Here is a 72,089-nt window from a genome sequence, read left to right as displayed (position 1 = left end):
TTTTTCCGTATTATTTCATTGAATGTATCCCTCTAATTCTTATGCCCCCAAAGGGAGGCATTTTAGTTTTCAACTGTCCGTCCGTCCGTTCGTTCGTTCGTTAGTTAGTTAGTTCGTTCGTTCGTTAGTCACAACGTTAACTTTTTGCATGAAGGCACTTTACTCGCGAACCACTGCACCCAGGACCTTCAAACTTCACATGCTGATAGTACTTATTGAGTTCACCACCCCTACATACTTTGGGGTCACCAGATCAAAGGTCAAGGCCACAGGGGCCAACGTTAACTTTTTGCATGAAGGCACTTTACACGTGAACCACTGCACCCAGGACCTTCAAACCTTCAAACTTCACATGCTGATAGTACTTATTCAATACACCACCCCTACTGACTTTGGGGTCACCAGGTCAAAGGTCAAGGTCACAGGGGCCAACGTTAACTTTTTGCATGAAGACACTTTACTCGCGAACCACTGCACTCAGGACCTTCAAACTTCACATGCTGATAGTACTTATTGAGTACACCACCCCTACTGAATTTGGGGTCACCAGGTCAAAAGTCAAGGTAACAGGGGCCAATGATAACTTTTTGCATGAAGGCACTTTACTTGCGAAGCACTGCACCCAGGACCTTCAAACTTCACATGCTGATAGTACTTATTGAGTACACCATTCTTACTAACTTTGGAGTCACCAGGTCAAAGGTCAAGGTCACAGGGGCCAACGTAAACGTTTTGCATGAAGGCACTTTTCTTGCGAACCACTTCACCCAGGACCTTCAAACTTTACATGCTGATAGTACTTTATGAGTACACCAGTCCTACTGACTTTGGGGTCACCAGGTCAAAGGTCACAGGGGCCAACGTTAACTTTTTGCAGGAAGGCACTTTACATGCAAACCACTTCATTCAGGACCTTCAAACTTCACATGCTGATAGTACTTATTGATTACACCACCCCTACTGACTTTGGGGTCACCAGGTCAAAGGTCAAGGTGCTGCGGGGGCATTTGTCACCATATGTGACAGCTCTTGTTTACATTAAATTTCATCTTTATTTGTGGGCTGAAAAGCAAATTCAAACTTACAGGAAAGTACTTTGCGCATCGTGTGTTGTATATTAACTAGGTGTTAATTCAATCACAGAGGTTGTATATTAGCGATAACAGACGTTAATCCAATCACCATTTTCTTTCCAGAATCGAAATTACTTACTTCAACTTCAAATCTGTTACTTCCAACAATCAAATTTGATTACAACCGGAAGGTCGGGGGTCTTACTGTAATACAAGGGTGTTAGTTATAGTTAAAAATAAAAACAAGATGATAATGTTAAAACATATAAGCAGTTAGGCTGTTAGTGAAGCACTGAAGGCTTGCACTAGCCTTGATGTTGTATGGGAGTTCATTCCAATATCTGATTTAGCGAGGGAAGAAAGAGTTGATGTGAGACTGTGTTCGTGAGAATGGCACAAAGAAGGTATTGTTTCTAGATAGTGTTAGGTGGTTGTGGTCTACCATGACAATGCAATTGGAGATCTTGTACAGCATGATCAGCGAAGCATTTATTCTACGTTAAATTGTTCTAAAGTTGGCCAGTTTAGTGCTGACACTACTTTGGTATGAGTAGTCAGTCATGACATATCTAGCTGCAGCTCTTTGCACTCATTCTATATCATGTGTAAAAGTTTTTTGCCATGGATGCCATACTGGGATGCTATATTTCAAAAGGGGTCTCAATAGGTCTTATATGCTTTTTCTTTTATACTTTCGTTACGTCTGAGTATGTACATTTCTTTTTATAAATCTAAGGGTATTGCTCGCTTTTTATGTTACATTACCAATATGCTTTTTCAAACCAAATAGTTATAAAAATGTATACTTCTTTGTTCCAAATAAAGTCATCACTGATAGTTACTCCAAGGTATTTTGCATTTTTTGTTACTTTTAATTCAATGTTGTGAAGTTTGTAGGGAAAAATGACAGGTTTTCTCTTTTGGTAATTCTAATGATCTCACATTTGTCTGGGTTAAACTCCATTGGCCAATTATTTTCAGTTTCTCTCAAAATAATTCGAAAAGCCCAGGTACTGACCATTTGACAGCTGAGGTATTTAAACACTCATTTGATATAAATTCCCGCTTTCTACTTAAGATGTATAACAAACTGATGCAGTTTTCTCACAAAGTTGGCAACAAAGTATTACAGTACCAATTTTCAAAGGTAGAGCAAACAAAGCAAAAATCTTTCGTGGGAATAATATTTTGTCTAAAATCTACTCTAAAATCAATCGTGCAACATCGGGCATTTCCGTATACTCCGGCGTAGCATAAAGGCCGAGGTGATCAGATTGCTCTAAAATGCTAATTACTAGACTGACGAAATAGGCAGACGAAAATGCAGTACTGATAGATAATCAATACGGATTTCAAAAATCGAAATCAACTAATGATTTGGGAAAACTGTTTGACCGGATTGATTGAGTATGGCAAAAATTAGTAACATCAATCAAACGTAAGCACAGAACTCCTTAAAGCTATTAAATCGGTGTATCTAGTTTTGAAGTGTGTTATCCGGTATCACACTTGGGAACTTATTATTTCGATTCTAACATGACATACTAGTATCAACAGTGTTAGAAAAAAATGGTAACTACTTTTTACGACCGTGCTACGCACCTGGATCGGATGACGTCATTGCACGCGAGTGGTTTATTGCAGAATAACCCGAGATAGATTTTGCTCTACATGTATGTAGGTTATTTGCAGGTCGAGTTAGAATCTGCGATAAACTACGGTTGACGCGCGGACCCGTAAGAGAGCATTATGACGTAAATTATGACGTCAAATTGGCGCATGACGTTTGAAACATTACTCCTCAAGTAAATGAAGTCCAGCATAATATTTATTGAAATATGTCAATGAGCATGTCAGAATGAAAACAATCAAGGCCTTCTTGTGATTTATCGTCTAATTTACCACATTCATCATTCAGACGCTTCAGTATTTAACCACTCGGGCTAACGCCCTCGTGGTTCAATTCCTATGATTTAGAACTACATTTATAACTCGCTTATTGAAATTGTTCAGTCATTTAAGTATCTTGGCGTTCATTTGTTTAAAAACGGCAATTGGAATCGCATGCAGCAACGTATCGCACTACATGCTCAATTCTCACTCCAAAATTTATTTACAGTATATATAATCATTTAGACCTACCCGTTTCTCAAAAGAAAATATATCTATTTGATGCCCTTGTGTCGTCAACCCTTAATTACTGCGCCGAGGTATTGGGTCACCATGCCGGATTGTACACATTTTATGGGTAAAACGCTCCACAGATGTAAATGTTTTTATGGGGGATTAGAGAATTAGGAAGAACACCAATGAAGTCTCCTAAAAATGCTTTTAATTAAGTACTAGATAGAACTACTTACTCCAGACAATCAGTCAATATATTATTGAATATGTAAGTATACAATATATTGAAGACCGATGCTGAGGCAGGTGACACGCACAACAGTAATAATTAGGCCAATAAAATTAAAACCATCCTTGTGCTCACGGTTTGATTTTAACTTCAACACAATAATACAACGAAAAACTGATATGTATCACAAACAATAGTATTCATCAAAAACTCTCCTCGTCTTGAAACGTATAGTTTGTTTAAGCATGAATTCAAACTAGAAAAATATCTGGACATTATACAAGAGTCTAAATTCAGAATATCATTAACAAAATTCCGAACATCATCCCATAACTTGGCAATTAATGACAATCAAGAGGAATGCGCATGTTGTCGGATGATTTTTCACAGAGTATTCAACATAAGTATACTATGTTACAATTCTTGTCCAGAGTATTTCTCAGCAACCATGGCACTAGTTGGAATTAAGGTTTTGGACCCGTAATAGAGTATCTCCTTTTTGAAGAGTATTCAATTCCTACCATAATCCTACTTTAACTGCAATTTTCAGGGGGGCATAGGTTCAAACCCCACTGGGACCAAATTTTTTCCCATGTTTTCCTTTTTTTCTAGTAAGTTTTTACTTCTTTCAAGACTAGCTATGGATGAATTGTACAAAAGTGGAAATTTTTACCTCTGAATCAGGAGGGGTAAAGTTAGAAATCTTTAAAAATACTGAGTTACGTGCGGTAAAAGTTCTCTATTTTGCCTTCATTCGTTAGATTACATGTTGTGGAAGAAATGCAGGTAGGTTTTACAATTGCCCCAAGGTTATTTTTGAATGAAGTGAGCAAAATTCAGAACAGACCCACCGGATTCGACCTTAATTTTTCAATGTTTGAGTTAGAATTGAGTTAGAATTCTGTCTCATTAAATCTGTTTAATTGAAGCACCCTAGATAAAAATGAGTTTTAAAGTTTTATTTTGTGTTTTCTAATTGTTTAACAATAGTTTGATGTTTCTTTTATCAAAATTAATGTTGTAATGAATTCTCTGCAAGCGTTTTAGATAGTGGCCATCACATTGAATTTTGTCTCTTCTTGAGCGTGAGGAAATACCATATATTATACAAAATTTACAAAAAAAACGGCACGGTGAAAGTTGTTTAAAATTTGCAACACAGTGTGAAACATGGTCAACTTTAAGAATATACCAAGCAAATGCCATTTTAAAACATTACTATTAGGGGTCCAATACCTTAAGTCAAACTTCATAGTTACAATCAAGAGGAGATGTGTATAATATGTTCGTGTTTGGATGGGATGATTTTTCTAAGGATATTGCCCTTTGGTTATTCAACATTAGTATACTGTGGTACCATTTTTTGTCTAGAGAATTCTTAAGCAACTACTATACTGGAATTCACAGAAACTTCATGGAAAGCTTCACTTTCAAGTGGAGATGTGCATATTATCTTCGTGTTCTTTTCAGATGAATTTTCATTGAGTTACAGTCCTTTTAGTATTCAATTTAGTATATGATAGTACCATTTCTTGTCCTGGGTATTTCTCAGCAACCACTGGCTAGAATTCATTAAATTTCATCTGAAACTTCACCAACAAGAGAGGGCATATCACCTTCATGTTCCGGTCGAATGATTTTTCACGGAGTAATATTGCCTGTTGATTATTCAACATTAGTATACTGTATTCTAACACGACCAGCGAATAACATACATACATCACACTGGCCATAGCTTTCGCAAAAGCGGTGGTTCCAGGATTCGTCGCAGAAGCAGTGGAGAAATATGGCCGACTGACTACAATTATGCTGTCATCGGTCAGTTTTCTAATGAGTTTTTCACGTTTGACTGAAAACAAACTGTGAGACAGGAGCCCACATGTGTACTCTTCCAACCACGAACACTTGCTCAGTGCAATTCTTTGTCATTAATGTAAATACTTCTGTACAGTTTGACGGGGGATTGCCGTTTTTGCAGAATTTCCATCACAAATGGTAAAATCTTGTACAAAACGACCCCTGAGCACGTCTGCAGCAATTCGTAAGTACGGCATTGTCAAACAAAAACTTTTTCTTCGTAATAGGTGAATTTTCATTACAGGCATATGAAAAAATCGACCAAAATGATTCCAACGAAGTGTGCGGTAGGTACAATTGCAACGCATTACGGCGGATCTTGTTTCTTTAATGTTCGTTATGGACTTTTAACTTAAGTAAACAGCATTTTCCTGGGATTTTTATTGGGGTAGGTCCATGAAATCACTTTGATGATGTGACAGCAATAGAAAATGTTTAGTAATAATATACTATTGATTTGCACTTCCGTTCTGTTGAATGCACACGCGAAAAGCTTTATTTTAAACCATAATTATTTTACTTAATCAACTGCCAAATAATAACGCCATGATCTTTCGTACTAAATACATCTCAGTTATGATTATTCATATTAACGCATAAAGGTTTTCTTCATTTTCTTTTTCCCTTATTATATACAAAATATCAACGGACAATATCGATTGTTTGATTAAATGCTTACCACATGCGACTTTTACATCATAGAACAGACAAACTTATCTAATATACAAACTGACAGGGTTTCTGCTGTCCCTTATTTTTGTTTTGGCGGCATAATATCGAAGTCGGGTACGCATTGGGGTGTGGGGCGGGGGAGTATTCTCCAACACACTGCACATGCTGCAACCATTTGTCATTTTTATAGTATTTTTTTAAATCATGTTTTAGCATATTTAAGTATGTTCCCAGCTCTAATTTCTCTTCAGTTGTTATAATAAGAATAACTGGAATGAGTTGATTCCTTGTCGTCCTCTTGGCACTAGAACAAGGAGTTAAAGGTCTCTTAATATGTTTGATTGGCGCTGTTACAGTTTTATGAGGAGAATGAAGTTTTTGTCTTTCATTTATTGTAACATTTCTTTCTGCTTGTCTGTTGTTAGTTGTTTGTACTCTGTTTCTGCGTTTATCTTTCAATGTTAAACTTAGCCTTAGAATCATCAAGATAATTATTATTGAAGATAAGGCCATGAATGTGAGGTATGGTTTACCGTGTTAAATAGCTTTTCATTTGATTTTACCTGGTGACCTAGTTTTTGACCCCACATGACAAAGTTTCAAACTGGACCTAGAGATTCTTTAAGATAAAAATTCAATGCACAGTGTGCCTAATCACGTGATCGCGCTACGTCATTTTGAGCTCGAAAGTGGAAGTAGAAAGGTAAACAAAAATTTAAACTCAGGGGGTAAGTTTTCAATTTATATATTGTGTTTTATCATGCATATGATTCGAAACCTATTTGAAAGTGCTATCCCCGTCACTACGATTTCCCCACCAAAAGCTTTCGTTTTAATGCTGTTCAATTGACTTGCACATTGAGAGCATACTGTCGAAAGTGGTTGAACAGGAATAGCGTTAAAACGAGAAGGTTTTGGCGGGAAAATTGTAGTACCGGGAGTAGCACTTTCAAATACCGGTAGGTTTCGAATGATGTACATGATATTTACACAATATATTGAATAAAAAAACAACTTCCGTCCTGATTTAAATTTTTGTTTACATTTTCACTTTCACTTTCGATCTTAAAATAACGTAGCGCGATCATGTGATTGGGCACACATGTGCAAGTTTGTATCAAATCCAACCATAAATGGAACCTTATATGGCTGAGAGGGCCAGAATAGAAAATTTGCCCCTTTCAGGGGTAATATCTCTTGAACATATGATGGAATCTAGCTGGTCTTCAATAGAAACCGAGATCATATTGTGACTTAATTTGTGTGTAATTGTGTTTAAAGTCGAAAGTAAAATGTCACTGCTTTCATGTTCATAAGGTGAACATTTTGGCTCCTTCAGGGATTAAAATCTGTTGAAAAATGAGGTCTCCATCGTATTCACAAGAAATTGTGGATGGACGACGGACGGACAGACGACTGGCGAAGGGCAATCAAATAATCTCACCTTGTCACTACGAAAAAATATCTAAACTTTTTCCTTAACACTTTGAGATTCTGTGGTAAACGTCTGAAAATAAAAGGATATTGTTGAAGAAGAGGTAAATTAGCCTACTTGTAAAAAGTCTTAACTGCTATAACACAGCTGCTCAATGTCATTTTGTTATGGTATGCTACGTATTAGTAGTTGTATTGTACTTTAGTTAAATTTGTTTATCATACGATGCAGAAGTCGCATGTGGTCAGCATTTAATCAGAAAATCAATATTGTCACTTGATATTTTGTATTTACGGATGGGCAAATCAATATCATATTTATTTTCAGTTTCTGTTGCTATCTAAATTCAAAGTGATTTCATGGCCCTACCCAATCAAAATTCTGGGAAAATGTTGTTTACTCAAATTTAAAGTCAATAGCGAACATTAAAGAAACAAGATCCACCGTAATGCGTTGCAATTGTACCCACAGCACACTGTGTGGAATCATTTTTGGTCGATCATTTTGTATGCTTGCAATGAAAAAATCACCGAATATGGAGAAAAAAGTTTTTGCTTGACAGTGTCAGACTTACATTTTGCTGCAAACGTGCTCAGGGGTCGTTTTGTACAAAATTTTACCATTTCTGATAGAAATTCTACAAAAACGGCAGTCCCTCGTCAAACTGTACAGAAGTGTTTACATTAATGACAAAGAATTGCACTGAACAAGTATTTGTGGCTGGAAGAGTACACATGTGGGCTCCTGTCTCACTGGTTGTTTTCAGTCAAACGTGAAACACTCGTTAGAAAAAGTACCGATGAGAGCGTAATTATAGTCAGTCGTCCATATTTCTCCACCGCTTCTGCGACGAAGCCTCCACCGCCGCGGCGTTGGAACCACCGCTTCTGCGAAAGCTATGGCCAGTGTGTACATGTAGAGCAAAATCTATCTCGAGTTATTCTGCAATAAACCACTCGCGTGCAAAGACGTCACATACTGAAGAATTGGGCAAAAATCGATTCTATTATCTTTCCTTGTTTATTGAGATCAACGCTATACCTTGTTGTCTCCCTTCGACCGTCTAGCTAAATATCGATCACTATCGGATATTTTTTAGATCGTTATGGTTCGGCTATCTCCGCTTATCGTATCACGGGAGGTGCCTATCATAAAAAAACAAGGATTATAGATTAGAGATCTCCTGTAAAAACGTAGTGGGAAAGGTGATTTATTTTACACCAATTTTAAGTACCGGTAAAACAACAACAGCAAATATAGTCATCAACTTGGTTTAATTCTGTTTTTCAATAATGTAAAATAAGGAGCGGAAAAAAGAAGACACTACGTTATTTATTCTTTTATTTTGCACAAAGAGCTATAAAAAAGTGTTTTATACTTCTTTGGCATAGTATATGAAAATATGATCAACACTATATTATCTTCTTTATATTTTACATTAAAGAAACTGAGACATAAAAACAAATATAAATACACAAAATCATGTATATTTGGCGAGCATAACATACATGTACATGAAACTACTATTATCTTAAAAAATAGAAAGCAGGAAAAAAAAAATTTTTTTAAAGTGCTTACAAACTTGACAATTTCATTTTCAGTTATTGTAAATAGATGTGAAATGCGTTTTTTATTATTGTTATTAATCATATTTAACTTGTCAAAATTAATTTTGCTATGTAATGAACATTTGAAAAACATATTGTCACACACTGATGAAAAATGAACAGAAAAACAAACTAGCAAACATACTTGAAAATGTAAAAGGTATCTTTTTATGACACCAGAGCCTGTTAATTGGAAGTGTGACCTATTTGCCCCCGAGCCAGTCATCGTGTAATAAAGTATGTGCGAATTATGACTTCTCAAGGTTTCTCAAAAGGGACTGACTGACTGATTTAATAAATGTCAGATTTTTAAAATAAAAAGTGGAAAACCTAAGAATAAAACAAGCACACCATAGAAAAAAGTCTTTTAGAAAAGATTTAGGATAAAGTGACACTAATGTAGTGTAAAGGTTATTCATAATAACGATCACGAATATGTTTACTATATTAACCGGGGATTACAGATTTTTCATATCTTTTAGCGCGTGCTATACCTTCTTGAGATTAGCTGTGCGTACATTCAGTTCAATTCAATTTCGATTTATTACATAAATACAATGCCTACAGCAAGTGAAAGCATTATATAATATGGAGCAGAGAAAGTACATAATAATTTTCAGGAGAGACAATAAACCAAAGAGCTATAAAAAATTAAAAAATGTATTTTATACTTCTTTGAATAAACTAATAAATCAATAAACGACAATTTTTCACAATGTTGTAACAAAACTTCTATAGTATAATATTTTCACTCTTAGGCGAACTTTTAACACGTGTTCTATATATCTATACTTTAATATCGAACAATTAACCTGTATTCAGGAAAAAATACTGTTAATCAAATACAAGTAAATACTCAATCACTGTCCCATTATCTTATGAAAAAAAAAAATTTATTGTGTATTTAAGTCTCGTTCATTAAACATGTTACAATTTTCAAAATGCTCTTACGCAGTCACCGAGAAGATTATTATCTGTGTAATAAAAAGACCTGATCGTCCCTAATCCCCTAATAAAAAGGTGTTGATAAGCAATAAACTTGCAAAACGCTATTAATTGGTAATAAACAACTATCGAAAAGCGCTTTAATATGGCTGTTTCAGAGGCTCTGAAAACAATTTACTCAAATGTTGCATTATATAAATTCTTTATAACATATTTATGGTTAAAACTTAAACTAAGGGGTATAAGTATAATTAAACGAATCTTTAAAATACGAGACAGTGGTTTAGAAAGAAATATATATAGTTGCAACGTGCATCATGTCTTATATTTTTTTTATTTATTAACATATGATACGTCAGCATCTTTCTCTGTAACATTTATTTTGCGGAAAGCTTGTAATTCCCCAAAACTATGGTTCGCCTTAACATAACTGAAATTATTCCCGCACTGTTATTATCACTTAATACTATATTGTAACAATCATATTTTCTGTATCATCGGCAGCTAAACTTCGGGCGAGTTCGTGCGTTTCCGCGCGCGTCCGGAAATACCACGGACACGGCAAATAAAGAAATAATACAAAAATCACCAACTTTTAAACGTCTAGGGAAGCAAGAAGACATTAAAATAATTTCAAAATAAAAACATATATAAAAAGTTTATTGTCTGTAGAATACTTCAATAGGATAATAAATATTCTCAAAATATGAATAAAGTGGCTACAGGGAAAAAAAATAAGATACGTATCACAGGTTTTTGCTTATTTTATTCAGTAACTATATGCCGTAAACAATGACTGATAGTGATGTTTTTTAATCGCCAAGGGAAGCATTAATTCTTCATTTTAGATAAATAATTTTTATATCTTTGTAAAGAGAAAAGAATGACGAACACTTCAATAGGATAATAAATATTATGTGTTCATTCTAATTAAAACAATATTTGTTCAAACTTTTTTTTCCTTCTTTGTTTCTATTGGAAAATATCAACCAGATGAAAATCGATATCGCACTACCAGGTGATTTCAAGGGGGATAATTTTACCGATAAGACGACAAATTTTACCTAATTGTTGATCATGATCCGATCCAGGTGTGTAGCACGGTCGTATAAAAAGTAGTTACCATTTTTTCTAACACTGTTGATACTAGTATGTCGTGTTAGAATCAAAATAACAAGTTCCCAAGTATGATTTATCGTAGAATAACCCTAATTTTTCGTTCTTATGCGAAACAATATATCACTCTGGCCTACGGCCTTCGTGATATATTTTACGAATAAGAACTCAAAACACGGGTTATTCTACGATAAACCACACTTAGGAACTTATTATTTCTTTATTTTCTTGTCCGGAGTATTTCTCAGCAACCTTTGGCTAGAATTCATCAAAACGTCATAGAAAACTTCACCTACAAGAAAAGATGCGCATATGTTCTTCATGTTCCGGTCAAATGATTTTTCACTGATTTATTGCCCTTAGATTATTCAACATAAGTATACAATCCGCCCACTTAGCTCAATAGGGAGAGTCACGTGGTCGCGAGTTCGATACCCGGGCGAGGCGTATGCTCTCTGTGACGATTTGATAAAAGACATTTTATCTGAAATCATTCGTCCTCCACCTCTGTTTCATGTGGTGAAGTTGACAGTTACTTATGGAGAACAGGTTGTACTGGTGAAGAATCCAGGAACACTGACTAGGTTAACTGCCCACCCTTAAGTAAAAGAATTGTTTGTTTCCGGTATCCCGACCTTCCCTAAAGTTTTGGCCCGACCCTAAATGTTTTTATGGCCTTGGAGAATATTTGTTCTCAACTTTTTAACAAAAAGTTGCAAAACTGCACTTTTTATGCTTTAAACATGGCCAGTGATGATAGAAATCAACCCACTGGTGCTCTAAAGGCATAACCCCTTATTTGTATTCATTTTTTGACACAAAAATAATTTCCTAAAAGTCTCACTTAATAAAAAAAAAATATTTAAAAAATTCTACCTCCCTACCCGAATTTTTTTAGCATGTTACCGGAAACAAAGAATTTTTTAGACTGGAATACTGCTGAAAAATGGCGTTTAACTCAGAACAAACAAACAAATCAACATTAGTATATTTCTATTTAATAAGTATCCGGATATTTCAACACTCTGAACCTAAATGCAAGGTAGCTTCAGAATTCAAGAATTTCAAGTCTGTCTTGGTGAATAGGCAATCAAGATAAACAAAAGGGAGGTAATTATAATTCTAAAAAGTTCGTTTCTACTGAATTTTATCTAAATATAAAATAGTGAACGTAAACCTTTGACAAATATAAGAGAAAAAGTTGTTCTTTTACCCATATCATTCCTTAGGCAAAATATGTTTATCGAATTTATACTTATAGTCAAATAACTCTATCTTTGTCGGACAACCAGGATAGAAAAATAAGATTTGAAATATACCTCAAGAGAAAATCTAACATGTATTAAATGCTTACTGAACATAAGTGTCAAATTTCAAAACAAACAAGAGCTCGTCGAACACGAAATGTTGATGCATTCAGTGATTGCACAAGGAACAGAAATTATATGCTCACTGTAAACAAAACAAGTTTTACTTTTCTGGTTCAATGTGACCTTGACCTTTAACCTATTGACCTCAAAATCATCCGCTGGTCATGATCAACCTCCTTATTAAGTTTCGTGATCCTAGGCCCAAGCGTTCTCAAGGTATGTCCGGAAAGGGTTTAACTGTTACAGGTCAAGTCGTGACCTTTGGCTTACTGACCTCAAAATCTATAGAGGTTATCTACTGGTCATGACCAACCTCCCTATCAAGTTTCATGATCCTAGGCCTAAGCGTTTTCAAGTAATTGTCTGGAAACGGTTTAAATGTTCCGGGTCAATGTAACCTTGACCTTTGACCTACTGACCTCAAAATCAATAGGGGTCATCTGCTGGGCATGACCAATCTCCCTATCAATTTTCCTGATCCTAGGCCCAAGCGTTCTTGAATTATCGCCCGGAAACCGTTTTACTGTTCCTGGTCACTGTGACCTTGACCTTTGACTACTTATCTCAAAATCAATAGGGATTATCTGCTGGTGATGACCAACCTCCCTATCAACTTTCACGATCCTAGGCCTAAGCAATCTTGAGATATCATCCGGAAACCGTTTAACTGTTCTGGGTCACTGTGACCTTGATCTTTGACATACTGACTCAAAATCAATAGGGGTCATTTGCTGGTCATGACCAACCTCCCTATCAACTTTCATGACCCTAGGCCAAAGTGTTCTTGAGTTATCATCCGGAAACCGTTTAACTGTTCAGGGTCACTGTGACCTTGACCTCTGACAAACTGATCTCAAAATCAATAGGGGTCATCTACTGGTCATGACCAACCTCTCTATCAACTTTCATGATCCTAGGCCCAAGCGTTCTTGAGTTATCGTCCGGAAACCATTTAACTGTTCAGGGTCACTGCAACCTTGACTTTTGACATACAGATCTCAAAATCAATAGGGGTAATCTGCTGGTGATGACCAACCTCCTTATCAACGTTCATGATCCTAGGCCAAAGCGTTCTTGAGTTATCATCCGGAAACGGATTGGTCTACATACGGACCGACCGACCAACGGACAGACTGACCGGCATCTGCAAAACAATATACCCCTCCTTCTTCGAAGGCGGGTGGGGGGCGCATAATAAAGAATTGTAACAAGGTATATTTTGAAAACAATGCCATTCTTAAGGACCCCTCTCGACTTCTCCCTTTGTTAGAAATGACTAAAGTAATGTATCCGAGCTTCTTACTTAAACGGCATTTTAATAAATTTGATCTAGTTCTACACTATCTCCGAAAAATGTGACCCAAAGCCTAATAAGATCGTGTGCCCTGCAATAAAACTGATTAAAAGGTCTGCGTATCATGTAAGCGTACGGCCCTGGTCGTGTAGGGTTAACGCACGTTCTTTCGTGTAACAACATCTGCAGAATCCCGAGAGATTGGAGCCTGTAGGATGAGTGCATCAACATAGCCCGAGGGACTTGGGGGGTGGTGGTGGGGGTGGGGTTGGGGGGAAAGGGGACTGTTACGAGACTCGGTTATGGAGGATATCATGTTACAGAGTTAGGATGCTGCTGCTACAGTTTTCCCGGATAACGTTACAACATATGAAGGATAATAATCGCTGGCGGTGGTTTGTTCCGACAAAATAAATGGTAAAAATGTATCTCTTTTTAGCAAAAAATATCAATTGTATTTCTAGAACAATGGTATGGACGTCATTTGAGACATGACTTAACATGCGAAAGACAGTATATTGAAGTCTATCAAGCATTTAAATCTATGAAAGAATTCGAAATTTTGATGTAAAATCATCAAAAAGGAATTGATTAAAAGATATTTCAACCATATTTTATGCTCATTTGCATCGATAAAACCCCTATAGGCATGCACTTATAATTCGAGGCAGAAAAAATACTGTGGGTCTAATTTTTCGTGGGTTTATAAAAGGTTACAGTTTAGAATGATATGTTACAGTTGTGGGGTGCTACTTCTGGATGTGTTACAGAGTTAGGATGATACATTTTGGAATATGTTTGGACAATATACAACACCAGAATAGTAAAAAAAAATAAACATCACTAATAATGCGTTTATTTGTGCGATTTCTGTTAATGATAATTATCAGAATCGGTAATGGTCAAAAACAGATGATCGACTGTTGCTTTTGTAATTGAAAATATTTGTAGCAATAATACTTTTGTTTTCTAGTTAAGACGGTACCTTAATGATGTCATAATTTTTTGCTTGAAATATTTATTGCAATTAAGTAAACATTCAGTGTGCCAATTAGTAATCTTTCAGCAAAATATGGAAAGAAAAAAAAATGAAAACTTCTCTTAATAACATTACGTTGTTTGTGTTTTTTTTGATGCCCACATTCCTTGTATTCTAGACAGAAGTATCAGTTCAGTGGACCTGATGTCCGAGAGAAATATGTTTTGATCGGAAATGATAAATTTCTTTAAATTTTTAAAAGTTTTTGGAATATCCTGCAGGTGCGCCATTTTACATATTGAGGCTCTAACGTGATATGATATGAGTAGGTAAAGTTTTATTCTGATCGGTGGTTGTTCAAACAGTAAATACGCATACATATTTTCACAAAAAGTTTTTTTTTATATTTGAAATAAAGTTTTATTGCATGTGTACGAATTTTCTTTATAAAAGTCAATGAATTTCTCAAGTTCTCCTTTACCGATTCCGATTGGATATTTTCTTTTAAGCATATTATTAACAGAAATCGTTGTAAAAGATACGCACATAAATATATATAAATCTCTACTGAAGCTAGGACATATCGATTGTTTGGTAGCCTAAACAGGTACTATTTATATAGGATCAGCCGTTGACGATTCAGTGTGAATTGTTGATTACGGAATCGTGTAGGCTACATTAGTTATGGAACATAAGCTTTCCATTGAAAATGTTAATATCATTTTAGTATATACAGATGTTGATTTGAAATTTCGAAAGAAAAGATTGCACTGGGTATAATATAGTTGTTACATCTTACAAAAATAAATGTCCCCTGTTAGTGCATGCCCGAAATTGGCAAAAACAAAGGTTTTATGCAAAAAAATGCACGTCTTTAAAACCCGCTAACTGTTCTAAAACTTCACATCGTATAGCAGGGTTTATGACGCTCAGTGCTGCAACAAGAAGTAACCTTATTATCACATGACGTCTGTGTATTTTTATCTTTTTGTGTAACCAGACGATAGAAGTAAATGTACGTGTGTATGTCTAAAAATGGTCTTCGAAAAATGACAAAATATACTGAAACTTTCTACAAGATGATTGTTTCAGGCGTGAAGACAACATACACTGTAACGAATTTTTGTTCTCTTTAAGCTTAAGCTATATCCTCATTTTGAAAGAGAAGGTCTTGGCTGAGGAACTGGGGGCTTGACTTCTATGGATTTTCTAAGACGTCTGCTTTCGTCTGCTACTTTCCTTCTTGCAAAAAGGCACGTGACGCACGTCAGTAGCAGGCCAATAACTATCAGGCCTACATTGATTCCCACCAATTTGTACCGCATCTCTGAAAAGGCATTACTATTATCATTACTGTCATTATAATTAGTAGTACTACTAGCAGTAGTATAATTATTATTATTATTGATATTATTATTATTATTATTATTGTTTTTATTACTATTATTATTATTATTGTTTTTATTACTATTATTATTATTATTATCATCAATAATATTATTTTACACCTATACGAATGCCAGATATTCAGCAGATACTCTGGTAAGATATACACCAACCAGTCCTTTTTCTCGCTTGACATTTTCATATGAAACAAACTTGAAAACTCGTTCCTTCAATTTGCATATTAGTATTTTTGCTTTCTTTTACTTTATTTGATTTTAAGTACAAAAAGAAATACATATTTAAAGACTGCTATTCGCAATTAGGTGATAACTGCCTTTGAGCGGGTATTGGCTTCAGGTCTATGGCCCTAAGTCATTATATACTTCATATAGTGGTAATCCAGTAATAGCAGCAGCCAATGGTTAATCTCTAAATAATCTATCATTGCATTACAATATCCATCGTTTCCAAGTCCCTAGAAAGCTTACCTGTTACGTCATATAAAAGACAGGCACCTTTACCAGAGCAAGTTGATTTCCACAAAAGACACAGCGAATCAAATACACCACCATACACTATTGGTGCTGGTAGGAATACTGGTGTTAAGAGAATTAAAAACATTCAAATTAGGATATTCATATATGTCGTCGGACAGCTAGATTTCATTAAATATAAGAATAAGTCGAGATTTCCCTGCTGAATAATAAACGCAAATATAGCTTGATCCTCACTTAATTATGACTATTTCTCAATGTATCACTTATGATCAAAATTTATTTAAGAAATTATTTATCTCATTTAGTGATTTGTCTCTGAATAAATCATTGTTTGGAGTTCAGATGCGAAGGAATTATATCAAGAGGGCGCAGCCCGAGTGATAGAATAATACGCATCTGAACGACAAACAATGATTTTATTCAAGAGCAAATCACTAAATGAGAAAATAATAAACAAGAGGACCATGATGGTCCTGAATCGCTCACCTGTCCCCACATGACCCAGTTTTGAACCGAGTATGACATCGTTTTTTCTATGATTTAACATAGTGACCTAGTTTTTGAGCTCATGTGACCCAGTTTTGAACTTGACCTAGATATCACCAAGATAAAAATTCTGACCAATTGTCTTGAAGATCCATTGAAAAATATGGCCTCTAGAGAGGTCACAAGGTTTTTCTATTATTTGACCTAATGACCTAGTTTTTGAAGGCACATGACCCAGTTTTGAACCTGACCTAGATATCATCAAGATAAACATTCTCACCAATTTTTATGAAGATCTCATGAAAAATATGGCCTCTAGAGAGGTCACATGGTTTTTCTATTTTAATACCTACTGATCAAGTTTTTGACAGCACGTAATCTAGTTTCGAACTTTATCTAGATATCATCAAGGTAAACATTCTGACCAATTTTCATGAAGATCCATTCGAAAGTATGGCCTCTAGATAGGTCACAAGGTTTTTCTATTTTTAGACCTACTGACCTAGTTTTTGACCGCAGTTGACCCAGTTGCGAATTTGACCTACATATCATTAAGATAAAAATTCTGACCAACTTTCATACAGATCCAATGAAAAATATCGCCTCTAGAGAGGTCACAAGGTTTTTCTATTATTTGATCTACTGACCTAGTGTTTGACTGCACGTGACCCAGTTTCAAACTTGACCTAGATATCATAAAGTTGAACAATCTGACTAACTTTCATGAAGATCCATTGAAAAGTATGGCCTCTAGAGAGGTCACAATGTTTTTCTATTTTTAGACCTACTGACCTAGTTTTGGACCGCTTGTGACCCAGTTTCGAACTTGACCTAGATATCATCAAGATGAACATTCTGATCAACTTTCATAAAGATCCCATGAAAAATGTGACCTCTAGAGTGGACACAAGCAAAAGTTTACGCACGGACGGACGACGGACGCTGCACGATCACAAAAGCTCACCTTGTCATTTTGTGACATGTGAACTAAAAATATGCAATAAAGATTACCTAGAAGTGCCATAAGAAATGACTGCAACCCAACGGCCATCGCTCGATCTTTATCGGGCACTGATCTGTAAATATATTTTCAGTTACTAAGTTTGTTTCTATTCATTTTCAGTTTTGTCCCCGCCTTTTTCGAAGAAAAAAGGCGGACATGTATAGAAATGCACTACGTCCTTCCATCCGTCCTTGTCTCCGTCCAGCACGCTTCGTGTCCGGTCTATAACTGTACAATACATCAAGGGAGTTTCAAATTAATTTGCACAAATAATGTTTCACATTATGAGACGGCGTGTCACACGCTAAACCCAGACCCGTACCTTCTACGGTCAAGGTCACAGATTGAAGTAAAATGTTAATATTGTCTGTGTCGTGTGCGGTCCATAACTCTGTCATTCATGATGAGATTTTGAAATTACTTGGAACAAATGCTCTCAATACAGAGACGGTCTGTCGCATGCAAAACCCGGACCCTTGGCTCAAATGTAAAGGTCAAACATGGAGGTCAAAAGTTAACATGGTCTGTTTGTGTCCGATCCATAACTCATTTATCAATGAATTTCAAAGTGTTGCCTGCTAGACCCAGGCTCCTATCTCAGAGGATAAGGGGTCACACTTAAGAGGTCAATGATAATAGGTCATGTTTTTGTCCCATCAATAACTTTACTTTGAATGGACAGACATTTTAAAGTAACCTGACACAAACCGACACCCTTACAAACTGTTTATTGTTAAGAATCGTACCAATAATTTTCGGGAGGAACAATTTGTAGATCTACGCTTTTAATTTGATCAGATTAATTTTAAAAGCTGGTCAACACGCCCAATCTAAAAATAACTGTCCATGCTCAAAGTAGCACATGATGTATATTTCATTATTCCTTAAGTTTTGTTCGTATGTGCCGAATTGTTAAGTGATATGCAAAAATACGTTAATTTTACCCTTATCTCTGTTCTAACTAAATCTATTTTATTAATAAATTTCTAACCTGAGCATTGTGACGTAGGAAGGGGATATTGTCATTGTTCCAATCAACGAGCTGAAGGCGTTCAGAACAATGAAGGGAAGTAAGTATGAACATTCGCCACCGCATAATCCTGGAGTTACTGTTCCTGTCATTGAGCCATCTGAGTTTGCCGCAGTGCAGTTTGAATATACCTAATAAAATGTGAATGTGTTCATTGTGAGAGATGTATGTTTGTTATGAAGGTGACTAAAATGTCATAAATATTTTCCATAGGTTTATGCTTAGTAGATTTTTATTCTTAATGTGCGGAAGCCACCCGCCTGTCTTACGGAATGCCCGTGACCCGACCAAGGTTGTTTTTATATTTATATCTTTGCGTGTCCTTTACAACGATTTCTGTACCTTGCAATATAGTATCACTGAAATTTATGCTGTTATTGTCACATAATTATGGCATTTTTTACGTATTTCAGTTATAATATTTTCATAACATTTAATGAAATAATAAAAATATTTGCAAAAACAAAAATGGTTTCTGTATTATGCTAAATAGCCCCGATTTCCCGCCGCGTTGCCTATAACCTTACCCCTTGTATTTCCGATGAACATCCCGCATGACAGGGTGAGTAGAATGTCTGCTCCCCCAAACACATAGGCAGATACGGTGTCATTGTACAATCACAGGATGAAGTTTCTGCTCGGCTAAAATGTGAATAAAATTTTGATCATGATATTATTTCAATTAAACGCTGAAAATTGTGGCGATACTGCGTTTGGTTGTGGTATTTTGAATACCTGTGAGGCCTCATAGATATATCGAAAATAGTAGATAGAGGATATTTATTATATGAGTTTCTTTTCATATTGAATTTATTAAACGAATTGAATAAAATGATAACATGCGAGGCTCTGCCGAACATTTTATAAATTTCATTCAACGAGGTTAATAAATTCAAAGTAGAAAGTCACACATCTAATTTTTTTATCACATGTCAGCTTTTCCTGTTTCTACGTTCTTTAACTATCATAAACAAGTCGAGTTGATCAACGTCTCCTATACTATAAACGACGCCAACGTCAAAGCTTTATTACACTAGACTATAGTGTGTATTATTATTTAAGAAATGAAAGATGTTGTTGCATTTAACATTAAAATCAGCTTCCCGGCCATTCTATTCGCCAGATGGAACACGTCATCTAAGGAACGTTCTCCCTGACTATACGCGGACGTTATCAAAACAGAGGCTCATTATCACTAAGCAGTGTTGACGTAATTTTCGCGCCTTTCCTTTTGCTGTTCATACGAAATGAACGTCCTAATTTTCAATAGAAAAGGAGTGTGACTCAATGCAGACTTGGAGCGCCGGTATAAATTACAGACTCCGGTATGTACCGGATTAACTAAATTTGAAAGAAAAATATCTTAAATGTATATATTTTGTAACCATGGTGATACTAACCCTAACCTTTAGTCCGTATATTATGCATATTATACACTAAATGCGTGCGGACATGCAAAAATATGCATATTTTTGCCGTGCGCTACAGCTGATAATCACTTTCGGGCATGCGGAGAAGACCGCTCCAACTCTGCAATGAGTTACATCGATAGAGAAAAGAATAGGGCGAATGTAAATATTTTTATTTAATAGCTTTATTACACTCCCGCGACGTCAAAATGTGATAAATTGTTTGTAAGTGCAATAAAACGTGCACCACATACTGATAAAGACCAGGACACAGTTGTTCGAAACTTTAACCAATTGTTAAGCTAATCAACAGTTCAATTTTTATTTCTTGGCGGGAAATGTAAATGTTTCCTTTGGTTCATTACAAAAGTCTATTTATATCTCTCCTCTCAACTGACACATTATCTTAAATGATTAATACTTACCTATTTTCGGCAGTAAGTCCAATAATTAGAGGGTTATCACAGCCTAAAATGAAGTTGACTGACTGGCAAAGACACGAGACAGAGCGACAGAGTAATAACATCTTGACACAACCGTACAAACCGAGCCGGAGTCGCCGTGTGATAACACCACCAAGAAACGTCCCAATCACCGTAGTAACCAGCTTCTCGAGACCTGGAAAGCACAGTTCATGTGAAATATTAAGGTAGCGGACCCGTGATGACAATCAGCAATTTCTATTCGTTTACGTTTTTCCCCGAACGCGATTTCGGCATTCTCCGGTTGCTATGATTGATAAGTTTCTGTTAAGGCGGAAATGCCGAAATTGTATACGGAGAATACCGTAAACGCACGGAAATTGCCGATTGGCATTACTGGTCCATCACTTTGATCAAAAGATTATTCCCGCTTGAGACAAAGGGTTGATATTAGCCTCTTGTTGTTGCAAGGATAGTACGTGCCCAAAGAATATGGCCGTGATGATCCACAAATATATTGAAGGTTTCAATTGTATGCCATATTTGTCTTTGGTAAAAGCTGAAACAAATTCGGATGAAAACTGTTATCTTCTCCTCTCGCAGTTTTTGAATTTATAAACAAATGTTGTGTCTTTATATAAAATGTTTATAAAACTGACAGTACAAGGTGTATCTAGAGTCACTAATAGGAACTAGTTTCGAATGATCTTCAAAATCACTGATACTCTTGTATTTACCTAATATTACGTTAGCTTTCCATGTCGGGATTCTGAACTGATTTTCAATATACTTGGGACCAAATGATGCATATGCCATGAAGGCGAAAACCAGACATAATACGGACAGTAAGTTACACACATACACCGGTTGTTGCAGTACCCGGAGCACTGATTTTGGCAGATCTGAAATGTAAAAATATGACAGTTATTCGGATGTCTCAGTGCAAAATAAGATACAACTGACCGGTAAACATATATCAGTTGTAAGAGAATTGTAAGAAAGTAAGAAAATTCATGGTAGCATCTCTGTTGGCGTAAAACGTTGTGAAGATATCATCTACACATCTTCCGAATCAAGGTGGTCATCGCAATTTAGGCAACGTTTTACGGTATTTTTCACTTTGCATGTCCTCTGTAAGAGGCAAATTCAAGAGACAAAAAGTCTGCTACATCCTATCAGACAGGCGTATTTGATCAGTGGTAGAATAATTCAAGACCAAAATCTAGACAGGCCACCTTAAAATCATTTAAGTGTCTATTTACCGTTTTAAAGCAGCGATATTTACGGGACTCTACAATTACAATGAAATCATAAGAAAACCACGTTGTCTTTTCCAAGTACCAGTATACCTTTAAGCGTTTCTGTAAAAGTTGGTGACGATTCTATAACAGAACTGTTGGCATATTCCGCTTGCTGCACGCGAGTTCTTTCTTCTTTCTTCCGCAAAGAAGCCGGGAAAAAGAAAATCGGGAAAGAGGTTAAGACTGCGCATGCTCCAAATACAATGAATCCCAACCACCACGCACCAATCCATCTGGGGTCATCAGGCGTCAAGGAAGTATCTGTTGAGAAGACAGGCTAATTCTTTAAGTGCATATAAATAAAAAAAAATGAAAAAAATAATACATTGTACTTAAAATCATACACTAGATCTTCGACGTTCCGTGAATGTCATTTTCAGTCTCAGAACCATTACGAAATCTACACCTGATGAAGATACTTCCTCCTAATACTAGTACCTAGCATTAATACTAGTTACATATTTATGAGAAATAATCACAGGTATAATACAATAACATATGCTTCCGTTTAACTAGTCCTTTCTTGTGTAACAAAACTCTTCAATTTTCTTACGTAAAACGTAGTTCAAACATTAGCCCGCCCGCTTAGCTCAAAAGGGAGAGCCCAGTTCTGCGGATCACGGGGTCGTGAGTTCGACCGCCAGGCGCGGAGTATGTTCTCCGTGACGTTTTGATAATAGACATCGTGTCTGAAATAATTTGTCCTCCACCTCTGGTTCCAGAGAGGAAGTTGGCAGTTACTTGCGGAGTACACTGAGTTAATTACTGGTACAAAATCCAGGAACATTGGTTAGGTTAACTGCCGGTCGTTACATAACTGAAATGCAGTGAAACAATCGGCGTTAAACCCAAAAACAAACAAACAAATTTAACCAAACATTAGAAATATATTGAATGAAATTGCTGATATCGTTCAAAACTGCTTTTGGTCAGAGACCACCAAATAAAAACGGTACAGGGAACTTACTGGTGTATACCTGGGAATAAGGTAATGTTTGTCCGTTCTGACTGGTGAGTCATGTAAACAAACCCAAGAAGTGTTGTTGTTTTTTCAAAATGGAATATTTTTGCTGCATTTACAGTATTTCATTACACATTTTGACAAAATTTGCTATATTTTATGTGTATTGAAAAAAAGTTTTATCAGATGAATTTCTCCCGTCATGGCAACGATGTAAACAGGGGGTCATCTCATTCACTCGAAAATTACTTAAATAAAGTATCACTATTCATATGGTTTTCGTCTGATATTTTGGTGGAACTAAGATAGTTCTTGAAAAAAAAATGTGATTCGATATACATGTATATATTTCGATTTATGGAGGGCCGTACACGCAATAGCGTTATAATGGAAGCATATTGGAAAACAATTGGTGTTCTCCAACCTCTTAGCAATTGACTCCTTGATAGTTTAGGGTCGATTTTATTACCGTATAGATAGATAAAACATACTTTACCTTTAAGATCTACCGGTAACTTGTTGAACAACCCTCCAGCCGTTAACGCAATAAATGGTCCAAATATAGAAAATGACATCAGAATCCCTGAAGTCAATAATATCAGTTGATATAGCAACAAAATATAGTTAGGTTCAGGTAACCAGAGCAACCTTACAGTTTTTCGTCAGTCAAGTATCTTGTGCATAACCACAAACAATAGACTGGACTACGATTTAAAGCCCTGCTCCGCGGCTATTCAAATTCTAGTGTGTGTATGCAACCCATGATTACAATAGGTAACAGTAAACGGCCCCGCGCCACACTTAAGCACGCAAAACCACAGGTAGTTAACTTCGATTCAGTGTATATTATATCATACCCTTATTCTATTTTGACAGTCGTCACTGTTCATAGTCAGGATTTTTCTACTTTTTCAGTGACAATTTAAGGTTAAAAGGTAAGACTGGAGCAGGCCTTTAAGAAACAAGGTGGTCCGCTAGCTTATGAAGGCAATATTACTTCAAGTTCGAGAATACGTTTCAAACAACACATTACCTTTTAATTCAGTACTATTCATACCAAGATTGTACTTACCTATGTAAAATCCCGTTTTCTCTTTCGAAGAGTTGTTATCGACGTACAGACTACTCAGAGGTACTCTAGGTGCCTTTGCCACACCCTGTATTGCCATCGTGGTGGCTATAAGGGCGACAACCCACGTATTTCCTCCGCTTGTCTCTGTTCCAGTACGCTGTGCGCATGTCTGGAATTGAAATTTCAAGTTCTTGTTTGCTTACTATTTGCTACTATTTTGCTTACTATTTGCTACTTTCTTTATCTGTATCTCTTTATATTTCATGAAAGTTGCCGTTTTAAGAGAGTCACTTGTCGCTGGTTTTGTTTTCAGATAAAAAGCACTAAAACGTTAAAAATGAGGGCTTTGAGCAGTCCGCTGTGCGGAGACATCCTACATATGTATCATTTTTTATCTAAATTTATATCCGCAGTGTCATCAACATCTCCTTATCAATATTAGTATATGTCGATGTGTTGTGAATTTACTAAAAAATTATATTACTAAACAAAATTTCATTACTGAGAACAGTGCACATAAATATATTCGGGCAACAACTGCTGCCATTTCAAATGTTTGCCACAATGCAAACAGCTTGAAAACAGCCAAAGAGTGTTCTACCTGTGTCTCTGAAGAGTTGCCCTGTAATCCAGGGACACATAGATATGTGTTAGTTGAGCTAGAGTTCGCTTTGGAGCTTTGCACAGTCATCTCCTTCTCGTCCGTAATAAAATGCGGCAGGCTGGTCACTATCCCGGAGACGCCAAATACGAAAATACATATCGCCAATACTCGTGGAATATTATGACTGAAAAATTCAAGAAAAAGGTACACCTAAAAGAAGAAAAAAAACTTACTTTTATACACCAAGGCTAAATTTAGAACAAGGAAGAGTATTTCCCTACAGTCAAAGTACCGTCAACTCTACTGTTTCCTGCTATACAATTCATACTATTCAATGCTTTCAAACAAACACAGAACTGTGCAAATTCGCGGATGGGTCGTTGCCTTGGTAAAGAAAAAAAAATTAACATATAGTGATAAAAACGGTGAAATGTTTTCTCTGATTGTTAAATATGAATACGGTCAAATGCGGACAAAATCTTACATGTTTACTCTAAACATAAATAAATATTTTTTTGTGCTTCAAGGCGTTCATTTCTAGTTTTGATGGAAAAGAATATATCAGAAAATATATTTATATATTTAAAGTAGGCAGTAGTTATATCTACTTTTAAGAACTACAAATAAATATTTAATTGTTTAGGTATGATGAAAAACTGGATGTGCAATGAAATCTTTAGCATACAGCTGTTCGCTGTGGTGTCGTCAGGCGTAATATTTGACTTGCCGCTAGATGGCGCTATATTACGCCTTCTTAATTGACCTTAAAGTAAACACTTACTTTTTCAGAAAATGACTCGCCAGCAGAACTGTCACAACAAAACCTATGTCATTTGCGCTCAACAAGAATCCACTTTTCGAGCTACTTAGACCAAAGGTCCGTTCTAGAACAGTGATTTGTGAAGATAAGTACACGGTAATACTTTGTGAAAATAAGGTTCCAAATCCAACTACAAAACAAAACGGTACAAGACTTTTATATTCGTCTTTTGTTTCGTCTTTGTCCCCATCATTGTCATTTGTTTCATCAATCTTCAAGCTAATTCGCCGATCGTTAATTTCGTTATCACGATTTTCGCAAATATCTACGTCATCATCGATTACCGCGTGACCGTTGTATCCGGTATTAATGAGTCCGAGTTCTGTTTCCTGTCCGCCATTTTGTAATGCTGTTGTGTGATAATTCCAAGTGTGATCTGACTCGTTACCCTCATGAAAAGGTAACACACTGAAAATATAAATACAGGTGGACGGTAACAAAGGCAAATACTTAGAAACTGAGGTAGATACAGTTAGACACTGTTTGTACGAGCCTGCATTTTAAAAACAACAACAACAAAAGAACTTGCTAACTCGAATGTAGTAGAACCAGTACGTTGAAGCCGAGATATAACACAACATAGTTTGAAATTTCATCGGAAATAGCTTAAAATGATACAAAGAATGTTTCAGTCAACATTATTGAAGTCTTTAACATTATATTTCAGCACCATTTCATTTCAGCTTGAAGCATGGTGCCGGTGGACTGCAGCAAAGATATTCGATCCCTAGTCCATGTCTAAGAGTTCCAACTCTTACTCCTGGTAAAGACTGATCATCAGCTCTGTAAAGGCTATGTATCATGTATAGGAACACTTTAAAGTGACCACACATCCTATGCCTTTCGGCTGAAATTTGAACTTTTACAGTGCTCTAGCAGACACACTGTGGGTCCTTACTCTACATAGCTTTATGTAAGAATATGCCCTACCGGGCGATTGACCTTGATGAAACGCCATTTGGTTTGCAAACGAGGTCAAAGGAATTTCAAAGCGAGATCATTGGTGGGTGGATGTGTGGAAGTCTGGTGAATTAAAGAGATGTTTGACGATCCACATCCCTCCTTTACGTATAGAGAGTGGATGGCTTCTAACAGATCAGTAGATTGCTGCAAGTCGTCAGCACTTCTTATAGTTAGAGCCACTCCCTCATGTTTCCTTAAAGACATCGCTTTCTGTAATTCAAAGAGTATGCTCGCTTGAGACGGGGGAGTGGGTGTGGGGGGCTAGAAGAATTAAAAGATGCCAGACTAATAAATATTCCCATTTAAATGTCAGATTTGGGGAACTAAGAATTATCGCTATGTATTTTCTCTAAAAGCTTCCATTAGTGCACGTGAGGATAGTACAAAATCAGTTTGGTTATTTTTGACAAAACAAGAGCTTTGACTATAAATCTATTCAAATTCATGTTGAAAGGGTTCAATTGCGGCTACAGACTGTCGGAAAATGGACACCTTACAAAACGCAACACAGACAGGTATTTCACTTTGAGTGAATTTATATGCATTTATCTCTATCTTTACCTTGCACTAAGAACACTGCCTTCAAGGTAGTAGTTTGAAAAATATTTAAATCAGTGTTGCTATATTTTCTGGTCCTTTGGGATCATGGAATGTGTAATAGAGTTCCGCTTAAGCCGGTGCTAGGGGGCGTGAGAGATGTTGCATATTTCATTACCTCTCATGAAAAGACTCAATCAAAACTGAGACTGCTATTATTCTTCTTGGTTGCATTCTTTGCTTCAAAATGATCTTTTTACAGATTTTATTTTTAATATTATAAACCTGATGGAGTATAGTAACGACCCATGTATGATGACTGATTCTTTCATCAAAATTTTACTTGATGTTATCGTACACATACTATTATATTTGAACAGAACAGAACAGAACAGATAATTTATTTAGTAACTTTGGAATTGAACTTACGTTCCTCTTCCATACATGTTATACATACAAACAAAAGGTCAATTATATCAAGCTAAATATATACAATAATACACAATAATAACAGTATCAAGCAAAAACAACAATAGAAACATACATTTATATAAATATAAGCATAAGCAGAGGATGAACTATATCGTCAGTTACAGTTACAATGTTATATTCATACTAGAATTTCTTATTTTAAAAGCATGGAACAGGAATGTGGCTAACTTGTTTAAAATCACGTTATTGTTTGAATTCAACAATTCTACAAATTTCCACATACTTGGTTTCTTCCAATATCTTCTATTATATTTGTAAAGCCCAAATGTAAAGGTATTATTACCATACATGTTTAGATTAGGTGTAACAAATAGTCTGTTTCACTGACCTGTCGTTAATATATAGTATCTAACGCGTGGAAGAGTCTAGTGTAACAAGGAATTTGAAGGTCTAACTAAAGTAAAGGAACCAGCGTGGGAGCCATCGCGTAATAGCTGCCAGGTATTTGAACACTAATTTTTCACTTGGCATGGCAACAGAGTCTAAATTAAAGCTTGTTTCTGTTTAAATTGCATTGTGGATGTATTTTTGACACTTTGGTAGGAAAAACGGGAGAGTATGTTGTATTTGGTGAAGTGAAGCTCAATTTTAGTATGAGTAGTACTTCCAGGTCACAGCAGTGTGCTTTGATGTGATTTTACAGTATACAAATGTGACCAGAGAAATCTCTCTTAGAAGATACATGAACCCTACTTTTCTCTTGTGACCTTGAACATGCTTGATTTTTTTTTGCGTTTTGCGTACGCTTGTTGTTGAGTATAGGAAATTAGGAAAATACTGCACGTTTGCCTACACATGCTGATGTCTCAACGTCACTTCATATAAAAAACGAAACAGTTTACCTGAATAATTCGATGGAATCCTTGTCCAGTGATGTAAGATCGTCAAAATCAACAATTTTCATTATGTCCTATTTTGTATACTTAAAACAAAAGTAGGTTTCTGGCATTAAAAAAAACAACAACATTTTATTTAAACAAAAAAAATCCAATCTATTTTCATACAGTTCTCGTGCGCTTAAACATGTTCTATCGCCCTAGTTTTGGTCTAAGATAAGACAAGAAGACATTAAAATTCACACTTTGCTATACCCCCATGTTACTTTTCCTTTAAAATTATTCACAGTCGTTATCACCGACATATTTTTACTCTAACTTGATCTATATTTTTACAATGGTCGCAAGGAAGATGATGTTGGTCCAGCTATAAACACTTAGGTAAAAAGAATCCATCGATGCAAATTAAGTACGTGTTTGATACTGTATTGATTTACATAATAGCCTATGAAAAATTCGAATTAATTTGGATTTAAATGTCCAAATACATTAAACTGAACACACTTCTTATTATTGTATCTCAATTGAAACATCACAACTGAATGGATAATGCCGTTTTTAATCAAATATTCAGAAGTTTTCGGAGTGTCCTTACAGCGTCGCTGTAACCATGGTTATACGTACATACGGACATGGAACACTCCAAGACGAGGGTCGTTCAAACTATACCGAGTTGGCACGTATAGTCAAATCCGTGCTAAAAACGACCTGCCAACATTTTATTGTAAATTTAAATAATTGCAACTTTGTATTTAACATTTGGAATACCATTAGTTAATGTGAAATTCGAAATCTATGAGACATAATAGATAGGTAAAGTTCATAAGAATGTAATTTCTCTTCGTGAAATGCAAATCCCGAAACTAATTTAAAATAATCGGTTTTCTTTCTCTCAAAATATACATATTATTATCATAAACTATCCAAATAGAATTTTACTAACTACTGGTTGAGAGATGACTATATACGAGTTACTGCGTTACAACGATCCTATAGCTGAATTAAAAAGAAAATGCACATCAAGTTGTTTGGTGTTTTTTTTTCGCGAAAATATCTCCCCAACGTTTTGAAATATTTACAGTGATCATGTTTGTTTGTTTGTTTTGGGTTTAACGCCGTTTTTCAACAGTATTTCAGTCATGTAACGGTGGACTGTTAACCTAACCAGTGTTCCTGGATTCTGTACCAGTACAAACCTGTTCTCCGCAAGTAACTGTCAACTTCCCCGCATGAATTATCTGGTGGAGGACGAATGATTTCAGACACAATGTCTTTTAACAAATCGTCACGGAGAACAAACGCCCTGCCCGGGAATCGAACAGTGATCATGAGATCCACTAATTCTAAAACATAAATTCAAAACTTAAACAAATCGCGCCAAAATGCAGTTACGGATATTTAGATAGTCTTTAGAATTAGAAACCCGAACCTTTATTTCGATACTGTTTAAAATACATTTGAACAGTTAATAATTTCAGCATTTTTCGTAGTTATTAGTGTTTTTGTCATCTTTTAATCAGAAAAACCATGTGATGTCTAGTGAAAAACTGGGCCTATCAAAATGACGTTTCAAACGGACACGTGAGAACTGAACACGTATACTTAAAAATGTACTTTAAGTTTACTATCCAAATGTAGACATATTAAAGTAGTTCCTATTAAATGTTGGTATAACCAATAAAACATACTAAAGATGGCCAACAATTTATGTTGATTTCTCATAAATTCTTGCCAGCCCTCGAATACAGATGTGCTAATAAAATTATCAGGTCTTCGTACATGTAGATATTTGTGATAATAAGGAATTTCACAGTCATCAGCGTCTTTGATATCTAACATGCGAAAACAATTAAAACACGCAGGGAAAATTTTGCAAATGTTGATTTTTTTGTTGAATAGCAAACTTAAAATAAAAATTGACAAACAGTCAAGTTTTCATTGTTTTATTATTTGTTTTTTTCTTTCTTTTTTTTCTATTATTTTTTTTTGTGAAGAAGTCGTCGAGGTGTAAAAGATAACAACATACCGAATGATCCTAGATCTATATTATTTATATAAAATGTATAATTTCTCTGTGCTAAAAATACATGTAATCGGTCTTGAATTGCTGACGTAACGAAATCACGACATTCTGTTTGAACGTGACTAGTCGACATTTTTTCAGTTAAGTTTTTTTGCGGACAAAAAAAAATGTGGTTAAGAGCGGACATTTCGTGACATAGCTTTTCCAAAGAGATTAAAAGTAAAATATATACTGTCTAAAAATTAGGGCCACTGCCCTCCATTTTTGTCACTTTTTTTCTCGAAAATACAGAAAGTAGGCTCATTATTTGTTTTAGTATACGATCCAAACAGCTTTCACCGAGTGAGCACCAGATGCAATATTTTCACGAACAGCGCAGTTATTAGTGAATATGTAAAATTACTTTAAATTAGTGTTCACGAGTGAAAGATATTTGAGCCGCGCCATGAGAAAACCAACACAGTGGGTTTGCGACCAGCATGGATCCAGACCAGCCTGCGCATCCGCGCAGTCTGGTCAGGATCCTCGCTGTTCGCTTTCAAAACCTATAGCAATTAGAGAAGCCGTTAGCGAACAGCATGGATCCTGACCAGACTGCGCGGATGCGCAGGCTGGTCTGGATCCGTGCTGGTCGTAAACCCACTATGTGGGTTTTCTCATGGCGCGGCTCATTTCAATCTTACACTATAACAAACAAATTTACTTTTTATTTTATGGATTGAAACAAAAATTTTCAATTTTACCCGTGCATCATCGCGTGTTCAATGCCACAGTATAGTAGCTATGCTGATTATTTTTGTTAACAGTTCAACGAGATTTCTACGTTTCTTTTACATTTTGGTACGTAAGAACGTGTATCTTTATATTCGTCTAGGCGTTTATTTACATCTATATCTTTATTGTACATTTTTTTAAAGAAAATTCGTAGTTTTTATAATTCATAACATTGAGAAAATGACATTTTCATAGCTTTGAAACAATGAACAGTCAATTTTATTTCAACGATATAGTCAATATTTCATTGAAAAACAAAGTTAGGTAAAAGAGATATGCGCAAAACTTATATTTAAATAAAATAATTTCGCCTTATAGACCTTACTAAATCTGTATAGACGAAATATACTGTCCTAAGCACTCACTCATGTGCCAAGGTATTAAGGTGTTATGATGATAAATATATGTTATACCAATTAGGGCATGGTTAATTATTTGTTCATAAGACGAAGGTTACAAGATGGGTCGAAAATGTGGGCGTTGGCGTTATTTTTGTAAAAGCTTCAGCAAAAAAAATCCTAATAATACATCATAAGACAAAGACAATTTCACTTTTATTCAGAAAAGTCTATTTCGGGAAATCTGCGTCGTCGTGTTTTCAGTTTTTGGTAAAATGTCTATAAGAAATATATCAAAAGGACTCCACTTTTATTCTGGATATTTTGAAACGTCCTGTTAAAAAGAAAGTAAAAGGAAAATAACTTAATATGAATACTAGTAAGCACACTATCACACGCGTACTTAAAATAAAAAATGTTAATAAATATTGAATAAGTAGTTGCCAATATTGTACGAAATATAAAACAACAACACTTACATTTAACAGAATAATAGACTGTGTGTCAGCAAAAAAGATTTTGAGAAAAATTAGGCACTTCATCATATTCAAAATCAATATGTTGCCATTCATTTAAAACAAGTGAATGAAGTATTGCCGTGCAATACAAAGTCCCCTACTGGAAGGCACCTAATTTTCTCTACTGCAGTATAACATAATGAACTGATATCTGTCAATGATGTATAAACAATATTGTACTATATATACAATATGTTATAACAAAACACTTGGATTAAAATTTATATATGTAAAAACCTACAGTTGTTTTCATATTGATTTTTTTTGGCTGATTATAAAAATGTTATCATGTAAGTTATTTATAGTAACAACAAAGGGAAATTAATCTTAAAAAAAAAAACAAAAAAAAACTATATAATATAAGTCCACAAGAAACTCTTTACCAGGTAGAGATAGGTCAAAATGCACCTAAAAATTGGATGTAACATGCATGCTGTACCACAGAATAGTGGTCTCGATTTTTCTCTACCGCCAGTGATAAAAAAGTTACAATAAAATCTATTTATAGTAAAACAAAGGGACGTAATTCTAAAAACAAGGGTGCCTCATGGTGGTGAACATTTGGTCCAAGTTACATCAAAATCCCTCCATGCATGAAGAAGAAATGATCCGTACAAAGTCATTCTTGAATTTGACCTTTGACCTCTAAAAATAACCTTGACCTTAGACCTTGAGACCTGGTTCTTGCGCATGACATGTTGTCTCATCCAGTGGAATATTTGTGCCAACTGATATCTAAATCCTGCTTTGCATGACAAAGTTATAGACCGTACAGAAAAAAAATCCTCTTGACCTTTGATCTCAAAGTGTGACCTTGACCTTTAAGCTAGGGTACTGGGTGTTGCGCATGACACGTCGTCTCATCATGGGAAACATTTATGCCAAGTAATATTGTAATCCCTTGATGGATGACAGAGTTCTGGATCGGACAGGGAAAAAATCTTATTGGCCTTTGACCTCCAGTTGTGACCTTGACCTTTGAGCTAAGGGTCTGGGTTTTGCGCATTACATGTTGTCTCATCATGGGGAACATTTGTGCAAAGTAATATTAAAATCCCTTCATTGATGGCAGAGTTATGGACGGGACAGGAAAAAAACTCTGTTGACTTTTGACCCCCAATTGTGACCTTGACCTTTGAGCTAGGGGTCAGGGATTTGCGCATGACACGTCGTCTCATCATGGGGAACACTTGTGCTAAGTGATATTAAAATCCCTTAATGAATGTCAGAGTTATGGACCGGACACGAAACATAGCTCATGCTATGTTAACATTTGACTGCTAAGTGTGACCTTGACCTCTGAGCTAGGGGTCTGAAAGTTGTGCACGACACATCGTCTTATTATGAGGTACATTTGTGCCAAGTAATATTAAAAGCCCTGTTGACCTTTGACCTCCAATTGTGACCTTGACCTTTGAGCTAGGGGTCCGGGATTTGCGCATGACACATCATCTCATCATGGGGAACATTTGTGCCAAGTAATACTAAAATCCCTTCAAGGATGGGAGAGTTGTGGACCGGACAGCAAAAAAGCCCTGTTGACCTTTGACCTCCAATTGTGACCTTGACCTTTGAGCTAGGGGTCCGGGTTTTGCGCATGACACGTCGTCTCATCATGGGGAACATTTGTGCCAAGTAATATTAAAATCCCTTCATGGATGACAGAGTTATGGACCGGACACGAAATTGCGGACGGACGGACAGACGGACAGACAGACGGACGGACAGACGGACGGACGGAATGACGGAAAAGTGCATTCCTATAGTCCCCGAAACTGGTTTTCAACCAGTAGGGGACTAATAAATATATTCATCAGTCTTCAAAACGGCAAAAAGGTGAAATCGGTATCAAAGCGTCCGTTTGCATACGATTTTTACTTCAACGGTATTGCAACCCGTTTGGACAACAAAGGAATTCCAACGCTTAACTACAAGTGAGGTTATTTCATGAGACTACGTTCCAGACAAGTTTAGATTATCTTTCCAGACAAGTTTAGACTATTTTCCAGACAAGTTAAGACTATGTTCAGGAAAATATTATTTTCCAGACAAGTTTAGACTATTTTCTAGACATGACTAATTTCAAGACAGGCAAGTTCAGACTATTTTCCAGACAAGTTTAGACTATTTTCAAGACAGACAAGTTAAGACTATTTTCCAGAAAAGTTTAGATTATTTTCCAGAAAAGTTTAGACTGTTTTTCCAGACAAATTTAGATTAATTTCCAGACAAGTTAGACTATTTTCAAGATAGGTGATATTATAGTGTGAGACTACTTTCCAGACCAGTGTAGACTATTTTCCAGATATACACGTTTATATTTTTTTCCAGACGGGTAAGATAATTTTGTGACACTTTTCGTGAGAATTTTCTAGACATGAAAAACTATAAATTAATGCAGACAGAAGGAAGTTTGTACTATTTTCAAGAAAAGTTTTAACTATTTTTCCACAAGTTTAGACTATTTTCCAGACATGCTTAGACTATTTTTCTGACAAGTTAAACCGTTTTCCAGACAAGTTTAGCCCATTTTCGAAATAAGTTAGGCTGTTTTGTGACTATTTTCTATACAAGGTAAACTATTTTACAGAAAAATTAAGAGTATATTCAATAAAAACTAAGCTGTTCTGACTGACTTTTTTCCAGATATGTTTAGACTATTGCTAGACGGGTTTGAATTTTTTTCCCCAAAACAAGTTTAGACTATTTTCTCGACAAGAAGACTGTTATGTAAAATTATTTTAAAGAAATGTTAGACTATTTCACTAATGTGTTGGTGTATAAAATTGAGTTTCCTTATGCATTGCTCAAATATTTATATTGTAATTCATTAACGTATACATATAGAAACAAAATAACAGTTTGCTATATATAAGGGAACCTTGAACTTGCAATTCAATTATAAAGTAGAATTTACATCTTTCAAAAACGATGACCTTTGTGTAATGCATCATACTTATTTGTTTCAATATATACCAAAATAAATGCATATATAATTGGAATAAACACGTTATTTTTATTGCCGTTTGGGGCAATTATACGTTAACGGTAGGTGTGACGTTAATTGTTCACGTTGATGGATAACGCACATTCCTATTTTGGGTTAAATTGATATACAGTGAAATCACTATAGATTTTATGTCATGATTTCGGTGTTCGATAGTTTTTTGTTTGTTATAATCAAGTCGTAAATAGATCTACGGTCGTGCAAGCTGAACAGGAAATGAAAAAAATGCGGTCGCACCCAGACTATTCTAGACTACAGTGGCTTAATTTTATGTATTACTAAGGCTGTTTTTTTTCTTTTTTTTTTTTTTTTTTGAATCGGACTATGAAATAGGCTTAAACTGCCATCACAGTTCATTTTTTAATAAATTGGTTATAAATTTAAAGATATTGAACAGTATTTAAGTACCACTTGACAAACTTTATTAAACAATAGGACGAGGGATATCCTGTATCGCTCACCTGACCTAGTTCCTGTCCTAGACAAACTATTATCAGACTTGACCTAGATTTCATTAAAACTGGCCCTCAGTTCTATGCAAATCATGTAGAATGCTCAATGATTTGACCTAGTGACCTTTTTTCCCCTAGTTGAAAGAGTTTCTTACTCCATCTATATTTCATAGACATTATGGCAACATTTTATGAAAATCAGGTGTAAAGTCTAAAGTCAGATGTGTAAACAAGATTTTTCAATGAATTGACCTACCGGTATTGGTTGTCTTTAACCTTAGTTGACACAGTTTTTTTGTTAATGGACAAACATTCTGACCAAGGCTCATGAAGATCAGGTAGGAAATGTGGCCTTTTAAGTATTAACAAGGATTTTCTATGATTTTACTTAGTACTCAAGTTTTTGACCTCAAATACCCATCATAACTTGACATCGATTTCATAAAGAACTAGGCTGTCTATTCGCAACGAGCTAGGCTAAGTTAGCCGGACAAGCCTGTATCTGATTTCTGATCTCTCTGTCGTGGGGGTTTTGTCTCACTATGTCCCTCTGGTCAGATCGCTCTGTGTCTGTACTGCTAGAGGATGAATTATGCGCCCTGTGTGGCTGCATTTGAACTATGTAAAGCGCCTTTGAACGTGAAATTGATCATGAAAAGGGCGCTATATAAATCTGGTATAATAATAATAATATAATAAAGACAAACATTTCAGCAGAGTTTTAAGTAAGTCAAGTAGAAAATGTGACCTCTAGATTGTTAACAACGTTTCCTATGATTTGGTCTAGTGATCAGGGTTCTTTTTTTATCTCAATTAAAAAGGCTGACCTAGATCTTATAAAAGTAAATACTCTGGGAAAGTTTTTATGAAGCTCGAGTAGAAAATGTGACCTCTAGATTATTAAGATGTTTTTTCTATCATATGTTCATTTGTTCTTGTGACCTAGTTTTGATCCATACATCTCAATTTCAAGCTCCAGATGGACACATTATAACAGAATTCTATTAAGATTGGGTTAAAGATCCAATACTAAGGAAAGTGAACATTTTACTTTCTTTTAAAAAGCACAGAAACTATTTCATTTTATTGGAAAATGAAAGTTGGTATGTAGAAATTCGAAATAAATCGCAGTATATGTACAATTATTTTTCTATGAAGTATGAAGAAAGTTAAAAAGACCTGGGGGGGGGGTCATTCTGTCGATTCATTGAAAATTCAACATAATACACATACATTTCTTTGAGTTCCAAAGACCTTCTGTAAATTTTGACCTGCCAATCTTCATTATTTAGTGTCTTGCAGAAGTCTATGCACTGGCTATGAAAAAAATTGCCAACTCACTTTCCCTTAGTAATGGACCTTTAAAATTGAAACCTCCAGAATGTAAACAGTAACATTGTTGACAATGAATGACGCACGACGACGTACGACGGACACGGACAGATCACAATAGCTCATCTTGAAGAGTTCGAGGTTTATATCATATTTTTTTTAAATCTTTATTTGGTTGTGTCACTGTTTTGTTCTTGTTTCTGTTCTTGCTTTAAAGGTCCATTACTAAGGGAAAGTGAGTTGGCAATTTTTTTCATAGCCAGTGCATAGACTTCTGCAAGACACTAAATAATGAAGATTGGCAGGTCAAAATTTACAGAAGGTCTTTGGAACTCAAAGAAATGTATGTGTATTATGTTGAATTTTCAATGAATCGACAGAATGACCCCCCAGGTCTTTTTAACTTTCTTCATACTTCATAGAACAATAATTGTACATATACTGCGATTTATTTCGAATTTCTACATACCAACTTTCATTTTCCAATAAAATGAAATAGTTTCTGTGCTTTTTGAAAGAAAGTAAAATGTTCACTTTCCTTAGTATTGGACCTTTAAGGGGTAGTGCTTCTTTATTTCTTTGTTGTTCTCTACAATTACCGAACAAGTTTACGATTTAACTGGTGTAGAAGAAAGGTTCAAGAAGGTCAAAGCCCATAATTTTATATGTGTACCAGCTTGTAAAGTGTATTGGCCGTCTAAATTTTTTCTCAACAGTAAGGTGTGCTTACAAGAAAACACTATATAATTATACTGTTCATGTTTGACAACGGTCATCGTCCGAGCCATTAGCATGTGTTTTGACATAGTACAAGTATGTGAAAGGCCATTTTAAGTTCACACGTTGTTTATAACCTACTTTGTTTTACCCCGGTACAGAACCTGACGCGACAATTATTATATCAAGTATAATAAAGTATATATATGTCGTATCTAGCGTTATTGAACTTTCTTGCGTGTGATTAGTGTGGGATGGAAGTTGAAACAAAATTTGAGCCACACCATGAGAAAACCAACATAGTGCATTTGCGACCAGCATGGATCCAGACCAGACTGCGCATCCGTATCCGCGCAGTCTGGTCAGGATCCATGCTGCTCGCTTTCAACCCCTATTTTTTCAATTAGAGAATGCGTTAACGAACAGCATGGATCCTGACCAGACTGCGCGGTGTGGCTCATTTCAATTTGTCACAGCTTGATTCAGTTAATCATTAACAATAATATATTTGTTAATACTGACGTACACTTTCAAAAGATTTTGGAAAACAGAACATGGGTAACAAAAACAGATGTAGGCCTATTCAGTTATGTATGTAGAAATCTGTACTCAACAAACTTTATAAACAAAACAAAAGTTAAGAGTTTTTCACGTGAATATACCTGCATAATTATCATGTAAACTTATGCAAATTGAAATGCATAAAAAATAATTTCAGTGGTACGAATAAGTACAATAAATGTTTGTCCGTATTCGTAGTCGCAACCGGTAAAAATGGTTATTAAGGGCACACAGGGCTGTCGTTGTATTTGTAAAGTACTTTTTTTGTATGGTTGATTGGCCAGTGTTAAAATGACATGCCTGTATCTTACACAAAAAGCAAAATCGAAAATAAGATTAAAGTCGTAGTTTTATTTTGCATAAACATATTACTGCGTAACTAACACATTAGACGTTACTGACTACTACTGTATACTACTATGTAGTTTAATACTGCCTTTTACACACTGAATCATATTTCATTTATATTTATTGACAAGACTCCATTGGTAACCCGATATGGGCGGCTTCTCCAAAAGACTGTTAGTAATTTTAGTGGGAGGATAGTGCAAGATACAGAAGACGCTCTGGTTCCAGAAGCCTCCTGTTTTTTAAGCGTGTCACGTGTAAAGCACCAATACCCGGGCCTTTTATCATATTTTTAGTCCCAGGAGCGGGGAATCGGGCTCACGGTCCATGGTTTCATAGACAGAGTTATCACCAGACCATTGCGTTTTCTTTAACTACCTTTTTGTCGAGCCCGCACATAGTTGTCCAAATGGCTGTTCGGTGTATGTGCGTGCGTGCGTCCGTCCGTCCGGATTAGTTTGTCCGGACTATAACTTTGACATGCATGGAGCAATCTCGTTTATATCTGGCATGAATGTTAATCTCAGTGGGACGGAGTGTCATACGCAAACCGCAAGTTCCTATCTCAAAGGTCAAGGTCACACTTGGAAGTCAAAAGGTTAAATTCAATAATGACTTTGTCCGGAGCATTTCTTCTTCATGCATGGACGGATTTTGTTGTAACTTGGCGCAAATGTTCACAACCATGTGACGGAGTGTCATGTGCAAGAACCAGAACTCTCGGTCTAAGGTCAAGGTCACACTTAGACTTCAAAGGTTAGATACAAGAATGACTGTCCGGATCATTTCTTTTTCATGGATGGAGGGATTTTGCTGTAACTTGGCACAATTGTTCACCATCATGAGACGGAGTGTCACGTGCAAACACCTAGAATTCTTCCCTTTGTTGTTACTATAAATAGCTTATATTGTAACTTTATATTACTGGTCGTAGGGAAAAATCAAGACCACTTTTCTGTAGTACAATATGCATGACTGTTACATCCAATTTTGAGGTGTATTTTGACCCATCTCTACTGGTATTGATTTTTGCTCGGACTTAGGTTTTTTTAAAAATTTACTTCCCTTTGTTGTTACTATAAATAACTTATATTGTAACTTTTTATTTGGCATAAATGTTTGCCTTAATGAGACAGGGTGTCACGTGCAACTCCCAGTCCTTTAGACAGCTGGTTGGCTCGACATGTTGCTCGTGGGTATAACTAGTCGCGTATGAATTAACCGTCATTCTGAAGACGGTGGATTCTGCTACCCAAAGTTTTTATATTTCATCAAAACCATTGGCAACTTGTTCGAAAAAGAACGACTTCCTCACGTGAATAAGAAAAGGCGGAGAAATGACGCATGTGTTCAAATGGGACGTTCGACTCGCACGAGGATCAACCTTGTAATACGAAGGCTGTATCATAGTCTGCATGGTGCGTCCTACTCATGTTCTTAGTATTTTCTTGTACATTTTTTATTATAATCAATGTAAAGACACATGCTTTCTACTTTCGAAGCTTATGTCGGGTAAATAATTATGTGTAACCTTTGCATATAAGTAACATTTTAACAAAGGATCATTGTTAAATATAATAGGATGTACTATAATGTAGTTATTAATTTTACGTGTGCATTAACGAAACTCTGTTTTCAGTTTGAAGATTTAAACAAATTTAATTCGCTTGTCGTTTTTCTTTTATACAAAAAAAAATAATATAAACATGAATGTATTTTACCGTGATTCCGCCATTCTGGTGTTAAATCCAAGAAATACGTCCTTTTTTTTGCTGATACGAACTGTTATACTTGTACAACTTTATTCAACAACTATCTGCATAATGTAAGATAACAAATAAATTAGTTAGGATCGTGATAAGATACTACGTAAACGGGTCGCCATTTAAGGTGAACGTAAAACATGTTACGTTGACGCGTCGGTAGAGTGACCGTAATTCATTCCGCATCGACTGTCAGAATAATGTAGCTGCAAATGACTGTTGTTATGTGATGAATGGGCTGATGAGATGTACGAAATGAACAATCTGTCAACATAATTATTATAATTGAGTCATGAAGTTACTGGATGCAGTGGTGCAAAAGCGAATAGTCCTACTTTTTAACATCTTCATTCTTTCGTACGAATTAAACACACACACACACACACACACACCACACACCACACACAATGTATGCTTTAGGCATCTTGATAGATACGGCTGTATGCTTGAACTTTCGCTGGACTGGCTGAGAAAATTTGACCATAATGGGAGAATGTGCAATTCTGATAAAGAGTTCTTTCTACCTTATGGTAAAAGTAGTGTTCTATATGTTTTAGTTTGATTGCAAGTATTTGAGATCCCCAAATTTTAAAGCCGATTTTATGAATCTATTTTGAATATTTCACGTGCAAACATTTTTTGCTCGAGTTTTAATCATGCCTGTTGTTGTTTTTTTTTCAATTCACGTATGCTGGATCTCGGCATTTTCCGTTTGCTTATGTATCCCCCGTAAGCGATCTCGGCATTTTCCGGTTGTTATAAGAAACTGGGTTATCGCTGGAGTTATTTTATGTTTTATACTCCAACCGAGAAATAACATTTCATGTACGAAGTGTCTGAATTGTCAAAATAACCTCACACAAATAAAGAATATGGGAGTATGGGTGCCACCAATCTTCGCCCATCGTGGAAAAGAAAACCATTACGCATGACCTTGTCCATATATGATGCGAGTGATGTGAAATATTCAGTTAAGTATAGAAAGTGTACCAGAACATGAACCAAAAATTTTACGCATCGCACGAGGAGTGTTCGTGTTTTCTTCAGCACCAATGGACCTTGTGTCATGTGATGAAAGCAATGATCCATTCCCTCAGCAACAACAGAGATAGCGTGAAAATGTATCAAAATTTTAACATGTAAAAAGGAACGTAATTCAGGACATATTGGTGCAAGAAATATGACTCTTGTGTTATGATGTTGGTGATGATACGTACTGAAAAATTGTTTCAAGTCCGATTCAAACGCAGTACAAACAGAAAGCGTGAAAGTGCCTGTAAGAAGGGGCACAACTCATGAAATATTGGTGCATGAGTCATGGTCCTTGTGTTATATGATGTTGGTAATTATACGTACTGGAAAACTGTTTTAAGTCTGATTCAAACCCATTTAGTAATATAACAGGTAATGTGAAATGCATCAAAACTGTAACCTGGAATTTTAAGGGGGCATAATTCATGAAATAGTGATGCGACAGTGAGAGTCCTTATGTCATGACGGGAACAACTATTTTTTAAAGTTAGAAGCAAATCCATCATATTATATCAGAAATCAAGTGAAAATGCATCGACAAGCTGTTGGCATGGATGCCAGCCTGGGTAGGATGGATCTTCATATATACTTAATGCAGTCGATCGCAGTTCTTGTTCTATTGGAAGACTAAACAGTAGGTCTCGTTATACAGTCATATTGCTACCAGAACTGTATCATGATTTGTGGCAATTTCCATTTAATTTCGATATTACCTCTCTTTAGATAATCAATGCTAATTCCCTTTGATTTAAACACAATTTTCGCACCCACCGTTACATTTAACAGTGATTAGGCTCCTGCAAAAAATTCCATTTGCAGATATTTTTGTAACTACTAAAATATTTTTGTGTATTTTTGTTGGATTTATTGTAACGCATACAGTTATAGGCCATGGTTTTCAGTTTTTGATGGTGGAGGATTATTGCATCACAGGAAGGCACTTTGGTAGAACCACCAGCCTCCTGTAAGCCAGCTGGATGACTTAGCCCAAAGCGAGGCCGGAACAAACATTGGTGAGAGACAAATTATTCGATTTCAGCCATCTTAACCACTTAGCGGCGAGAATTAGCATAGAATATTATCTTGCTTGCACAACCATGAAAGAAAATAAGGGGACAACACAACTATTGAGGCATGTATTTTTTTCCAAAACTTTTGCGCTATTTTTCGTTCTTTTTTTCCCATTCAAGAGTTTTTGTTTTGGGTTTAACGCCGTTTTTCAACAGTATTTCAGTCATGTAACGGCGGGCAGTGAAGGCTAACCAGTGCTCCTGGATTCTGTACCAGTACAAACCTGTTCTACGCAAGTAACTGCCAACTTCCCCACATGAATCAGAGGTGGAGGACTAATGTTTTCAGACACAATGTCGTTTATCAAATAGTCACGGAGACCAGCCCGAGGATCGAACTCACGACCCCGTGATCCGTAGACCGACGCTCTACCTACTGAGCTAAGCGGGCGGGTCCCATTCAAGAGTAGTGTTTAAGTCTTTAGTATTTCTAGAATACTGATTTGTTTAAAAAATCTGTTGTTTTTAAGCAACTACAAAATCTAAGTCAGCATAAAATACTCTCTGCTAATAAAGAATATTACCAAGCTCTGAGGATTACAAGTGTGTAAGTTCACTTCCAAACATATGTCCAACTCTGACTAACCACCTGTAGGACCTTAAGTCATTCACAAATATGAAATGAAAAGATAACAAGGAAACTCATGCTTTCTTGCATTTTAATTATCATGATTCGGAGTAAAATATGTGAATAAAAATTAAAAGTTCATAACTTAACAATAATAATTTACAACATCTAAAGTTTCAAAACAAGTAAAATGCCTTTTTTGAGCCAAATTTGAACACTTTTAATAATATTAATGATACACTATGTAAATCCTGGAACATACAGATGATTCAGTTAGAAAATAATCAACACCTTTGCATCGTTATCATCTGATTTACCACGGTTAAAAATTCAGTGGTTTAGGAACTGAACCACAAGAGTGTCAGCCTGAGTGTGTTAAATATCCAAGCATAAGTATAATGATCCATGGTAAATGAGATGATAAACAACAAGACAGCATTTTTTATTTTCGATTTAACAAAGAACTTTATTCGTCTGAGTAGTTATAAACTGGACATCTATCTGACGTCATAAAAAGATGAAATACTGCTCCCTCACCTGTCCGCGCCTCGGGTGTTACTGATTTCAGGATATTTACATTCACTTCTTGTTTTGTATAGTAAAATGTTTTTACTTCATATAAACAACATTAGTGCAAAAATTACAAAAGGTTGCCCTTTCTGTAAGACTGCATACACAGGAAGTCGTTCACAAAAAAAAATAATACAAAATGGCATCTTTGAAAAAATACTTCAAAACTGGTCACTAAAATTTCAAGAACATTAAATTATAGCTAAAACTAATTTTCTGACAGTAAACCTCAAAACTAAATCAAAAGACTAAGAGATCTGGAAAACTTAGTAGCCTCTAAAGAGTTTATGTCCATAGAGACCTTGTTTTTGACCTCAGTATCCAACACATCAAATAAATCATTGAGGCAAATATTCTGAATAAGTTTCATAAAGATCTGGCAAAAAACTGACTTCTAGAGTGTTTATAATAAAATTTTGACAGAGAATTATGATAACAGACACATGGTTACCACACTGGATCACCTTGAGCACAGTGTATCCAGGTAAACTAAGAATAAGGAAAAGTTTTGTTATCCTGGAAGCAACAAAAAGCCTCCCGAAAGTGGTCAATTCTATGTTCAAAATGATGTACAATCAGTCTACATTTTTTCTTATGATACATTTAAGTTAAAGACTCGTACACACGTCTCCATGTATCATGGGCAGGACAAATGATGTTTTAAACAAATTTCAAACATATATCTTACATACTGTGATAATAGGTACACAATTTTGAATGTGAATATTTGACCAGCTAATTGTTTTGTTTGGTTTGGAGTCACATCAACTCAGTTTAAATCACATTTCACTAATTTCCATGCAGTTCCATGGTTTTACTGAGTCCAAAATTAATTGAAAATGTAAAAGTTAAATTCTGATTAACTTTTTATACAAAATTTTGTCAGCTACATATTTAAGTCCCCCTGCACAAGGCCTTTTTTTCCATTTTTTATTAAAAAGGACAATATTTACAATTTACAGTATTGTACACTTTATGAGACAGTAATCTAATTTTTTAAGGTAGCTATATACTTATGTTTAAGTAATTAACAATGAAAGTTCATACTGAACCAAGCAATACAATACCAACTGGCATTAGAAAGTGGCTGTAGTAAAAAACCTGGTATAACAAGAGCTGTCTGATGACAGCCCGCTCAACTTTTCTCAGTGCTTGACTCTGAATCAGAGCTTTGGCAGTAAACACTTTATAAAACTTTAACCAAAAAAATCTAAGCAAAAAAGGGGCATAACTCAGTCAAAATTCAAATCAGAGTTATGAGAATTGTTTCTCCTGGTGTAGACTTTGATAGTAAATAACTATTTTAAGTTTCAGGTCAAAAGCTTTGAAAGTAACAGAAATATTTGACTCTATCAAAAACTTCAACAAAAATTCTAAGTTAAAAAGGGGCATAACTCTGTCAAAACTCTAATCAGAGTTATGGGAATTGATTCTCCTGGTGTAGACTTTGACAGTAAATAACTATATTAAGTTTCAAGTCAATAGCTTTGATAGTAACAGAGATATTTGACTTTATCAAAAACTTTAACCAACAGCGACGCCAACGCTGGGGCGAGTGCAATAGCTCTACTTTTCTTTTGAAAAGTCGAGCTAAAATTGAAATTGTATATCCATGCTGACCATCTGCTGGCTTATATAATCATTCTACTTATTTGCTGATGATGAAGACGATAATGATATGATGATGATGATTTTTCAGCAAAAATACGGCAGTGCAAAATCTGATCAAGATGATTCACTGTAAAAAGGAGTTAACTGTATTGTGGATAGGATATGATCATCACCAATATTTCACAATGCTCTATAATCACAATTTTTTTGTAAAGCTCTCAATGTCTCCTAGGCTAGTCCCAGCTGCGTCTTTTTTACTTCAGTAAAACTTGTCACAATGGTAGAAATCTTGTTTAAATTTCAAGTTTTAAGAGGTCTGTAATGTAAAGTTAAATCACCACCTTGCTTCCAGATGAAATGTTTCACAGTTCTCAGATCCATATTGGGATTTAATACCTGGAAAACAAAAAAATAAAGCATAAAGCCCTCTAATTTTAAAGGGACTTACAAAAAGCTGATTTGATAAAAATGAAATGATTTTTTTTTTTTTTTGAAAAAAAGAAGGCATTTTATGTTGCCTTTAAATTCATTGACATAACATGTTTATTTAACAGTGTAGAGTTGTAGTTTTTAAAGTCATACTGAAAAAGAAATTAGGTAATATGGCAAATTTCTAGCTTTTAGGTCTACTGGTACTGGAAGACATTTATGCCCTTTTGTTCATTTTGCTTTGTTTTTAGGTAGTTCTAATAATAGTGTCATATACTACACATTGTGTTATATTCACAACAGTATATTTTTGCTAATTTTGTTGAACAGTCTTAACAGATCTGTATGTCAATTCGCATTTTGTTCAGTAACAGAACAGTCAAGGAATAAAGGTGATGATGTATTTAGAAAAGATAACGAACAAAAAATATAGGTTTGTGTGCCTGATTTTTGCTGGACTGATATGAAAACATATGGACCTCAAACAAGTTTTCATAATGATAGTCTATAGGAAAATCACAATATTGGCCACATTTTTGTCCATAGAACAAATCTTAATGAAACTTCCAAAACAGATTTTCTATCATATGGTCAATTAAAATGCATTCAGATATGAGTTTAATTTTGAGGTATTTACATTTGATAATAGAGAAAAAGTTTAAAGCTGATTTTATGACCTTATTTGGAATACTTTCACATGTCAACATTTCTGTTCTATATTTAATCTTTAGCATGACTGAGACACATTGCCAGTTTTCCCAGTTAAAAGTTACACAAGCATTACCAGTTACTTGCGATCTGATTCAAGTTTATGATGAATTCAGGCAGGGCCTGCTCTGGGTCAGATTTTCTTTGAGCAAACTGGATGTCGTGGTTGAATACAGGCTGACTCGGACAATGGCTGATTCGGACCAAATTTACTTGGCTTATTCGGCTCAAATTGTTTAAGTTTTCCTGACACTAATGTCATGTGTAAAAATAATATTTATGAGTATTAAGTTTAATGTCTGATGCAAAGAACAATTAAAGTCCTTATTTAAATGCATAAATGATGCATTTTAGTTTGTCAAAACTTCTTACCTGTTTGTATGGTGTATATTTTATGTCTTTACTTCAAGTTAAACCTCTATATAAGCTATAATCAACATTATTTTCTGAAAATTGCTGAATCATCCAAAATTTATGGTCATTATTGACTGTTAAATAAAAGTTTGTGGTCTGAATCAGCCAAAATATATGGTCATTATCTACTTTTATTCAAAGTTTGTGGTCCGAATCAGCCAAAATATTTGGTCCGAATCAGCCATGGTCCGAATCAGCCACGGTCCGAATCAGCCTGTTTCCTCGTGGTTGTGGGGCGGGGCGCAGAGCTGTTTTCGGGATGAAAAATTTTGTGACTTTTAAGCGTGAATGGTGCTATGATAGCTATTTTGAGCATTATTTTTGGTTGTTTACTGGGAGAACATAACTATACTGTAACATACTATAACATATATTTCAGCTATATTCTATGCCTCATGGATAAATGATGTTATGCTGTCACTTAAAGCTTTTCAAACATGCCATAATCTGGTATTGTTCACTTTGCTTTCATTTCAAGATCAAAATCAGCTGCCTTATTAACAATATTCCTAGTTGGTTCTAATATGTAACGTAACGCAAACAAGTGAATGAAGTATTGCCATGCAATACAAAGTCCCCTACTGGAAGGCACCTAATTTTCTCTACTGCATAACATAATGAACTGATATTTCTCAATGATGTATAAACAATATTGTACTATCTATACAATATAATATAACAAAGCACTTGGATTAAAATTTGCATATATAAAAACGTACAGTTGTTTTCATTTGGAATTTTTTTGGCCGATTATACAAAAAGTTATCATAAAAAGTTATTTATAGTAACAACAAAGTGAAATTAATCCTTAAAAAAAACAAAAATCTATAAAACGTAAGTCCACAAGAAAATCTTTACCAGGTAGAGATAGATCAAAATACACCTAAATATTGGATGTAACATGCATGTTGTACCACAGAAAAGTGGTCTCGATTTTTCCCTACGGCCAGTAATAAAAAAGTTACAATGTAATCTATTTATAGTAACAACAAAGGGACGTAATTCTAAAAAAGTGTGCCTCATGGTGGTGAACATTTGTGCCAAGTTACATCAAAATCTCTCCATGCATGAAGAAGAAATGCTCCGGACAAAGTCATTCTTGAATTTGACCTTTGACCTCTAAGTATGACCTTGACCTTAGACCTAGCGACCTGGTTCTGGCGCAAGACAATTTGTCTTATGGTGGTGAACATTTGTGCCAAGATACATTAAAATCCCTCCATGCATAAAGAAGAAATGCTCCAGACAAAGTCCTTCTTGAATTAGACCTTTGACCTCTAAGTATGACCTTGACCTTTGAGCAAGGGCTCCGGGATTTGCGCAAGACACGTTGTTTCATTATGGAGAACATCTGTGCCAAGTAATATTGAAATCCCTTAATAAATGACAGAGTTATGGACCGGACACGAAACAGACCCTGTTCATGCCATGTTAACATTTGACTACTAAGTGTGACCTTGACCTTTGAGCTAGGGGTCTGAAAGTTGTGCATGACACATCGTCTTATTATGAGGTACAATTGTGCCAAGTGATATTAAAATCCCTTCATGGATGAGAGAGTTATGGACCGGACAGGAAAAAAGCCCTGTTGACCTTTGACCTCAAACTGTGACCTTGACCTTTGAGTTAGGGGTGCAGATTTTGCGCATGACACATCGTCACATCATGGGGAACATTTGTGTCAAGTAATATTAAAATCCCTTCATGGATGAAACAGTTATGGACCGGACACGAAACAGACCCTGTTCATGCCATGTTAACATTTGACTACTAAGTGTGACCTTGACCTTTGAGCTAGGGGTCTGAAAGTTGTGCATGACACATCGTCTTATTATGAGGTACAATTGTGCCAAGTGATATTAAAATCCCGCTATGGATGGGAGAGTTATGGACCGGACAGGAAAAAAGCCCTGTTGACCTTTGACCTTCAATTGTGACCTTGACCTTTAAGCTAGGGGTCCGGGTTTTGCACATGACACGTCGTCTCATCATGGGGAATATTTGTGCCAAGTAATAATAAAATCCCTGCATGGATAAAAGAGTTATGGACCGGACATGAAATTGTTGACAGACGGAATGACAGAATGACGGAAAAGTGCATTCCTATAGTTCCCGAAACTGGTTTTCATCCAGTAGGGGACTAATTAAGATCCGCCCAGGCTTTAACCCTTACCATGCTGGACATGATCGATTCTGCCTTTGCGACCATTGTAGATCATGATCAGACTGCACATTCTTGCAGTCTGATCTTGATCTGCGCTGTTCGCTTTTCAGCCGGTATCTTTTGGTAAGCACCCCTTTAAACAGTTAATGGTACTGTCCAAATTGGAATATAGACAAGTTCATTACAGAAATTTAGCAAGGTGAGGGTTAAAATTCATTGGATTGCTCACAAAAGTTAGCAAAACTAGAACCATAGTGAATATAACCCAATGTACAGTATATTACATTATTTAACCTACCTGATCATTGCACAACAATTCCACTTTTTCCTCCGCAACTGCTGAACTATCTTCCAAATCTTCACCTTTCTCCTGGTTCCCACTGTTGGCTGCCTGGGAACCAGCATCTGAACCCTGACCCAGAACCTTTTCATACACATGCTCTACGACCTTTCGAACTTGAATCATGTCACTTGCTGACAATCTATCCCTGAATTTTAACACATACATGAACATATGCATATATAAGTTTCTATGTTCATTTATTTTGTGTACATAATTCTAACATTTATTTTATTCATTATGTCACTAACATTTTGGAAGGAGTTCTGAGAAAAAACTCATGCAACATATTTCCAATTTCAAGTACTTTTTCTTTTTTTTTTAGTGTTTTAGTTATTTTCAATCGTTTTTCAAGGACTTGCATCATACTCAAGGAATTACTAAGGTTTGCATGAAACATTGTGCATAGTTCAAACATCAGCACAGACATACACATACACAGATTCCAGCCAAAGTTTCCTGCAAAATTTTCAACTTCATCAGAGTGTGCCGTCATTGCCCTGAAGACCCAACAGACAACACCGCTTTCATTTTCAATACAAGAACTGACATTAAAATTTCTCAGTTTCAAAAAAGCTCAAAGAAGCTGTTGAAGACTTGCTTTAAAACCAGTCTTCTGAATAAATCACTCGCACATTGAAAAATAAATCTTTAGAAATCGAAACTGTCAGTGTACTTACTTTTTCATGACAATTTTCTGTCCCATACTTTGATGGGGTTGAAGAAAGAATGGAATCTTGTTAGACTTTGGTGAATTTCCCTAAAAAACAAAACAAATATTAAAGTAATCAATTTGACAAAATGTTATTTTACTGTGCAGCTGATAATTTTTGGTTTTCAAGAACACCAAAATTACATCTGCCTTTTATTCCTACATAATTTAAGGAAATCATGGGATATCATCAATAATAAGCAATTAGTAGTATTTAATAAATCTCATTTCTTATTTTGCCAGGCATTACATGTTGTTGCCAGAAATCAGTTTATCATATGCATTACTTCTTCAGGGCATGTACATGAATAGTTTGAAAATGCCAATTCACAGATTCCATCAAATAAACTTTAAGATGAAAATGAAAGAAATACATCCCCTTAGAGCAATTAAAGATCTTAAGTAAGAAATAAAACCATTTTACAGGATCTAACAACTGGCTTTGAGGCTATATATTTTGGTTTAGAGACTATTTTCAAAATGGATCCTTGCCATTGGACAATTTGAAAACTGACATCAAAATCAACCAATCAAAATGCTACTTACATGTACAAGAACATCTACCACCCATTGTGGAACTGTCTCATTCAACAACATCTGTTCTGTTTCCCCTCCTGCATCTCGACACAGCAATCTGAATAATGTCTTCCCTCGACCAACCTCACTGATATATAAAACATTCAATAACAAATGTGAAAGTCTTTAATTCAGTCATTGATTTCTCAGTAATGCAGGCCAATCAATCTGACTCTGTCAGATTAAACATTAGGGCTTTAAGTAAAATTTCAGGGCGGCCAACCCACATGACTTTTCGGCAGTGTACACACGTAGAAATATTCTGAAAAGTCATGTTGGTTGGCCACCCTGAAATTGTCTGCCAACTAAAATTATTAGAAGAGGCAAACAGGTAAAGGGCTAGTGTCTAGCTCCTAACCTGACAGTTTGAGTTAAAGCAGACTGTCACCTAGGTCTCTACATAATAATACATTTAAGGTGAAAGTGCTGGTCGAAAGTCCAGGCAACTGACTGATGTATAATCAATAAGTTTTTAACTAAACATCTTAACTGTTTTTACAGCCAAAGATTATTTTGTCTATAATGATACTGGCCAGTTATCAATTAATTTCACTCGTAAATTATTCATCATACTGTTAAGGAAACATTCAAAAAGCCAATCTCAAATTGCATGACTGTTTACATTAGTAATTGAAGTTCAACTGGATCATGTTTGTTTATTATGATTTTCTGTCTCTCCTTGGAAAGCATTTCTGCAAATACGCAAAAAACTCCTAAATCTTCAGTTTATAAATATTACTATCACTTGTATCATCACATATTTGATGTTGCGGGAGTGAAATAAAGCCATTACATAATTCTGGTATTACACTAGTGTAATAAAGCTCTAAGGTTGCTGTCGTTTTAAGTATAGGAGATATTGGTCAAATTTACTTGGTCTAAAATAGGTAAGGAAAGAAAAGTTGTTTTGTTTCAGCAGGAGCCCCATGTGGTTCTGGGACGATCTGTGTATGAAAAGAATTGGAACCACTGCTTTACCCTTGCATGATTGTAAGAGGCGACTAATAGGGTCTTAACACTTGGTTTTGCAGTAACTCTGTGAGTCCAGCAGGTATGCAAAATTTTGATTCCACACCTCATGTTTTTATTTCGATGTAAATGAGATGTGGAACCAAAATTTGTTGTCCTGTTTGGTGCCATATAACCTATACTGTGTTGGTGTGTCGTAAAACCCAAATAAATAAATAAATGTTTCAGCAGGAAAAGCTTACAAGTGACAAAAGAATATTATATTTATGTCTTTCCACAATGAATTTATTAAACTCCTTGAATAAAATTGTTAAAATGCACGGCACAGCCTCGCTTTTTTAATATTATTTCATTCAACTTGTTTAATAAATTCAATACGAAAAGACACTCATGTAATATCCACTATATATACAGAGAAAATTTAACGAAACAGCAGAAAGCAAAGAAAACAGTAACTAATGCATCATGCTTACCTAAATATTACAGGGGTATGACCAGGAACTCGGAAGTAAATTCCTGTTGGTGATTGCACTTCATTCTCATTTCCGTTCATATTTTCTGAAAATACATGTACATTTCAGCACTTCAACTGATCATGGCCAATACTACTTCGTGAGCAAAAGGGCCATGATGGCCATATATCTCTCACCGAAGTTTCTCAGCTTGCTTGAACAATTTTGGCAGTGTGGGTCATGCATGTTTAAAAATTTTGAACCCGCAGCAATGAGGTCTTGTCAATTAGATTTGTACTTTCAAACTCAAAGTACTTAATTCATGAATGAATACATTCTTAATGAGATCATCATTTAATGTTATCCAGTTACCCATTTCACAAACTTTCCATATCTGTCTTAAAAACTTTAAATAACTTACACTTCTTTTTTAAAATATACTGATTTGTTTCTTTGTTTTTTGTTTAACACCATTTTTCAACAGTATTTCTGTTATATAACAGCTGACAGTGAACCGAACCAGTGTTTCTGGATTCTGTACCAGTACAGACCTGTTATCCGCAAGTAACTGCCAACTTCCCCACATGAAAGGTGAAGGACGAATGATTTCAGACACAATGTCTTTTATCATATTGTCACAGAGAACATACACCCCATCTGGTAATCAAACTCACAACCCCATGATCCATAGATCTGCGCTCTCCCTACTGAGCTAAGCGGGTGGGTTCAAAGTAGACCAAAGCTTCAGGCTATACTACTAGTTTTCAGTACATACCGTGCATCTGCAGTTGAGCATAAACCCTCATGAAACAGCTGTTCTTCAAGATACTAGTCCGTTGATGTTCAGAACTTTAAGCATGAAGAAAGAACTGCACTTAATTAAGGACCACCTTAGATTCTAGATATATACACGCTAATGCCAAGTACATGGGTAGACCACAGGTAAAAGCTAACATTGCAGAGTATATTTTGATTGTAGGTGTGACAGAAGCCAAAATAAATTTATGTCACAATGCATTTGTCCTGAAATGCAATCACCCACGTTATGAGAAAAAAAACTGTATACAAACTTTGTATTCGTTTAGTGTATAAAATGTTATTTACACTACCTTGATTTTCAAATATGTGTGTCTTTGGCCAGTTGTCCAGAAGAGCTTGTAGTAACTGCTGACCAATATTTACTGAAATTGCAAAATTAACTAAGTTTATAATTTATACAAATCCATTAAAGTCTGGTATTTCTGAGATGGCTTTCAGCTAAATGTAATATCTCTGGAGTGACATTCCTGGAAGAATTATTACTGATACTATAATGAGGAAATGCAATCAAGGCTCTAGTGTTGTTTGAGTCCGTTACCTTACGGTAAAAAGGCCACTTTTTATTCTAAGATTGCTGTGATGGAAGAACCAAGAAACCACTGGTTCCCTATTTCACTTAAATACATTTTTGTTTACTAATCTTAAGGAACTGCTAAAAATAGTAAACAATTTTTTAGCTATGAGTAACCCTGTCAAACCATTAATAAAAGAATAAAGCACACATGTACAAAAGTATTTATGAACATTTTGGCAAAAAAAATATTACATTACATTTAGTATCAGGAGCATCCACAGGAACATTAGCTCCTAATTCCTTTGCAGAGACCCAGGCAGAGAAACAGTCTGTCTCATCTAAATGGATAGTTAACATCTGAAAGTATAACATTTCAGAAACAAATGAAATCACCATAATTGAGCTGTGCCATGACAAAATCAATATAGTGGCTTTGCGACCAGTATGTATCCAGACCAGCCTACGCATCCGTGCAGTCTGGTCAGGATCCATGCTGTTCGCTAACAGTTTCTCTAATTGCTATAGGTTTTGAAAGGCAACAGCATGGATCCAACCGGACTGCGTGTATGGGCAGGCTGGTCTGGATCCATGCTGGTCGCAAACCCACTATGTTGGTTTTCTCATGGCACGCCTCATATATATTAAGGTATGTTTCATTGTACAAAATGTATATGCACAAGTGGCTTTCTAACATGATTACCAGTGTAGGCTTAAATTCACTGAGGTAATATGCAAGTGATATGAAGTAAGTAGCGATAATCACTAAGCCATGGAGGTCCCTAAATAATACAGCCTTTTACAAGCATAGTTAGAAAAACAGGAGATAAGCACAAAACTAAGCAACTGCCTTTTCAAATGAATGAATATGGAAGTCAAAAGAGATCTAATTTTGTAAAAAAATCAAAATATAGTTATGGAACCTATGCAGTGCAAGTCAGTTTATCGCTGTTAATAAGTGTGCCAATTCATTCATAAAAGTGAACACTTGTTACTGAGATACCAGCTGATATACAAAAACTACCAAAATCGGGGGTGCTGCAGATGTCAATGCAGATACTGAGGTCGACGCCAACACATGAGTGAATCCAGATGCTGAGGTCGACGCCAACACATGAGTGAATCGAATAGCTCTATCTATTCTTGGAATAGTCAAGCTAAATAAGAAACTAAGTAAAAGTATGTAACAAGATTAAACAAAGAAAACTCACCCCAGTTTTAAGATCTACTGAGAACCAGTTTGGTACATAAAGCATTTTAAATCTGTTTTTAATTTCTTCTTCCAAATCAACTTTACCGAGATCTTCAACTTTTCTTGCCTGAAATAGCACAGACTGTATTAGTGGCTGTCCCACAAAGTTATAGTATACAATTAACAACAGCATCTTATCTCTTTATAGATTCATTTGAAGAAAATCCTTGTCAATATTTGGCAGTAAAGGATTTCAGTTTTTATTGATACCACTATATCCATATTTGCAATGGGAAGACATTTTTCATAAGATTAACTAAAATGTCTTCAGTTTGATTAAACTGTGCGTTCATCTATTATTTTTGTTGAAATGGAGAGAAGGACCATTTAGAAATTGACAATTTTATAGCTAATTAACATGTTGTCATCCATTTGAGGCTAATCACAGTCCAAAGACAGATGTCTGATTTATATATTTGATTGTTGGGTGAGCATGCACACTCACTATTACTACCTGGAGAAATTTCAGCCAGTCAATGTTTTCCAACAGTCTACCTGCTTGGAATCCAAGGAACATCTAAGACTAATATTTCCAAACAGTGATTAATTAAAGGCAACACAGAAATCAATAAACACAAACTACTCTAATTATATATTTGAAAATTTACTTAGAGAAAAAGAAAAACACCCCCAGTTACTTGGTATCAATATTGAGATGGGTGCCACCACACTTTTCACGAATGATTTTTATTGGTTCTGACTTGCTGCTGACTGGGTGAAAACTACAACTTGTACTGTAAACAAACTAAAAATGTCAGCAAAATGTGCCAGATGTTCAACAAGGGATCAAATAAGGACCTCTGGTGAGCCACACTCAATTAACCTTTAGCCTGCTGGCAGCGTGTTATTCTGCCTTTGTGACCAGTGCAGACCAAGATCAGCCTGCACATCCGTGCAGGCTGATCATGGTCTGCACTGTTCGCTATTCAGTCAATAAATTTTCAGTGAACACCCCTTTGAATAATAAATGGTACTACCCAAATTGAATGATGGAACAGTCCATTTTCAGAAATTTAGCAGGCTAAGGATTAACTATACAAAAGCAGTTATATTAGAGCTCTTTCATTTATATAACTGATAACAAACTTACGCTTAAAACATCCCAAAGGGCAACATTTTCTTCTGTATCCTTAGTGAGAATATGGCGTTTATCGTTTAACACATAATACTGTCGTATGCTGGAACCACCTGAAATCCATTAAAAAGTTTTAAGATTTTATATAAATGGATGAAAGTCAATTACTCATCCATAGGACACTGATACCACTTCTTCCTGTCACTGTACATGGTTTCATGACTTTAAAGTAAATATTTTTTAGGATATATATATCATAAACTTTCAAGCATTTTATGTGTATATTTAACAAAGTAAAGGATCATAATTAGTCTAGCTACCTAAGTGAAATTTAAAAACATTTTGACCAGGGTTGGTTTAAAACTGATACAACCTATTTAAAATTTTGAGTAATTCAAGGGCTGTAACTCCACAAGCTACTAGGACAATCAGATATTATTCCCATAACCATTCTGACTGTGTTTAAAAATTGTTTGAGAACTTCAAAGTTAGAGCATGGACAACTTTTTGGACCCTACCTGCCCACACACCACAGGTGATCCAAAGGTATATCCCATTTCACAGGTGCATTAAAAAGAATTTATCAACCATCTGTTTGGGTTAAGTGAATGAAATAGTAAATCACAATCTAAGGGCAAATAACCTTTATACAAAAAATATCTGATCAAATTGAACTGTAGGACATCTATTTATATATCAAGCTTCCCATTATGAACCATACCTAAACTTTTAATTACCTCTCAGCGTTCTGTAATAGATTAAGTATAAGTAAACACATTTACCATAAATAGTAAAGAGAACAACAATTACTTAACAAAATGCTCAACCTATCTAATGCTTAAAGCAATTTAAACAGGAGATATAAAGGAAAACCACTTGGATGGCTAGAGTCAGCTGTGATATTCCAGGTTACCACAGTACTTGAGCCAGCTGTAGTGCTCAAGTCAGCTGTGATGTCCATGCCAACCTTGGTGTTAAAAGTCAGCCGTGGTGCTGGAGTAATCAATTCTCCAGCAAGCTATGCATCACAGTGGTAAAGAAACCATGACTCACCTTTTATAGTAAAATCTGGCTGTGAACACACTGGAGGTAATGACACATTGTCTAAAGCTGACATCAGCTGTTTATTTACATTTCTTAAAGACTGAAAAAATAAAATGTGATCAAGTTCTTCAATTTTGTGTTCTGTAGGCCATTATACAATAAATTGCTTTATCTCAGGATTATTTGAAATCTTGTTTTCCATAAATAATTTCTTAGTTTTGATTCAGTCTAATAAAAACTGCTGGATATAAATACTATCAACCTTCAGCCTGCTAAATTTCTATATTGGACTGGCCCATCATTCAATTTGGGCAGTGACATTTATTATTTGAAGGGGTGTTTACTGAAAAATTACGGACTGAATAGCGAACAGCACAGACCATGATCAGACTGCACGGATGTGCAGGCTGATCTTGGTCTGCATTGGTCGCAAAGGCAGAATCACTTGCCGCCAGCAAACTAAAAGTTAAACTGTTAATATTAGAACTGTTGCATAATCAGCAAACTATACCCGGCAATGAGCCAAAAAATAAATCATCAAATTTCTTTAAACTAAATATTGATACAGTGAAACACCGCTCGCTCGAGCATCGATGACTCGAGCACCCGGGCTCGCTCGAGCAATTCATGCGGTCCCGGCCGATTTCCTTCTATTTTCTATGTGAAATTACCATGGCTGGGTCGAGCATCGATAACTCGATCGCTCGAGCATGACACCTGGTCCCTGTGTATTAATTTACTCTTTGTTGCTTATGGCAAACTCGAGCAGAGGTGTCAAAATTTTTCACACCTTCGGCGGTCAGAATTATCGGTTAATTTAAAATTTTCGCACGCCGTGAGAATTGCATGGTCTATTCCCCGACTATCTTAAATGTTTGTTTGTCGGTATATTTGATATGATAATGAGATTATTTATTGATGAAAGGTGGAAGAAAAATTTTATTGATCAAAATTGTTATTAATTATTACTTTTTTTCTGCGGGATCGAGAAGATAATTATGAGATCTTAATATTTTAATCAACAGTTGTTTGCATGCAAATAAAGGAAATAAGATAGCCTTTTCATAAAATTGAGACGATAATTATGAGATCTTAATTTGGAGAAGAAAATTGCGAATTCGATTACAGTAAAGTCAAATAAAAAAAAAAATAAAAAAATAAAATGTCTTAGCTGTTTCTTCACATGTGCCATTTATGATCTATCATAAATAACGTTTGTAATACGTTTTTTGAAAATGTCACGAGTGTGTTATTATTACGCATCACCGTTTCCTCTGCAAATGGTCTCGATGACAATTGGTAAAACAAACTTCAATTTTCTTCGTATGTTGGTCAATGTTTGGGTCGCTCGAAACCATGGATAACTCGAGCATTTTGCTCATCCCCTTGCGACCTCGAGCGAGCGGTGTTTCACTGTATATCGATAGTTAAAACAAATATTTCTTACATAATTTTTGATACTGGAACTGGTTGTAGATACCCAAAGAGATTGTGGTTCATTATGTGTTAACTCCAACTGAAATTATAACAGATCATAAGTGACTGCATGTTCATAGCAAGTTTTCATTTTAAAGCTATATGAAGAAATGATAATGGCTGTGATGGAAGGAATGGAGTAAGACAAAAGATTTACTGGAGGATATTTGTTGTTATTTTAAGTGTTAGATATATTTCCTGAATGGACACCAGATGCAATATTTTCATGAGATGCATAGCCATAAATGAAAATGTAAAATATGGTGTTCATGAGTGAAAGATATTTTGAACTAACATGTAAAACAAAAATATTTTCTTCTTAGTACATGTTTTGACAAAACTTACTCATTTTGTAGTTTCTTACCAGTGAAATATATATTTGATATTTTTTACTGTTAAAATACCAATTATTCTTTAGTATTTTAATAATTCACTGAAAAATATGTATTTAGATGAGATATATCACACATAAGCTATTTCAGCATTAAAGAAAACAAGCGCTACCAATGAAAATGATTTTTGACTACTCTTATGCATGTCAGTACTTGTATAAGGCAGTTCGTTCTCTGGTGCTAAGATAATGCTCTTCATACATCTCCAAAAATGTTCATTTCTCAAAGCTTGTTTCCAAGTTTATGAGAAACTAAATGACCTCCCAGTCATAACATTATACTACCAATGGTTTCAGTGACAATCTCGGAATATGTTTCAATTATGTACAGAGAAAACACAATCAAAACGAAAATTACCAATTGTCTTTGTGTGTTCTCTACCTTATTGTATGATTTTGTCATTTTACTTACTGATATCGACCGTACAGTCAGAACTCCTAAAACCACTGTTTTTTCCAAGAAAGTTTACTCCATATTGATTCAAGTATGTTTCTGTCTTTCGTAACTATCCAGCAAAAATTTGTACAATCTGAAACTATCATCATCTCAGGTACTTGTTCTACTGAACAGACTGACTTATCATATTGTCCAAGTTACAGCACCTAAAAATTTGTCTGTCAAAAAGACGCTGTTCTGTTTCATTAAATCTATTTTTTCATCTAGAACACAGATCTTACCTTTAAAACTGGCTCTTTTTCTTCACAAACTAAACACCTGTAATCATTATTTCGAACATCTGTTGCCCAGACTCTTCTATCCCTACCAGCAGAATATACCATTGAAAAACTATCATTTGCCTGTAAGAAAATATAATCTTGGTCATAATTGTCTAAAGTATTTCAAACTGGTTCAGGCCACAGGGCCCAAGATTCTAACACTTAGTTAAGCAACCAGTCACAAAATTTCAACATTGGCTTATTCTGAGCTCAGTCATGAAATTGACCAATGAAAAGGCTTCATTTGAGCTGAGTCATGAAATTGGCCAACAGAAAGGCTTTATTGACAGACTGGTTTTGGCAGACTCACAGTACAGATTGACAGTCTTGCAATATGCCAGTCACAACATTTGCTAGTCTCACTGTATTCCAGCTTTATAGTTTACAAGTCTCAAAGTTTGCCAGTCAACTGTTTGCCTTTATCATAGTTTGCCAGTCTCACAGTTTCAAAGTCTAAAAGTTTGCCAGTCTCACAGTTTCAAAGTCTAAAAATGTTCCATTCTCACAGTTTCAAAGTCTAAAAATGTTCCATTCTCACAGTTTCAAAGTCTAAAAGTTTGCCAGTCTCACAGTTTGAAAGTCTAAAAGTTTTTCAGTCTCTCAGTTTGAAAGTCTCTAAGTTTGCAAGTTTCACTGTTTGCCAGTCTTGTAGTTTCCAGATATGGAGCGAAAACATTAAATTAGGAGGCCCAGTGTTTTAGTAGCAACACCCCCGACTTTCAATCTCCAATCCCAGTCCTGGCACTGGAAATTACTGAGATGCTCTGGAGTGTCTCTCAGCTAACTAAGAAGCCAGTACTGGTTCTTCCCAAGAAAGATAGCTTCACGTATATTGGTGCTATACATCTGGCATATAAAACAACCAGACTGTCTATTTGCAAAGAGCTATGCTAAGTAAGCCAGACAGGCCTGCATCTAAACCATGTCTCTCTCCCTTTTCTGAATGCTTTCTCTTGCTCTGTCCCTCTTGTCAGATCGCTATGTGTCTGTGCTAGTAGAGAATGAAACTGGTGCCTTGAGTGGCTGCCTTTCCACTATGTAAGCGTCTTTGAAAGTGTTAATCATGGAAAGGGCACTATATAAATCTGACCTAATATAAAAACTATAAAAACTAGAAATGTGTTCACAGGTCACAAATTCCCCCACTATCTGATGTTAAGACATGCAAGTGTGGGTCCTGCAATGGCACTCTGAGAACAGAACTTGTATATTTGTTTGTTTTAACACCATTTTTCAACAGCATTTCAGTTATGTAATATTGGCAGTTATCCTAAGCAGTATTCCTGAAATCTGTACCAATACAACCCTGTTCTCTGCAAGCAACTTCCAACTCCCCTACATGAATCTGAGGTGGAGGACGAATGATTTCAGACACAATGCCTTATATCAAATTGTCAGGAAGCACATACCTTGGGATCAAACTCACGAACCTGTAATCTGTAGATCTACGTCCTCTCTATTGAGCTAAGCCGGCAGGCCGAACTTATATATGGGAAAAAAATGTATCCAATTGTATTACCGTATAGTGGATAATTTCCCAGATCAAAAATTTGGCAAACTGTTGGCAAGTGGAAATATTTATGTATTTCAAAAAACTGAAGTGGGTAACACTATATGCCACATAAAAATTAGCAGTACAAATACATATAAATAAACAGTCATGCATCAACATAATTGAGCCGTGCCATGAGAAAACCAACATAGTGGCTTTGCAACCAGCATGGATCCAGACCAGCCTGCGCATCCGCGCAGTCCGGTCAGGATCCATGCTGTTCGCTAACAGTTTCTCTAATTACTATAGGTTTTGAAAGCGAACAGCAAGGATTCTGACCAGACTGCGTGGATGTGCAGGCTGGTCTGGATCCATGCTGGTCGCAAAGTCACTATGTTGGTTTTCTCATGGCATGACTCAATTATACTACCTGTAATGCCCATACACCTTCGTCATGCACTCGGAATGTAGCCACACATCTCTGCTGTCCTAGTGACCATAACCTTATCATGCCGTCAGAACTTCCTGATAAACACTGAAAAGTGAAACGTAGCATGTTCATTACTTATAAGCCAAACAAGTGGTTTCTATGCCCTCCTTTGAGGACAAGGCAGTCTGAAAGACAGCTAAATCCCCTGCCACTGCTATGGATAGTGAAAGGGTAAACCTTTGATTTTAGCTGTGACCTTGACCTTGAACTGACATGGCTGACTCATGAATTCTGCACAACGTCTTGATGAGGTGATCATTTGACCAAAGTTTCATGAAAATCCTTCAAGGGGTTTAGGAGATACAGAGCTGAAACCTTTGACCTTCAGTTGTGACCTTGACCTTGAGTTGACATAGCTGACTCATGAGTTCTTGATGAGGTGATCATTTGACCCAAGTTTGATGAAAATCCTTCAAGGGGTTAAGAAGATACAGAGTGGACACCAAATGGAAGGCTCAAACCTTCGACCCTAGTTGTGACCTTGACCTTAAGCTGGCATGGTTGACTCATAATTTCTGCATATCGTTTTGATGAGGTAATCATTTGACCCAAGTTTTATTAAATTCCTTCAAGGGGTTTAGGAGATATAGAGCAGACACGAAATGGAAGGCTCAAACCTTTGACCTTCAGTTGTGACCTTGACCTTGAGCCGACATGGCTTACTCATAAGTTCTGCACATCGCCTTGATGAGGTGATCGTTTGACCAAAGTTTGATGAAAATCCTTCAAGGGGTTTAGAAGATATAGAGCGGACACAAAATGGAAGGCTCAAACCTTTGACCCTAAGTTGTGACCTTGACTTTGAGCCAGCATGATTGACTCATGGGTTCTGCACATTGTCTTGATGAGGTGATCATTTGACCCAAGTTTTATAAAATTCCTTAAAGGGGTTTAAGAGATATAGAGCGGACACAAAATGGAAGGCTCAAACCTTTGACCTTGAGTTGTGACCTTGACCTTGAGCTGGCATGGCTGACTCATGGGTTCTGCACATCGTCTTGATGAGGTGATCATTTGACTCAATTTTTACAAAATTCCTTCAAGGGGTTTAGGAGATATAGAGTGGACACAAAATGGCAGGCTCAAACCTTTGACCTTGAGTTGTGACCTTGACCTTGAACTGACAAGGCTGACTCATGGGTTCTGCACATCGTCTTGATGAGGTGATCATTTGACCCAAGTTTCATGAAAATCCTTCAAGGGGTTTAGGAGATATGGACTGGACACGATTTTGTTACGGACGGAAGGATGGACGGACGGATGGACGGACGCAGACCACTCCTATAATCCCTCCGCCACGGCGGGGGATTAAAAAGGAGATATACTTATGGCTCCTGTTGGTCTGTCTCTTCAGGAAGACCATTTGGTCTGTCTATCTCTGCAGGTAGACCATTTGGTCCGTCTATCTCTGCAGGTAGGCCATTTGGTCTGTCTATCTCTGCAGGTAGACCATTTGGTCCGTCTATCTCTGCAGGAAGACCATTTGGTCTGTCTATCTCTGCAGGTAGACCATTTGGTCCGTCTATCTCTGCAGGTAGGCCATTTGGTCTGTCTATCTCTGCAGGTAGACCATTCGGTTTCTGACAAATAACAAGAAAATGCTTAGGTCTAGTGCAGTCAAACTTATAGGATGACTGACTGTGGTCAGTAAATGCGCCATACTGATTGTTTGGTCAGCTCATAAATTATCAAGGACACAGTGACACCGAGACCAAAAAAAGTTTGCAATCAGCACCTGAACAATACATAGGCATAATTATGACAATCAAACTTCGTGAGATGATTACCTTTGGTCAGTAGAAGACACTTACCGTTATGTGGATCAGAGGGTCAAGGTTACAGCAAACCATACTTAAACTGAAAATAACAAACCATGTCACCTCCGACAGGCTACTTTGCAGATTACAGGTATTCTTCATATATACTGCTGAGAATGCCAGAAAAAGCTGCCTGGCTGATAATACAGTCTATCTCTGATATACTCACTTTTCAGTTTTGTAGTATTTTCTGTCATTGTTATCTGCAGTGTATATGCTTTGCTGTATAGCTGGTGTCCATTTGTAGAACTGACTCATTGCAGAAAGCAGTAGGACACTTTTCATGCTGGAAGGATCTTCATTTGCAGTTTTATACCATAATATTGGATCTTTATATGAAGCACGCTGAACATAGAACTTACCTCGAACATCTTTTTGCTGGAATTCTGAGCTCAACTGAGATTCTGAAATTTCCATCTTTAGACAGATGTAGGCAACAACTACAAATAACTTCTTTTCACATCATAAAATAACTGTATTGTTGGTCCTTCTTGTCATAATGCTGTTTAAGTACTTAGTGTTTGTGATTTTCACGACCAAATGGTTATGGTCACTCACTTTGGATCAATTGCCGCTGTTTCCTGTCCATCCAGCTGAACAGTAAGTCAGTGTTTCTATCCAGGTGCCTGTCTGCAGCTGTTGTAATTCCCAAAAGGGCATCTGGGGTCTCCCACCAGCACCAAAAACCAGAGAGTCACTATATGACCTTAATTACATCATTTTAATATCCAACCTAACAAAAACAAAGCTTACTTGTGTACCATCTCTGTTGAGTACTAGAGCTTTAACATTGTCAGTGTGACCTTTTAACTTCATCAACTTTAAACACGTTCGTGGATCCCAGACACGTAAAACTTTCTCCGTGGAACCTGACACTATCACTGTACCAGCTGGGTTCATTGCTAGACTGTATATTGAATCTTTGTTCCCATTTAAACTGGAGGCTGTAAAAATAAAAGTAACTATAAATACTAGTACATCATCTAATTACAAACAATGAATTAATGTTTACTTAATGTTTTATTATTTGTAATGTTACTTCACAAGGTTGTCACTTTTAACAATAGTCAGTCCACCAAATTACTTTTATCTAATAAGCTAATTGCACCTTGCAAAATTCCTTGATTTATCTATATCTAAACAATCATAGGTAAACCGTTCCCTTATACAATAAGTCAATATGTAAAGCTTGAAATTCTGCTACCACTATCATGCCTCAGTTAAAATTCTGCTACCACTATCGGGCCTCAGTTAAAATTCTGCTACCACTATCAGGCCTCAGTTAAAATTCTGTTACCACTGAAGGGCCTCAGTCAAAATTCTGCTACCACTATGGGGCCTCAGTCAAAATTCTACTACCACTATCAGGCCTCAGTCAAAATCCTGCTACCACTATCAGGCTTCAGTCAAAATTCTGCTACCATTATCAGGCCTCAGTTAAAATTCTGCTACCACTATCGGGCCTCAGTCAAAATTCTGATACCACTACTGGGCCTCAGTCAAAATTCTGATACCACTATCAGGCCTCAGTCAAAATTCTGCTACCACTATCGGGCCTCAGTCAAAATTCTGCTACCGCTATCAGGCCTCAGTCAAAATTCTGCTACCACTATTGGGCCTCAGTTAAAATTCTGCTACCAATATCGGGCCTCAGTCAAAATTCTGCTACCACTATTGGGTCTCAGTTAAAATTCTGCTACCACTATCGGGCCTCAATCAAAACTCTTCTACCACTATCAGGCCTCAGTCAAAATTCTGCTACCACTATTGGGCCTCAGTTAAAATTCTGCTACCACTATCGGGCCTCAGTCAAAATTCTGCTACCACTATCGGGCCGCGGTCAAAGGAAAGCATGTGAGTCCATGCAATGGGTTCTTTCGACAGAACAGAACCTTTTAACTACCCATAAACAGCAAGAAGGCTGATGCAGAAGATTTTAAGGATGTGGCAAAATGTATATCCTACATTCTCACTTTTCTGAGGGCAGAACAGAAATCCTTTCTCCAGTAATAAAAAGAGTCATGTTCTGGCAGATTTTTCAACTTTATTTCAATAAAGTAAGATAAAATTCTGTTAAAGCAACAAAAAATTCAGTATAATACTACTTTAATTATTTGAAAAACAAATTTAGCCATACTAGCGTATAATACAATTATTTACTCTTTTACAAGAGCTTAGACAAGTTTTGCTATAAAGATTACATACTTGTAACAGTGTTATTTGAAGCTGTAAGTGCAGTCAATGTGTTAACATCCCATAAGAAAATAGATCTGTCAAGTCCCGCTGAAGCAACCTGTTCCTTATCTTTAGCATAAGCTAATGCCTTCACATAATCCTGTAAAAAAATAGGAAAAACAGTATTATCAATACATCAAAATCTGGAAAGTCTGTTAAATTCTAAACTAAATCCTGAATTTCAAACATACTGTTACTATCCACAGGAAGAACTTTGATAACAGATGCCGTACTATTAAACTTAAACCAACACATTTATTCACAAATACTACATGTAACAATAGGCTAACATCGAAAAATATTCATACATAGAACCAAACCGACGTTGAGCACACTTGATTATACAACATCTTCCAAGCTGACCAATTCTTGGTATGACTAATCTGAGTTGTTTTCTTACAATTTATTACTAATGACTTTTCTTATGGCAATGACAAAAGCCATATTACTGAAGATAGGACTTAACAAGAAATCAATATTTTCTAGGTCCATTAATAAATATGGCAGCCACACTATGCACAAAGGCATCTTAAGTCTTTAAATATACCTTATGTGTTCTTTAAATATACCTTATGTGTTCTAAGTGTTGACATACAGAATCCCTTGTGTGCATTCCAGACTTTAACAGTTGTGTCAGAAGACGCTGATATCACTGCAAAAAATCAATAAGATACATTGAAGTATATAGACTCTGAGCTGGGATAATATAACTTCTAAGTTGTGATTGTAAACAATTAACTCCCAACCTATTTGCAACAAGTTAAAAGAAATATTTGATAAATCATTAAATATAAATCTTTAACATATTTAACTCCTCAAGATTTTTGTCTTGTCTACAAATTGATATTTTTCTTCTAAAATATACACCTATACAAGTGAACAAGATTGATGTACCAGTCATAATGTGTCTGCTAACTGGACTTTTATGCATTCCAAGAAAATCAGACTGGAACGAAAAAAATGTCCAGTAGACACATGTACGCTCCAAAAATAAACAGTTTGTCTATAAACACACAAAAAATATTACAGGCCATAACTCTAAAAATTATACTTCCTTTAATTCACATGTACTACTTCATCTCATGGAAGATCTTGTGAGTAATTTTAACCCATTTCTGTCAAATACCGACCAAAAAGTTCAATAAACAAGGTATTCGGACCAAATGGAGAATGACAAATGCACATGTATAAAAAGAACTGTAAAAACACACACAAGTTACTTACACGTTCTTCCTCCACAACACAATACTATGTCATTGACCCAGTCTGTATGATGCTCCATTGACAAAACATATGGATCCTGGTTAAAAAATCAACAGATTTTCAATTTATTGATTTATGAATATTTAATACAGAAATGAATAATCTATACCATGTGCTATAAAAAAAAACAAAAAACAAACAAACACATTTAAATATAAAACATTTAATAGTTTTTGTTATTAAAAGGAATATCCATCTGGATTTATGATATTTTTTCAATATAAAGTTTGTAAGCAGTAAAAATACTGCCTATTGCAGTATCACAATTATGCTCTAATCTTCTTAGGTAAACTAGAATTTAGCTGTTTTTTTACATCAAACTCATAAAATATCAACAAAAATAACAGCAACCTTTTTGGATGTTTCATAGATATTTCATCATGTGACCAATGTGTACCTTGTTTGTGGCTTTTGTGTTCCAAATCCTAATGATAGAGTCTCTGCCAGCGGAATAAAGCCTGTTGAGTAACGGATCATACTGTAGAGCATTCACGCCTGATCTATGGTGCCGCTCTATTTCATCACGGATCACAAAAGACACCTGTAAGATACATTAAAATGCTTAACTTCAAGCAATAGTTTTAACAAATATGATCACCTAAACAAAATCATTTGGTCACATGAGAACTGTATCAGAAATATACCTACATAATGGCCACTTAGCTAAAAATGGTAAAATGTAGTGGACGGCTAGACACTTTCAAAAGAAAAATGTGGGTGTGGGCCGGTAGCTCCCATAAGGAGAAAGAGGGTGTATTTGTTGAAAGAGCTAGTCAAAATAAGTCAATGTTCATACTGTTTTATATTTGTGACGGGCAATCTAAATGTCAAAATCCTAAAACAAAATAAAAAAGAATCATTTTACGGTATAAACATAACAGTAAAACACGTCAATAAAGGAAGTGTCTCTAGGGGTACTGATTCGTACCTCTAGACAAGCCTTCTTGGGTTTTTCTAGGGGTACGGACCTCCTTTTTCTAGAGATTTAAGGTTATTTACATATTAAATGTTGTTGAAAATGAAATAACAAATACCCCTAGACACTTCCTAGTTAAAATGCGTTTTAAAAATTGCCACACAGAATGGTCGCAAAAGGTTCACCACAGTAAAGGTCCTTCCTATGCTGTACATGGAGGAGAGATATTGACCTGTGCAAAAATTATCACAATCGCGTAAAATTAGCCTCGCCTTTTACTAGTTTAGGCTTCATAATTTCTTACTGCGCAGTTGAACCAACTGTAACATAACAGATTAAATGACATAAATGTCCCAGCATCGAATTTAAGGAAAACCAGTGTAAAAGATTCAATGTTTTTAATTGTTACTGTTTTCGTGGTTTCTTTCCCAAAAAAAAATCAGGTGATTTATCTAGTCTTTTGCCATGTTTGCCGCGTTTGTTAAACTAGACACCAATTGTTGGTACATGCAAGTTGGACAAAGATGTACGGAGCATATTTGTATTAAGTTTGGAGTCTTGTAGAAATCGTCTTCTACCTGAACTTTCTTTTTAGCCATTCCCCAAGTCCCAGTTGAACTTCGCTGTTGTGAGGCCATTTGCGTATTATTGAACGACGTCATCATTTTTTGTGTTGTAAGAAAAGTTGTTGACGAATTAACAAATGTTATCACTTTCGTCGTTGAGCTGTGAGGGTGTGTTTAATGAAACTATATGCGTTTTCTAAAATATCAGCTCAGACAATCTTGTTAATGAAATCCGATATGATCTCTGTCTCAATTAATCTTGTGGAATCTGAGAGCATGCTTCCTGAGATATTTTTGTTATCAAGAACGTCTGTGGTGCATTTGGAATACAGAAAAAGCTAATGTTGTTGTGCATAACAAACTTTTAGAAGCTGAAAATATAGTTAAAGTTACTCGAAATTCTTTTTTTTTTTATGTAGAGATCACTTAATAATTAGATATGTATATTACACATACAGCCTCCCTTCACAGGCGTCACCGAGAAGCGATTTTAAACGGTTTGAAGGTGCACTTATGCAGTGGAGATTTTGCCCATCTGAAAAAAAAATCTCAGTGTTTCTTAGGCAGGCTAGGATCGCACCAATTTTGTTGGACTATCATAGTAAACAAGGGCTACCATACTGTTACGTCAACTAGCCCCCTGTTACGTCATTCAAAATTATGTCATTTACGATGTCACTTTCAAATCGGTTGCGATAGAAGAATAATCATGACCAGTGTGTTTTCAAAGCAGATGCATGGTTGAATGGAAATTATTTTAGAAAAGGTTATAGAGTGTCAGTCTTGGAAATACATGCATGCAGTGGCCGGGGCGGTATGCAAAGAATGCTTGTTATTACTAGAAAAATAGTGTTAACAACGCATTGTTTCATATTTACAACTGGTAGATCTACCTGACTATCATCGTTCACGAGTGATCCACAGGCAATCGGCGTGTGACTTTGACCCCTTATGAATGATGGACCCCCCACCCTGTTCTCTACAACCCAGATCCCAAACATAATAACAGAAAAACACATTTCCAAAAAAAAAAAAAATGCTATATATAAAAAAAATACAGCATTTTTTTTTTTGGAAATGTGTTTTTCTGTTATTATGTTTGGGATCTGGGTTGTAGAGAACAGGGTGGGGGGGGGGGGGGTCCATCATTCATAAGGGGTCAAAGTCACACGCCGATTGCCTGTGGAGTGATCAAGGTGGTTGTTCTGATCATTAAAGTAAGATCGACCGGCGATTCGGGAATTAATGGGAAATCTTAATTGATAGACTTTGCCATTTTCTCGCGTTTGATAAGAAAATATTTTGAGAAAAAAATGCGTTTTTCATTCCCTGTGTATATTGTGTATACAGCGACCCATACCTGCATTTGTGACGTCATATGAAAAGTTTTAATGGCGGACAATTCTCGAAAGTGTATCTGGCCGGTATTTAATTCATAAAAAACTATGTGAGTTTAAATCTAAGGCAAATAATCGATTTCAATATATATTTGAATTTAGTTTCACAAGATCATTCATAATACTACATTAGAAGCACTTTGACTAGCCTACAAACATCGTGTTGCAGCCCGGCGAATTAGGGACAATACGGACCATAGGACAACCCGGACCAGACAACCCGGACCATACTGGGGACAACCCGGACCATGTTCGAGGACGACCCGGACCATAAATATAATAATATATATGTGAGCAATATTCATTGTCAGTAAACTTCATTTATCGACAAACGTTTTGGATGATCTTATCGTGGACGACCAAGACCATCATTTAATGAAGTTTTGTAATCCTTTAATTGTCATCAAAATTGTCAAGTGTGTCTATTAAACATGATTATTGAAAAAATTGCAATTTTGTTTGCCTTTTCATGTAGGTGCAACATACGTATCTTTAATCATATGTTAATTGAGATACTTACCTTTTCATGTTTTAAATGTGTGACATACGTATCTTTAATCAAACGTTAATTGAGATACTTACCTTTTTATGTTTTAAATGTGTGACATACGTGCCTTTAATCATACGTTTATTGAGATACTTATACTTATTATTAAGAATTAATAATTTGGCTAAGTCTGAGCCCCGGAAGTTTTGGAAAAATGTGAAAAGGTCTATTAATAAAAAAATAAATAAACCTGATACATTGACATTGGAAGATTTACAGGCACATTTTAGTCATTTATTTGGAGAAAATGCTAATCAAATGAACGTCATCTTCGCCACAAACTACCAACTAGAGCTTCTACAGAAGGCAAAGACTTGGTATGTAGATGGTACATTCAAGGTAGTGAAGCATCCGTTCGTGCAGCTGCTATCAATCCACGCCTTTGTCAAGAGCGACGACAGTATGAAACAGATGCCGCTGTGTTACGTGTTGATGTCGGGGAAGTCTAAGAAAGACTACAAAAAGGTAAACTGAGATATAAAAACACTTCATTAATATTGTATTATCTTCATGTATGCTATCAATAGTAAAAACTATTGCTCTCCATGTTTGTAAGAATATTTACTGGTCATACAGAGCGCACTACTTACCGGGGATTTAGATGATATATAATGTGAATTCTCACATGTTTGACGACACGTCAGTGTAATAAAGCCATAACATAAAAATGATAATACATTAGTGTAATAACGCTTTGACGTCGACGTCATTTATAGTATCGGAGACGTTGGTCAATTTGACACTCATGTATTATCGTCTATTTATTTCTTATCAGCTGTAATAAATGTTGTTGAACAGAACATAACTAAGATAAGGTAAGATATGATAAAGATAAGATTTATTTAAAGTCGGCAAGATACAAGTACAACATAAGCTCCTGTGAGCTTTTAATCCGACCACAGAATAACGTACAGTATATATTAAACAATTGTATATAAAGCTGCATTTATAATGGAGTATATTACCGTTAAGAGTAAAATATTATATATGAACTATTATATATTTCAGGTGTTCCAAGCTGTCATGTACAATCAACGTGGATTAACAACGATTTGTGGCCAGTGGCGTCGTGGTCCGTGTTTGGGAGGTCGATACGAACGAACAACGACGTAGAGGGTTGGCATGCTCGTCTCAACCGCCGTGCTTATAAGGGCAACCTTCCATTCTACCTGCTGGTAGACCTTCTCTTCAGAGAATCGAAGGATATTCCCATTCAAGTGAAGTTGGTGAGGGAAAACAAGTTACGACGCCACCAAAAGAAGGCAAGCCTTACCACGCAGGGAAAGTTAATGACTTTGTGGGCTGAATACTCAAGAAATGAACGGTCAACGCGCAGCCTTTTAGATGCGTGTGCATCTATGTACGGACCAGTTTAAAAGTGGTATTAAGTGTATTAAGCACTCTTTATCGGCTGCAGTGTTACTTGACGTGAGTTTTCTTTTGCCGTGTATTAAGGGAAACTGTGAATGGATTATTTATATTTGTTCATGTATTATATAATGTAATATATTGCTATGTTGTATTATGTGCTGCTTGAACTATTAATAAATCTTTAAATAAAAAGTTTGCATCGTTTTCTTTTTCAGTAACATCGTTTTCTTTTTCAGTCACAAATAACTATTTCAAATTAAGATAATAGATAAATATAACCCTTAAATACTATTGGTTAGTTTTTTTACGACGCAAAGTGATTTAAGCTATTTTCATTACTTTTAAATCTGAAATAAATGAATTTAAATAATTTAATTTAAACTATCGATCGTGTAATTAAAGATCATCAATAATATTTGATGACTGTTTAAGATCAATAGAACTGCCGGCAATCATTTTCTTACTTACGACAATTTTGATTAATGACAAACTGTAAACTAAATTGATCTGTAATCAGGCATTGACATTATCACAGCTTTTATGCAAAACAAAACAATTTCACTAACGCAATCGGCAAACAATATTCTTTTCACTTAATTAAACATAAATATAATAGATCTACATTTTTTATTTTACAAAAAAAATATATAAATAAAATAAGAGTAGAAAAATCTATCTCCTCGGTCATTTACATATCCTAATTATCTCATTATCCCCTTTGTTAATGACGTTATTAATGTTA

At 35.7% G+C, this 72,089-nt stretch overlaps 2 protein-coding genes across 2 annotated transcripts; both read right to left on the bottom strand.

Moving 5' to 3' along the window:
- Window positions 1–12,042: 12,042 nt before the first annotated feature.
- Window positions 12,043–40,538, bottom strand: LOC123539980 (solute carrier organic anion transporter family member 2B1-like). The gene is made up of 13 exons (XM_053526742.1): window positions 40,312–40,538; window positions 25,654–26,100; window positions 24,870–25,056; window positions 24,269–24,437; window positions 23,693–23,779; window positions 22,284–22,496; window positions 21,672–21,836; window positions 20,938–21,130; window positions 19,631–19,745; window positions 19,065–19,234; window positions 18,082–18,146; window positions 16,576–16,683; window positions 12,043–16,028 (listed from the first exon to the last, which is right to left on the bottom strand). Exons 1-13 carry the CDS (start codon window positions 40,323–40,325, stop codon window positions 15,853–15,855), a joined length of 2,109 nt encoding a protein of 702 aa, XP_053382717.1. The 5' UTR covers window positions 40,326–40,538; the 3' UTR covers window positions 12,043–15,852.
- Window positions 40,539–44,676: 4,138 nt separating this feature from the next.
- Window positions 44,677–68,199, bottom strand: LOC123540325 (WD repeat-containing protein 48-like). Its single transcript, XM_045325251.2, has 19 exons — window positions 68,045–68,199; window positions 66,948–67,091; window positions 66,512–66,587; window positions 65,857–65,939; window positions 65,258–65,387; window positions 63,806–63,996; window positions 61,176–61,280; window positions 59,215–59,334; window positions 58,117–58,185; window positions 56,679–56,769; window positions 55,641–55,738; window positions 54,510–54,617; window positions 53,559–53,658; window positions 53,078–53,149; window positions 51,990–52,074; window positions 50,518–50,635; window positions 49,940–50,019; window positions 49,218–49,407; window positions 44,677–45,600 (listed from the first exon to the last, which is right to left on the bottom strand). Exons 1-19 carry the CDS (start codon window positions 68,129–68,131, stop codon window positions 45,505–45,507), a joined length of 2,043 nt encoding a protein of 680 aa, XP_045181186.2. The 5' UTR covers window positions 68,132–68,199; the 3' UTR covers window positions 44,677–45,504.
- Between the last annotated feature and the right edge of the window lie 3,890 nt (window positions 68,200–72,089).

Source organism: Mercenaria mercenaria, chromosome 16 (genome assembly GCF_021730395.1).
Source record: "Mercenaria mercenaria strain notata chromosome 16, MADL_Memer_1, whole genome shotgun sequence".
NCBI lineage: Eukaryota > Metazoa > Mollusca > Bivalvia > Venerida > Veneridae > Mercenaria > Mercenaria mercenaria.
Note: the sequence above shows the minus strand (reverse complement) of the source record. Positions and strands in the feature narration are given on the sequence as shown.

Coding starts and splice junctions, on each gene's coding strand:
- LOC123539980 (XM_053526742.1), bottom strand. Junction 23,780..24,268: donor GAAAACGGGATTTTACATAG/GTAAGTACAATC, acceptor TATTGACTTCAG/GGATTCTGATGTCATTTTCT. Junction 22,497..23,692: donor GTTACCGGTAGATCTTAAAG/GTAAAGTATGTT, acceptor TCTTCTCAACAG/ATACTTCCTTGACGCCTGAT.
- LOC123540325 (XM_045325251.2), bottom strand. CDS start 68,131: ATGATGACGTCGTTCAATAATACGCAAATGGCCTCACAACAGCGAAGT. Junction 55,739..56,678: donor GCCAGATTTTACTATAAAAG/GTGAGTCATGGT, acceptor AATGGATTTCAG/GTGGTTCCAGCATACGACAG. Junction 50,020..50,517: donor TGGTAGATGTTCTTGTACAT/GTAAGTAGCATT, acceptor TTTGTTTTTTAG/GGAAATTCACCAAAGTCTAA.